Genomic DNA, 72,089 nt, shown 5'->3' with positions numbered 1-72,089 from the left:
AGGCAAGAGTGGGAAGATTTATGTTCGCTGTTGCTGACAATTTTCCTCTGAAAAATTTTAATTAGTCCTATAAGTCCGATCAGGTACATTTGCTTTGTGAAGAAAAATTATTGAAGTGGTGGTGATTACCAGAAACTTTGAAAGTGATACCTTGTTTGAATTTAGAAATGTAGGAACATAAGAATATGGAGATGACTTTTTACTGTTGAACTCCTACAGATAACCCAAGACAGGTAATGATGTTTTCCTGCAAGATCATGAACCAACATAAAGAAAAATAAGATCATGGCCATAGTCCTCTGCCTGACTTTCCTGGATTTCAGGCCGTGTTGCATGTGAACGATGAAGTTATTTATGCTGCTCAACAAATGTGTGGGGATGGAGGAAAAGACACATTGCAGGATCCAACAGATGAGCAGCCCTGGCACCAAGGAGAGAAGAGGGAACTCATCGGTCCCTTCCAGTCAGGGCTGATCCTGCCAGGAGCAGTCCCATGGGCTCTGTACCTGCTCTCTACCTTTGCTCTCAGCAGACTGTGTAGGTATCACCAAGCTCTCATTTTCATTTAGGTATTAAGCTTTTAACATACTAACCTTTTAAGCGAAACCTTTTGGGTGGGATCCTTCAGAGCAGATTAGATGGTCTGTCATGTCACTGTCACTATCTGAGCTAGTTGTGGTATAGAGTCGTGCCCACAGAGAGGCACGAGTATTTTGAGGCATGACTCTTTTCATCTTAATGTAGATGTCTAAAATAGATTAGATGCATTGTGCTTAAACATGCCTGTTTCCCTCCATTTATGATAAAGGAAGCTTGTGATGTAAGTAAAACTACAAAGATTTTAAGTTGCTTATGATTCAACACTAACAGGAATGAAATGGTGTCACCTGCACTACTAAATTATTATATTTAAATATCACTATAACAGTGTCTTSCAGTTCTGTTAGAGTTGACTGCAAGATATTGTTTAGACCACTTATAATTAAAAGCCACATTAAATATCTCCTGTGGTCTTCACCAATGCTATATAGATGGAATCACATCATGGAGGTAATAGGATGTTCATTCTGAAATGACTAAAAATGAAAGAGCAGTACCCAAACTTAGAGCTACTCCAGAGGAAGAAATGACTAAGCTGAAATAAAACATTTTGAAGGTTTAATTTATGGCCACAATCTACTCAATAATTGGATGGAGGAGACAAATTTTTGCAAACCATGGATGGATGCAGATTTGGGGGAGGGGKAAGGAAAAGCAAACCTCAACTTTTCTAAAGCTGCAAGTGTATAATTAATTCTTCATCAAGCTCCAGATTGCCTGTAATTAGTTACCTGCAGACTGCAAAAGAGGCAWGGTAGTGGTGGTGGAGACCGTTGTTTGGTAATTCCCACTGTGCTCCTTTTAAGAAACATTGCATGACACCGTGCATGTGATGTTTGCTTTGTGAAACATGATGCTATGTGCTATATCAACCTCTAGGTGTTGTCAGATGTCAACCGCAGTAACTTGTAACTCTCTTCACCTGGAAGGGAGATGTTGGAAATTGGAGCAAAATTATCTTTCCTAAAGTATGTTTTATTTCTGTGAAACTTCACARAAACAACATAGTGCATAATGGCTGTTGTCCTAAAATAATGTTAGTAACTCAATSTTTCATCCTGAAGTGTGCAAATCATTACAGCAGCTAACTCTCTCAGCAGGGAGGACTATAGGAAGAACACTGCTATATGCAATTCATGCCTAAGACAGGGTGATACTTAGATAATTATATTCTGTAAATAATGCTTCTGTGTATAATTGTGCCAGTTTGGGATATGCTGTGATGTGGCTTTTCCACCCAGAGCTGCAGGAAAAGGAGAAGAGAACTGGTACCTCACCRGCAGCTATGGCAAAATACGTTTTGCTAAGAGGTGCTGAGGCAAGCCCARCTTTCAGCAGGCTCTTGGGAGAGCTTGCTTTGAAGCTGCTCTGACAYCACCTTTTGGACATGTGGTTTATATATCCCCCTCCAGAAACATCATTCAGACACCAGCCTATACTCAGATTAGGGGATGTGCCTGGAACTTCTTTTTCAGCCTCACACAGGTGCAAGAAGTAGAGAGGACAATCTGCTGAATATACGTTCTTTCCTCTCACACAACTGAAGGAACAACTAGAATCCAARCGTGGCACGTAGATTTTTATTTCCCTTAAAAAATCCTGCTCATTTCTGGCATACCTTGATTACCTAATGCTCCTCCAAAATAGGAGATAAAGCTCTATTATCAACCCTTTATTACCATTTTGGCCAAGACAYTGAGACTGATTTATCTGGATCCAGCAACAGAGGTGTCCTAAATAAACGAGAGCTATCTATACGTGTTGCACAACAAGCTACACTGAAAGAGCACAAAGRCTTCAGACCCGATTTCTCAGAAGTTAGGAGATGACAAAAGAAAATTACTTGGGAAACCTTAATTGTCCCAAAGCATAGCTCTTCAGCAGTCTATTTGATCCTTCCTCAGTCTTCAGCCTTAGGCCTGGATTAGTGGCTCTTACATTAGGGGATATTTGTTGTAGGCTCTCTCTGGAGTCAGTGGAGAGACATAAGCATTTCCTGAGGGTTCAGTGTAAGATYGGAATTACTTTCTCGAAGCGTTTCTCTCTCTCTCGCCCTCTTCTCTGCAAGAGGGAGCCTAAGGTGAATAGATGCCTATCTCATGCACTTCAAGTGAGTGCTGAAAGTTAGGTGAAATAAATTTGGTCCATCAGCCTTGTTTACTTCACACTGTTCTGCCCCTTTTCTCAAAGCAATGATTAATTTCTCTATGGGATTTTCCCTAATACATGTTACTTTAATGTCYGAATGTTTCATAATTGATAACATTTTTATGTTATAAAACTGTCCCCTAAACTGAGGGGACAGCACAACTCCCATTTGTCTGTTGAGAGGTGAGGCACTGACAGAGTAACATAAAAAAATCTAAATTTGAACATTCATTTTGTGATGCCAAAGAGGTTTTTTGATGTACTTTGTGTTATACACACAGAGAGCCTATGTKGAAGGCTCTCACTACCTTCAGCTTTAGCTCTATGTAGTTATATTCTGTGCGGATCAGCTCACAGTATTTGAGACAGGTCCCCAAAAATACACCACACAGGACCACACTCCCCTAGAAAGGCAAAATCTCCTTCTCCAGAGCAGTATTCAGTCAGCYTAACCACACAGTTATCTTCTTCTTCCCTTGGCTCATTCACCTGCATAGCTTATAATTTCCTCTAGTTCAGGTCCTCCTGTTCCAGACCTCTTTCCTTTAGGCCCCCTTCCCTTCCTCAGCCATCTCAGTCTGGCTYTTCATTCCCCCTGAAGTCACATTTCGACCTGCCCCTCAGCTACCTCAGCCCAGCAAAAAGCTCTTTACAGAGCTTTACAGAAAGACTTTATATAGGGAAGATGTCTTGGCATTGAGTAACAGTCTTGGCTGCTGTTCGAAGTTACCTCTGAGAGGTGGCACTTCCAGCCGCATATAGGTCAGCTCCCCAGCACAGTAGCGGAACTTCAGTTCAGATAAATTACCTCCCCTTACAGTAGTTTGTCTTTTAGTATTTTGGCTTTGCTTGCAGGTGCCTCATCACCAAAAAAGCCTGACTTCATTAAGACCTTGGTCTTGTTGGCTTTGTGTCATGCCACAAGTGCTACCACTTGCACTTACTTCAGGGRAAAAAAGTGTGCCAGCCTTCAAAGTTCAAAGGTAGACTCAAATACAGCTGCCAGCGATCATGCATTTCAGGTTTTCCATATCCAAATCTTGACTCAGTTCTGAATGTCTGGGAAATTCAGAGGCCAGAAATTCTGGAGACCACTTCTAAATCTTAGTTTAATCCCATTGCTCTTGAAATCATATGCACTGATTACCATTTGATTAGACTGAGTTTGGACATAGCCCAAAATTTTAGCTAKGAATGACTTGGATCACTCTCATCAAGACTTTAATATTAAATCATAAGCTTAGTTAAACAGAAGTTGAGAGGTAATGTTTTAATTGCGAGAATAAAAAAAAATCACAAAGAACCACTTCATTTCAGCTTATTAAGTCTTTCATGCTCACAAATGGCTTTGCCTGCCAGGAGAAGAGAAACAACAAATGTAGAAGTGATTRGTGTGGAGGGTGTTTCCAAAAACATTCCTCAAGCATTGCCTTTTAAAGCCAAACCATCTAATTTACATATACCCTATAGTGTGTTTTATTTTTGTGMGCCACTAGTCAAGCATCAATTCATTTATATCTATGTCTTTATGCCACTGCTATACCCAGACCTTGTAAGGTTCTTGTGACCTTACATGTATCATATCAGAACTGCTGATGCAACAGCCATTCAACTTCTCAAATGCCTTATCACAGTGTTCTTATCGCTCAGCATCAAACGTTTTGATCTCTCTCTAAATACATGCACAYTGAGAAATCAGCACATCACAAGACTTCCTTGGCCTTTATCCATYTGTGCCACAGACAAATCATTAATATGCCCCTTATGGTAACTAAAATTCTGAGCCAYGTTGGCCTCTCAGGGTGCCCAGTCTGCACTGTTTGTGTTGCAGCAATGACCAAAGCCCTTCATGTGGTCTCCAGCGGGCAGCTCAAAACCACAGTCTTATAAAGTCAGTAATACCACAGCAACAGAGGCAGATGGATCTTTCATACTTCTGCTCAGCTTCTACCATATCCACTGGTAAAACTCACTCCAGAATTTTTATAAGCTACCTCTAGTACATTATATGACCCTATTCAAGACTTCTGCCATGAGTTTTGCTGGTTTCTCCCATGAATCAGGTACACAGATCATACATAAGCTGTCTATTAAATAAGCTTACGACAGCTGAGTATGATCTTGCCTGGATGCTCTGATAAAGCTTTTATCTCTTATTCTCACCTTCCATTTTTGAATTAATGCTGATGGACAAATAGCTTCAGAGCAACATGCATGTGGAGGCAGGGTTTGAGCTCTGAAATCTTCCCTGTCTAACCCTGGGGAAACATGCTAGAGAATTTCTACCAGAACTGGGGAATTTCTTATGCCAAACACACAAAAGAAAAAGAATCAAACCAAGAGTCGTTTGAACTCTCTGGCAGCTAGTCCATGGATGGGAGTTCCTGTCTAGCAGGACATCCCACAGATGCCTCCTCTAAACACTGGCAACTATGATCTTTTGAGCTGCGCTGTGGCTCCTACRCATCCAGGAGAGACTCCAAGTGTCTGGTGCACACCAGTGTGGTGACTGTCACATCAAAATACAAGTATTTGTAATATCCAAAATGCTTGTGAATACCAGACTGCAGTAACAGTATTGTATCAAAACRCCGGCAGGACAAGTGCAGCGCTCCCTGCAGTGTTTTTCCTAGCTTGGAGAGCAGATATGCCACGAATTTGTTTGCAGTATGTGTTGTAAATAGAGATTCCTCTACTCTGGTCTCCTCAAGAGCGAAAAGTATCGGTCTCAGAAAATGTTTCTGATTTCCTGTTGCACTTCCACCTAGGATAAAAAACACATTGAAGTATTTCATTTTAGTATCACTGAGGCTTGGAAAGAACACTTCTCATTGAGATGTGTCCTTATAATTCATAAAAATCCTGCAGCAGAAATGTCCTTTTTACACTTTGTATGTAAACYTGAGCTGTTTTTTTCTACTCCCACTTTTCTTTGGTGCATGTTTTATTCATCTTCTAGATGGCGCCAGTGTCACATTACTGAGACAACTTCTCTCAATGGATATTTTTTCACAATTGTATTTTAATGGCTTCACATGTAAACCAGTGAAATAGGCATTTGTCAAGACCCAGCTTTGCATCTCTTTCTGCTCTGTTTTAACAGCTGCTATTATATTTCCCATAGTTTTTGAGTTTGTTAATGTGGAATGCTTTACATATTCTTTTTCAAATATTTCCTTTTACACCTATGTTATGCTTTATTGTTGTTATTTTCAGGGTACATGCCAGTCTATATGAAACATGAAAGGAAGTTAATGACATTATTATAACTTCTCCATACTCTTGGGTCACCTGAGCAGCCTCATAGAAACAGATAATCTCTAAGGGCAGAGCAGAGCTAGCCTGCATGAAGGTATCCCAACTCATGTGTAAGGAAGACCTCAGAGACCCTACTTGCTTCACTTGCCTACAAAAAAGGTTTTGCAGTGCCTTTTTGCATGCAGCTGATGTAGTTCAATTTGTCTTCTGTATGTCACTGTGGTTCTTTCTAAATTCTTTCCCACCTAAAATTAGTTTGTTTTTCCTGAAGGACAGATGTCTCTGGTTATAAACCGAAATGAGTTTTTACATATTCCAGATGTTTCAAGAGGTTCTGATGGCTTTTTCTTTCCGATGCAATCATGCAAATAGCTAAAAAGAGGAACTGTTAGCTCAGGAGAGTTATTTCATTTATTTTTATAAGTGAAATAAATGAATAGGTGAAAATTATAAATATTTTTAATTGTATGAGTTATATTCCTTTGTAAAGTATGATCCAATCTCTATATTGGTCTACCCGCTCTGGCTAACAGATTTATGATTATATTGTTCTACTGGCCAAAATCTGAATCTGTCATGGGGTTTTCTACAGCATGCATAGAAATCAAAGTATCTCTGAGGTAAAATTGGATCTTCCCAGTGGAGTCCTCAGTGGAACTGCAATTTTCTGGTCTTTCAAGTGGGAATACTGAAACAAGAAGGATTTTGCAGTATGCAGTTTGGATCCAGGCGATTTCCTTCAGGTTCTCTTTCCGCATTGGCAGCCCTGAACTGAAAATTTCTCTCTGTGACTCACTGTTTTGATGCTGAGATTTGTTTCAGCAGAAAGCACCTGCCTACATGGCYTGGGGGGACGTGATGTTGCTGTAGCTGCTGTCTGTCCCCTGGCCAGAKGCTTTCTGCCCAGCCCATGGGGTGGGTGTTGCACAGTACCTTAAAGACCTCCATGCCCGAGCCTTTCTAAAGCTAAAGGCCTGCTGTTTGCAGCCCTGTACCCTGCTTTTTACTCACAGCTCTAACCTCTCACTGAAGCTACTGTGGCAGCGTTATTCAAAGCTTGTAAATCAGTATTTTTCCCTTGTTGTTCTCATGCTCTTGTCATTTTTTACACTGTTTTCTTGGCCTCGCACTTGCAAGCCCCAATATTTTGTTGATAATAAATTTTCATGGGAAGTGACTACTACTGGTATGAGACTAACTCCTTCTTTCCTCTCTTTTTCCTTCTCATTTTGTAGATTTTCTAGTTTACAGAGAAAACCAAAATATAATATGTAATAAAGTAGATATAGAAGTCATTTGAATACTCAGTAAATACTATCTATTAATTTACATGTACAGAAGCTTACAACCAATTAATGTGTAACACTTGCACCTACCTGACATATTTCAGTCTGTACTAAGTGTTTCATAAATGGGAACAAGCTGTAGGATGTTCAAGTAGGTCCCACAGAAAAGCATGTAGTAGTTGGTGAACCACTTGATAAAGAACAGTTGCCACTGCTATCCTCTGTGCTAGCAGAGCACATCCAGAGAAGGACTCTCATCTGAATCCCTGTTACTGCTCTTCCTGACTGGTCACTAGGAAAGTTTTTACTTTTGCTCTCTCTCTCTCATTTTTTCTTTTTTTTTGTTTTCCTCCTTAAGTAGCTTTCAGCATTACAGTCATGTAAGCAACCAGCTATGGACCCTGAAAATAAAAGTGCATATGCGCCTCTTTCAACATCCTTTGTGCAACATGCGGAGGATGAAGTCTTCTACTGTCCTGTAGCAACACTGTAATATCGCTAAAAAGAGCCCACGTGCTTAAATCATACAATGTAACATCTCCCATGTTTTATATAGAATATATAGAGAGAATAGGTATATATAGAGAGACTATATATATATATATGATACATATATTTGCACATAAAGAAGTTTTGAATTCAAACTGGAAACCATTTCACTGAGGGAYTTTATTCCTGAAGCTACTTCAGTAAACAAAACATAGTGTTATAATGTAGATGCCTGCAAAAAGTCAGTTGAACCATTGTACAGGTAACAACTTGCTTTCTTCCATGAACAGGAATTGTCAGAGAATTTAGAAGATGGTGCACATATAAATGAGGATTCAAGCACATGAAGGACAAGAAGGTGATCAGGAGTAGTCAGCATGRATTCACAAAGGGGAAATCTTGCTTAACCAACCTGATGGCTTTCTATAATGGAATGACTGGCTGGATAGATGAGAGGAGAGCAGTGGCTGTTGTCTGTCTTGGCTTCAGCAAGGCTTTTGACATTGTCTCCCATAACATCCTCATAGGTAGACTCAAGAAGTGCGGGCTGGATGAGCAGACAGTGAGGTGCATTGAAAACTAGCTGAATGACAGAGCTCAGAGGGCTCTGATGAGTGGTGCAAATGTAATTAAAAGCTTGTAGCTAGCAGTGTCCCCAGGGGTCAATACTGGGTCCAATCATCTTCAACTTATTCATCAATGGGCTGGATGATGGAGTCTACCTTCAGCAAGTTCACTGATGATACCAAAATGGGAGGAGTGRCTGATATCTTGGAGGGCTGTTGTTCAGAGGGACCTCAACAGAMTGGAGAGATGGGCAGAGGAACCTCACGAAGTTCAACAAAGGGAAGTGCATAGTTCAGCACCTGGGGAGAAGTAACCCCATGCACCAGTACAGGATGGGGGTTGATCTGCTGGAAAGCAGCTCTGCAGAGAAGGACCTGAGTCCTCCTAGTGGTCAACAAGTTTACGATGAGCCCCTGTGGCAAAGGCTAACAGTATCCTGGGCTGCATTAGGAACAACGTTGCCAGCAGGTTGAGGGAGGTGATCCTTCCCCTCWGCTCCACCCTGAATGTGGTCCAGATCTGGAGCTCCCAGTACAAGAGAGACATGGAGCTACTAGAGTGAGTCCAGCAAAGGGTCACAAAGATGATTAACGGACTGAAATATCTCTTATGTGAGGAAATGCTGAAAGAGCTGGGATGGTTTAGCCYGGAAAAGAGAAGACTGAGAGGGGACCTTACCAATGCATATAAATATCTGAAGAGAGGGTATAAAGAGGATGGAGTCAGACTCTTCTCAGTGGCAGGAAGAGAGGCAATGGGCACAAACTGAAACATGGGAAATTCCACCTGAACATAAGGAAAAACTTCCTGCRCACTAGAACAGATTACCCAGAGAGGTTGTGGAGTCTCCATCCTTGGAAATATTCAAAAGCCATCTGGACAAGGTCCTTGGCAGCCTGCTCAAGGTGACTCTGCTTGAGCGGGGGGGGGTGGACTAGGTGAAAGTTCTTTCCAGCCTCAACCGTTCTCTGATTCTTTAAGCTCAAAGAATACTCACTCCCACAGCTCTCACAGAAATCGATACATTACTGGAAAGATTAAAAAAAAATCCAAACCTCCATCAAATAGTAAACGAGAAGATTATAAAACAAACTGGCATATAAAGAATTCATTAAGAGTGCAAGAAGCAGCCTGACAGAGATTCTGCTCACCCTGTTCACACAAGGCCACTTCACTTTAAAAGAGCATTCACATATTTTGGAGAAGTGATTCCAAGTCACTTTTTTAGCTATTTTTAGTATTTTCATAACACGACTGCTCATTTTTCCAAATACAGAAGGAAAAAGTCTGACCTTTTCAAAGGCAAACTGAAGCTTTGCTACTAAAAAGTCTGTCTAATAGAGGCTTTGCCATCCTGTGGCTCACATTATGTGATATCTGTTATGAAAAGCTATTAAAGTCAGCTACAAGATGAGGGAGTAGGTTTGCAGCCAATAAATTACCCAATTTTCTGAGATGTATTAAGTTTGTGGGCACTGTGGCTAGGTGTGCAGGCATTCTGGCTCCGTTTACACCAGCCTATTACCAAGCTGCCAGCAATACACTTGAGAAAAATGCTGCAGCCATCCCCACCGTTCCAGTGCTGCAGCAAATCATACTGTTTTAGTGGCCCAGGGTCAGGCTCTCCTCCCTTGCTGGAAATAACAGACTGGCTGTCACGGGACACAACTAGTATATTTGCACACCTCTGGCCCTCTCGCTTGCCAGACCCTGCAACCCATTTCTTCTGATGCTTTGTCTGTTATACCTCCATGTCCATCTCCTAGAGCTGAAAATGTTGTTTATATCATACAGTGCACCATGACTGACCTGTCTGTCCACGTGCAAGTGAAGTCCCACCACTCAAAAGCACTAGCCATATGCAGCACAGACATTGAACTATGGGGAACATATGAGAAAAACAAATTAAAAGGGGAAGATTCTGTGATTAACCACTAGATTTGTGGGAACTCATGTGTTCCTGCCTCTTATCATTCTAGTTTCTGTTCCCTCTCTTCCTTTCTGCTTCCTGAAAGGCTGTTAGGCCAAATCACAAGCGTATGCTAAGGATCCCAAACTGCACCCACTGTGACATTTCAGATTCATCTTCCTTTAAGTTGACGCTTGTTTGGGAGGGAACAAGAGGTCTCTCTGAGAAACGCACATCCTTCAGACCTGCCTTGGGCCATCTTGGAGGGCTCTGCCAGTTCTCAGCCCTTGGAGGAGAGCTGCTATTACCGAAATGGCTGGTGAGCAAGGCTGGAAGCCAGAGACAGATTACCTAGGGATGGACCTGAGAACTCAACTTCTGCTCTGATTTTGCTTTCACCCCCCTGTTTTTCCCCTGAAACGTGGGCTACCCTGTGTTGGTCAGCAATTAGAGAGTACAAGCCATTATCTTGTCCTGCATGTCTACTTGGACATGCAGTGATGCATGCATCCTGTCTGGGAGGGCTTTGCTGTGCCTTAGGGCTGGGGATACAGTGAGGTCCAGAGAGCTGTGGTTGTGGAAACTTCTCTTAATGTTAGGTTTAGCTCAGCTGGTTAGAGTGTGGTGCTGCTAATGCCAAGGTTGCGGGTTCAATCCCCATATGGGCTGCGCTGAGGGTTGGACTAGATGATCTCCAGAGGTCCCTTCCAACCTTACCATTCTGTGATTCTCTTTCCTGCCAAATCCACTCTGGTTGCCTTGGGCTGGCTCCTCTTGCGTGCCTGGTTTCAAGGGATACCAGACTTCACACAGCTGGAGCCTTGTGTGGCTTCTTGTAGGACTGCAGTTGTGAGATTTCTCACAGGAGATCCTCTCTCCATAAGGAGAGCAGAAGCATTAAGCTTGGCAGTAGAAGTGTTTCTTGGCTCTTACCAGAGATAAAATGTGTGTTGCTTGATTACATCTCTTGTATCCCAACGTGTCACAGAACCACAGAATCACAAAATCGGTAAGGTTGGAAGGGACCTGTGGAGATCATCTAGTCCAACCCCCCTGCTCACCAGGGTCACCTAGAGCATGTTAGACAGGGTTGCATCCAGGCGGGCCTTGAAGTTCTCCAGAGAAGGAGACTCCACAACCTCTCTGGGCAACCTGGTCCAGTGCTCTGTCACTCTCACGGCAAAGAAATTCCCCCTCACGCTCAGGCGGAACTGCCTGTGCTTCAATTTCTGCCCATTGCCTCTTGTCCTGTCACACGGGRCAACTGAAAAGAGTTTGTCCCCATCCCCTTGACACCCTCCCTTCAGGTACTTGTACACATTGATCAGATCCCCCCNGGTCCAGTGCTCTGTCACTCTCACGGCAAAGAAATTCCCCCTCACGGTCAGGCGGAACTTCCTGTGCTTCAATTTCTGCCCATTGCCTCTTGTCCTGTCACACGGGACAACTGAAAAGAGTTTGTCCCCATCCCCTTGACACCCTCCCTTCAGGTACTTGTACACATTGATCAGATCCCCCCTCAGGCTTCTCTTCCCCAGGCTGAAGAGGCCCAGCTCTCGCAGACGTTCCTCAGAGGGCAGGTGCTCCAGACCTCTGATCATCTTCGTAGCCCTGCGCTGGACTCTCTCCAGTAGCTCCATGTCTCTCTTGTCCTGGCGAGCCCAGAACTGCACACAGTACTCAAGATGAGGCCTCACTAGGGCTGAGTAGAGCGGCAGGATCACCTCCCTTGACCTGCTGGCAACACTCTTGCTAATGCACCTCAGGAGACCATTGGCCTTCTTGGCCACAGGGGCACATTGCTGACTCATGGTCAACTTGTCACCCACCAGCACTCCCAGGTCCTTCTCTGCAGAGCTGCTTTCCAGCAGGTCAAATTCAAGAGATGCTTTCCAGCATCTCATCAGAGCTCCCAAATCCCACTCCACTCCTTCATCACACCCAAATACAATTTCCAAAGAACAGTCCTCCCTTCATTCACATGTGGTCTGTAGTGGCCTTGGTGCTCCTTAACTTTGTCGAGTTTGTCTGAGGCCTACAAGCTCTCTCTGTAGAAGAAAGTATTCAGGGCTTAACTCCATGCCAGAGGAGATGCATAAGATATGCTGGTAGTTAGGCTCTGACTACACTTTCTGTCATGGACTGCTGTTCTTGTTCTCTTTTGCTTGTTCCTTGATGTATCACCTTGGTGATGTATCTTGTACGTTAAGGCAAAAGTGGACTGATATGGATGGAGTTTAGCCCTTCCTAGTACTTCCAAAATAAGTTAGAGATTAGAATTTTACTCAGAAGCTTTATCCAGTCTTTGTCACTGGTGTTAGTAGATGCTAGAGTTGCATTTGATTTTTAGATATAGCATGGATATAGCTTGGACTAACTTAGACTAAATTTACCTTCAAACATTGACCTATGAAGTTCTTCAGAAATGGCATAAAAGTAACAACCCACTCTTAAAGCTGAAAAAAGAAGAAATATACAATTACAAGGCTAGTGAGAAAGTGAGAAAGGTTTGTATTTTTTAAGTCAATAATTATTTTGAGACATCAAGAAAGCACATAATAGCTGCTAGAATATAAAACACTTATTTGCAAGGTCAGGAAAATGAGAGTTCTTAAGACTACCTGAGTAATTCATAATCATTTAATCAGTCTATTCAAGTCATCAGAATTAAATGCAGGTATAAATTAATTTCTTTTTGGTTTCTAGCTCCTGTAGAGGGTGTTGGAGGGCTTCTCTAGGTATCTGGATCTCTAGGTATGCTTATTTTGCTCAGTTGATAAAACTTTAGGCAACACTAAAATGTAGCTCCTGAAATGATAATCCCTTCTCCAAGCCTGTGCTCAGATCAACAAGGAGACTCATTTTTCAGAATTTTGTCTTCCATCTACATATAGATATTCCTGAACTAGAGACCTGACGTGCAATGGACACTGTATTAATTATTCTACTGTCCACATTTCTAACCCTTGAAAATTGACTGCCACAGCCCAGTTTATCTGAAGTGCCCCAGAATTTATTTAGTTCAGGGGGCTGCAGTGCTCTTGGACTCCTCTCTTTTGCAAGCAGAAAGTGTTGGCTCAAAGATCTGTACGTTCTGACAGACGGGCCATCTGTCACCTGTCATCAGATCCCTGACATATCATTGCTCTCCCATAATAAAAACAACAAAGCCCATCACTCTTCATTAGCACCTGGCAAGGAGAGAGAGAACAAACATGTAATGAGCAACCGTGACATTGTCCTGAAGCCACACCATGATGGCTTGGGGCCTCACCACTGGGCATAGTAAAACAATCTACTTTGAATAGAATAGCTATGGAGGGAGTATTTAGGATGCCAAATAATTAACTCGTACAAATAATGTCTAGAAACATATACATTTAAAAACAAAATATTGCATTTGAGAATAAGTGCCCCCTTTGCCTTAACTAACACTTCTGTATTCTGCAGACTTTATCTCCCCATACACTTAAGGTGGGCAATGCTGTTTGTTACCAGTACAACAGTGTGTGTGAAGGAAGCATTTTAAGTAAAAACTATTCAAAATACTTCCCTAATTAGATCTAGTTTAGGTATTTCTTGATGTTTTCCAGTCCTATTTTCTATGTGGARATGACCTCTTAGTAGAAGCTCTTTCCACTGGTGAACTGGAAAAGACAAGCTCTACAAAGCACCTCAAACATTACTTTCTTTTGACATATGGTCATAATGAGACAAAGCCCACAATTATTTTAAAATTACTATCTTATGTTTTATTCACTTTCAAACCACATTATTCTCTCACAGGAGAGGCCATGATGTTCATGTGCACCAGAAATGAATGCATACTGATCCACTTTAAAGAACCTCAGTTACCGCACAGTTACTGAGATGGACATGGAGGCACAACAGACATACATCAGTTACCGCACAGTTACTGAGATGGACATGGAGGCACAACAGACATACATAACATCAAAAGAAATGGGTTGCAAGGTCTGACAAGCTAGAGGACCAAGGCATGCAGATATACTATTTGCCTTAAATAGAGAACCTTTCATACTCAGCCACATATGCACTAGACAGCCATAGAGTCTTAGCCTTCTGGTTGCTTAGATCAAAGTCATTAAGCCATTTCCTGAATGCTTTTTGTTGCTTTTGGTAATAAGTTGCTAAGGACAACCAGTCTTCAGCAAAAAATTATCTGGATGGATTTCAGGAGGTAAAAAAGATTTGTTCTAGAACAAGAAGCCCAGCCCCTCAAGGTCAGATGCAATCTCAAATAACTCAAGTAGGCCCTTCAGCATTTTAAGGAAATCTTTGATAATTTTATGTGCCTAAGAAAGCACACTGCACCTTGTGCACTCAGCCTTGCGCATAGAGCCTTGATTAGTGAAATGCCACTGTAGCACCCAACGGAAGTGAAGATACAGAAGTATGAGTTCAAGCCTTGCTCTAGAGTCAAAATGGAGATTACATATGGCCTGCTGGGCCATACATACCGTACCTGTTTTTATTCAAACTGGAGAGCCAAAGGTGGGTGGCCTGTCACAGTAGCTGTCACTTCCCCTTATGCATTCTTTGGTAGTGGCATTGGGATATCCTGCTCACCCCAAATCCATAGGTAGCCTTGGCTCAGGCAAATTGTTCCCAAGAATGATTTGGCAGAGCACCTCATAGTCGTTCTTTAGCTAGATTCCAAGCACGTTCTTTTGCCAACAGATGGGAGCGGCTGGGTTACCGAAAATAAAGTGTAAACATGCAGTCAGTGTATTAGCTAGAATATGTCTATTAATTTTCTGATACTGTTCTTTTTTCTGCCTGCTRTGAAACCAAACACAGTTCATATAGTCCTGATGGCGTCTGTGTGTTCATTACACTGAGGGTAAAAGGGAATATGGACTTACTGGCTAATTCATTCATCCCCATTCATTTGAGGTACAATTTAATAACATCTCCTACAAAAACAACTCCTTTCTCGGCATCTCTCTTCTCTCAGGCATCTCAGCACAGACTTTCTCTCTTTTCCCCTTAGTAGGAAATGCTTCAGTTCCTCTTACTGCTGAATCATGGATGCCCTGCCTGAGCGGCAGCTGTAGTGCAAAATCTCTTTCCAGTCTACACCTTGGGCCAGATATTTATACTTAAAATATGAAGGTTTACTTCCCTGCAATCAGTACTGGTTCCTCTGCATTATAGATAATTGTTGGCATATCTTTCAACATCATTTCCCCACTTCAGGAGCCAGCTAAAATTGTTTTTGTGGCTGACGACCTTTTTTTTTTTTTTTTCAATTTCAGATCCGTCTATTTTCTCACGCTCTCATTTATGATTTGCTTGGAAATCTGCTATTTATCAAGCAGACTTTGTCTGAATTTCTGAAATATCAGCCAGATATTTATACTTAAAATATGAAGGTTTACTTCCCTGCAATCAGTACTGGTTCCTCTGCATTATAGATAATTGTTGGCATATCTTTCAACATCATTTCCCCACTTCAGGAGCCAGCTAAAATTGTTTTTGTGGCTGACGACCTTTTTTTTTTTTTTTTCAATTCAGATCCGTCTATTTTCTCACGCTCTCATTTATGATTTGCTTGGAAATCTGCTATTTATCAAGCAGACTTTGTCTGAATTTCTGAAATATCAGAGAGATGAGTGTATTRTAATGGGTTTTAGTCATTCCTACTTTTTCCTCAGATCATTTTGCAGATCTTTTGCCCTCTCTATGGCTACAGCTGTATTAGCTGTAAGAGTGCTGAACCATTCTCTAACACTGAACCGAATGGCCCAAGTCTGTACTGCTAAACTTCCACCYCTTCAATCTCTCTGACCCTCTGTCTCTTCAAAAATACCTACTGCAAATGGTTCAGTAACTTCTAAATYATGCAAGGAAATTGCTTAGGAGACTACATGGTTGCCCAGGCCAAAGCCATGCCTGGGACTGCTTTAATGACTTGACACTGAAGATCATAGTGTCAATATCAACCATATGACACTGGGAATGTTTCCTGTGGCTGGGAACATCTCTAAGCTTGCATTATTTTACTCGTTCAGTTGTAACCCATATTTCTTAAAATAGTTGTTTCACAAACTCTTGCTCTTCCCGTGGGTGTCTATTTGCCAATTTCCCAATGATTTTTTTTCCTAGTAGATAACATCCAAGATATTTTTTTCTCCTGTAAATACTGCTATTGTCTCTACTGCTCCTATCAAATCTTAAATACACAAAGCCATCGTTATCTGCTATCAGCAGATCGTTGTCCCTTTTCATCCATCATTGGGAAGACCCCAGGGATCAGTTGCAAGAGGAACTCTACCCTGATCACTCTGAAGTCAGTTTTCCCCTCTCTCAGAAGATGAAGGTATTTCTTTGCTCTCTGAATTATCCCAGTGTACCCAGTCCTGGCCAATTGCCATGCATTCCCCCAGCCARCTAGAAGCCAACAGCAATGTCCACTGCATGGTGGTGGAATCGACTTGAAGGGCTGATTTTCTCAACCCTCCAGTGATACTTTCTCGGCTTTTCTCTCCACTTGGCTGTTTTCTCAGGGCCTCCATTCTCCTGTTGCACAACAGCTATCCTTCACTTCTCAATCTTACTTCCTAGCTGGGATTTTTGTACTCCTGTTTACCTAACATAGACTTTTTTTGATACCTTTCCCACAGCTGAGTGAGATCTGTTAAAAAACACATCTTTTCTTTGTTTCTTTATTTAACGGYTCACCAGCAATGATTTACATCCTCATATTTTGTCCTGATAGGGACAGTTTTTTTTTTTAACTAATGCAGCAAACGGATACCCAAACCCAAGACAACCTTCAAAGAGCCTGACTTTTCCTCCTTCTGAATTAACCAAGGCACCAAAGGCCTCATCCTCTCCCAGGCCTATTTCAAATGATAGCATCCATGTTTTCATCAAGCCCAGCCACACCACCCTGGGCCCTGGAGGTAAAACAAGCATTTGAAATCTCTCTCTCTCTCTTTCTTTTCTTCTTCTTCTTCTTCTTCTTCTTCTTTTTTTTTTTTTTTTTTTTTTTTTTAATATCTGGATTAGTAGCAATCCATCTCTTTGTATTTCTGTCCTCGCTCTATTAATAGATTCCCAAATGTTCTGACAAATAAACAGACATCACTGCTGTGAGTAAACAGTAGCTCCTGCAATAGAATTCCTCAACACTGCCAGCTCCACTCTTAGCACGGGTCCAGGTACTTTGCAGTTGAGCCTGTGTTTACTCATGGATTAGTGAAGCCACTGCAAGAGAGCTCTGTCTACTTTACGAGCCTTTTGAGCTTGGGTCTGACAAACACTAAACATATCTGAATTATTAATCTTATACTGCTCAAAAAATTCATTTTTCCCTCCAAATTCTCTTGCTTTTTAATGAGATTCATGAAGGCCCCTTGCAACCCTACAGAAATCTTTTCTCTTAAAAATTTCTAGTGRTTCTCTGCTTTTTTATATGTAGTTTTAACCTCACACAGGAAGGCATTTCCTTTCCAGCACAGACCAAGTATGACCTCCCAGTGCTTCAATAAGAACAAATTCTTCTCTATCAAGCATATTCCTTTCAYGTGCAGATTAATCCCCTCATCTTTAAGTTAAAGAATTAAGTCCTTAATTAAGTTCATAATTAAATCCTTCAGTAGTAACTTCATATTGAACTATTTCTACCTTTAACTGGAAATCAAAGGAAGTTGGACTTTTTTCCAGATGTGCACTGGAACACAGTGCTCTATTTCCCTTCCTAAATGGAATAGTGCTGCTCCCCCWTATACCTCAGAATTAGGCTGCTCACAGAGAAGATAAGTCACRGGAGCCAGAGGTCCTGTCCTCTCCTGTGCAGGAGGAAAGCAGTAGCAAYGGGTAGTTTGATACTCAGTTTTATAAATCCCTGAGCTCATAATGGTGATTTATTTGCCATGTGAACCTCAAAATGTCTGAACAGGCTTCTAGGAAATGTTGGAGAAGAGTTGGTACTTGTAATTCATGTTCCATAGGAGGCTGAAGATTGGGATTTCTCTGGCTGCACAGTTCAAAAYGCTCCTGGTGCCTTGTACCAAATTAGAAAGAGTCGCCGACATAGTTCCAATAATTGTTTGAGAAAATGGTATAAAAGGGAGGTGTAAACCTTCATCAGGAACAGAGGATACTTCCAGAATAAAACAACAAATGGATTTCATTTGAACCATAAGATAATTGTGCAGCTGATGTTTCAGCTTAAGAATATCACAGATCAGTGTCTCAACTGAGGTGTGCATGGCTTGAGATGTAGCATCTGCTAGAGGAAATGTCATGGGAGCTCTGTACCGCTGAGTAAAGGACAGGACAGAATATTGCTACATTCAAATAGGAAATGGGGAAAAACAGCCAGAATAAACAGAATGCCATTCAAGCAGCAAAGAAAAGAAATCCTAAACCTAAGAATAGACACAAATGCTAGAAAGCTAGGAAATGAGACAGAGAACTGGCATGGAAAATTTGAATGAGGATACCAGCATAACAGGCATATCAGAAACCTGATGGTGCCCATGATGGCTGAGGGCACAAAGTGTTCTGGAAAGATGGGGACACCTGTGCTGATAGAGGAGCTCTACTATATGTAAGAGAAAGCTTTAATCATGTTAACTACATGTTCAAAAAATAACATGGAATCTTTGTGTACTGAAATTCCAAGTCTATGAAGGAACTATATAATATCGACATATAGTATTGTATTATTACACTATGAGTGTGATTATATTCATATTACACCATTTTCTATTATTGTTATATATTATATAGAGATTTATTATTACATTATATTGCATATATGCCATACATAATTGCATATACATGTGTATATTGCATATATGTARTATTTGCAATATAATACATACATTATTAAATAAAATAATTACATTATTATTACATTATATTACAGGATCATAGAATCATAAAAGATGCATCAAAGTACCTCTGGAAATTGCCTAGTTCAACCTCCCTACTCAAAGCAGGGTCGAATAGAACAGGTTGTCCATAGCTTTATGAAGGAACTATATTAGTATATAGTTAATATTACCATGGAAGATCCATTTTGTAATCATGACCATGATGTACTTGGATTTAAAACCTCTTCAAGATCAATAAAAGCCAAAAAAACCCAACCAACTAACCAATCAACCAATCAAAAACCCCTTATAGATGCTAAATTTTAAAAAGGAGAACTACACATATGTGAGGACACTTTTTAAGAAGATGTTTTCAAGGGCAAAATTAAATCTTTTCACACACTGGGGGAACCACTTAAAGATACCATAGTGCAGGGAAGAGAAAATGCCTTCCTCTAACAAGAAAAGATTTGAGAGAGCCCAAAAGAAACCAACATTAATAAACATGACTGAAAGGAATGCTATTAAAAATAAGAAGGCATCCTTAAAAAGGATGAAGTTGTGCCCAAACTGGGTTACTGGAAAGGTCTATAGAGCTGTAATTAAGCACAAAAACATAGCAAACCAGGTCGAAAGACCCCCTTCTAAACTCCCCCAATTCCAAAGAATCCTGGCAATTATTTACAAGAAGCATGAAGACTATTAATAAAACCTTTTTCAAACATACCAAGAACAGGAAGCCTACCAAAGGGTTGGTAAGGTAAGTCAATGAAAGAGGCAGAGGAAAAAAAAGCCACAGGAATTAAAAACAAATGTATTTGTACTTTTTTACATCTGCTCACTGAAGAAGAGTTTGGATAACTCTATCTGAAGAGGATTTATCACGGGGCATGTCTTAGTTTGAACTAAAAAATTCATGGAACAAACTGACAGAATTAACATTAACAAGTCTCCTTACTTGGTGGTTTTCATCCCTTTGGAGCACCAAAGGAGCTCCAGGTGGAAATGACTGAAATTCTCACTGTGATGTATTACTTTGCACTTAGAGCTGTCTTATAACCAAAGACATGGAAGGTGGTTAATGTGAAAAATGAAATTACTAATTAGGAAACGTGACACGTACTGAGCAAAATAGTAGAAACTATATTAAAGAAATTTTGAGGATATACAGATAAACTAGACATACAGGGAAGAATTTTTGTAATGGGAAATTGTATCATACAAGCATATTGGAGGTCTCTGAGTGACAAATCATGTAAATGAAGATCTGGCTGATGCAGCATACTTAAAGTGTTCAAAAGACTTCCAAGAAAGCTCCTCACCAAAGAGCCTTAAAGAAATTTAGCCACCATAGGATAACGGGGAAGATTCTTGCATGGATAATCAGGACATAGAGGGTAAAAGCAAATGGTCAGTCTTCACAGCNAAAAAAAAAAAAAAAAAAAAAAAAAAAAAAAAAAAAAAAAAAAGATCGCCACTGAGGTGTTTCAGAGGTTTCTGCTAGGACTACTGCTCAACATGATCAATAAGTAATCTAGAGAAGAAGGTAAAAGTGAGGTGATAGAACTTGAAGATGGTGCTAGTTCTTCAGGGTAGTAGAGATATGGGTTGACTGGGAAGAACTACAAAAGCACTGTAGGAGTCTGAATGACAGAACAATTACATGGCAAAAGAAATTCAGTGGAGACATGTAAAATGATGCACATTAGAAGTTCCCTTGTCCAACGACTCTACTTTTATAAACAGATAATAGGCTCTGAGTTGACTGCTACCTCTCAAAAATGAAAGGTAGCATGAAAACTTCATCTTGGAGCTCAAAAGCAGACCAAAAAAAAGCATATATAATTAAGCCACTGTCTAAATCCATAATGCACTAGTGTTTTTAATGTTCTGCACAATACTGAGCTCCCCTGATTGGAGTGGATTTAAAAGAACTGGATAAGGTTTGAAACAAAAAATGACCAAGGCTTGCAATCCATCTTCCACACAATGAGTGAGTGCATAGGCTGAGACTCTTCATCCAGCAGAACAGRTGACACAGGCATATGTGACAGACATCTACAGTGGCATGGGAAGGGTGAATGCACAGCAACAGTATTTACMTCCAGTTTGGAAATAAAAGGAAAACTTTCACATATGGTAAAACCACAGASCTGTATCCTGTCTTCCAAATGCCACATGTCTTCCCACACAGGATCAAGGGGCCATAAAGCAAAGTCAGTGCCAGTCAGATTCAGGATAAATGAAAGGAAATGTTTTCCATGAAAAGGATAATAGACCTACAGAATTTCTTGCCAAAACATGTTGAGAAAGCAAAAAGTTTATGGAGGTTCAAAGAGAGACAGGACAAGCCCTTTGGAGAGCTGCTAATGTTGCTAAGTAGACCATGCCATGTTTGGAAATCCCTCTGATAGAAATAGCTGCARGCTGGGAGAATACAAGGGGGAAGTACCATCTACATTTGCTTTGTTCTTGCATTTGTCTGTGCAGCCCCTGTTGGAGGTAGGACACTGGCCTGGATAGATCCTTGTTCCAAATCAGCCATTCCTCACTTTGCATGAAAGAAGTAGCAATTATTCCTGCTCCTTGTCAATAAAAGAAGTAAAGAGTATCCAAAAAAAAAAAATCCCACTGGTAGGCAGTAGGTTCAAAACAGGCAAGGCGATGTGATTTTTCACACATGTAGTTCCACTGCACACATATAGACCTAATTCTATGGTAAATATTTCCTATAATAAGCAGTTCAGCAATAGAACCTTTGTGCAAGATGGGGAGGTTGCCAAAAGCTGGGAAACTGGTGGGTTCAAAAGCAGCTGGACAAATTCATGGAAGAGAAAGCAATGAAAGGATATTAAATCTCAGGACAATTGTCCTGCCGCAAATCCTTAGGCATGAATTACTGATGGCTCTAGCGATGCTTCCCAGAATCATCACTACCTAACTGGCTCTTTATTGAACTGCTCCATGGACACCCCTGGTTGGCCACTGTCACAGACACAGTACCAGACGAAGTGAGCATTTTGACTAATTCTGGCCTTTCTTGGCTTTCTATTTTCTCTTGCAGAGCAAAACATATGTGTTTCTATGACTATGGCCTACAAACATTGCATATGATATCTCAAAAAAATAGTCAAAAGTAATTTGAATGGTATTTTTATAGACAAGAATCGTGACTGTGGCTAAAATTTCTTATGCTGAAGCAAAGGAAACTCATTAAATATTGCATTAACTTTATTCCAATTTATCATATCAAACAGTAAAGAGCCTCTATCACCCATTTGCAAACTCTTGACATAGTAAAATTGTGCTTTCAGCTTTTGGCTAATTTTAGCATTGCAGTCTTGCAATTCTAATTCTAATATGTTTCAGCAGTACAAGTGATGGATCTGTGCACTAAAGAGATGAAAAATGAAAAACAGAAAACTAAACAGAAAACTCCACACTAAAGTGGGAGTATACCACTCCAACAGCCAATTTGCTTATCCCTGCAGATGTTTTCAGGATTGCCTGTCAAAGGGGAACAGAATTTTCTGTGGATGTAGCTGGAGGATATTGTACATGATGCTGCTGAACCCTACTGAAGTATTTAAACTTTGCAGAGATGCAGGTAGAGAAAATTTAGACCTAAGAAATCTGCTTGACATAAGAGACTGATTTTGCTATACTGATATGTAGAAAATGTTCTATTACCTGCAGAAGTTATAGTGCCCATGTTTAATTATTAAAAAGGAAAGTAAAGACATGATACTGTTATTAAGTTAGAACACTTGGGTTGTTTGCTAGGAATGCCTTTGATTAGTAGTGGAATGAAAGGTTTAAATTATAAAATAATGGTGCTAATATGATATAGRTGTTGACAGAAATTTGACAGAAGTAATTTAGGTAACCTATAGGAATTATACCTACAGTCTTGCTGAATTATACCTAGTGTCTTGCTTAAGAGATGCCTGGGAGACTGATGCACAGAGAGAGTAAATGAAGTGAAAAAGGCATATTAAAGGTGGTGTTCTTTGGAGCTTTGCATGGAGTGATGTTTTCTGGAAATTGCATCATGTAGTTCTGTCAAATCACATTAAGATCCAAAAGGTAGATAGCTGCCTTAATTTTAAAGAACACAAATTTTATTTCTTGCTTCCCCCTTACATAAACCCATATCTTCCTGTAATATCTTTAGTCTTACAAAAAGACAAAAAGGCAAAGTTAATGAGCATTTCAATCTAATCTGACATTGTACTGCTCAGCTCAAGTCCTGTGCATGAATACTAGAGATTGTAGTAACTAAGAAAAGTCACATTTCTCATTGGTTTTGCCCTTGAGAAATGCAAAACCATCAATCTGTCCATCAGAGATGWCACCAAAATAGTTGGACTTCCTTTGCACTGGTGAGCACCTCCCTCCCCCTAGGATTCCAGCTGTGCCACATGTGTGGGCATGTCCCTGTCCCTGGTGCTGGGAAGTGGCACCTTGTTTGTCTTTATGTGTTTTTACTGCTCTTTCCACCTTTGCATTTGGGTTTGCTGGGTCTCCCCCAACAACTGCTTGGCACTCTAATGCTCATGAGCAGCACAGGTAAGGATCTGCCTTCCTAGGATGCTAAAAGTGGGGTGAGCCTGTGCCATCAGCATCAACACGTCCCTGTAGAGGTGCTTATTTCCTCCTCCTTTCCTTATTGCCACTTTGTCAATAGAATGGTCCTCAAAGAGTCCTGGAAGAGGAAGACCTTTGCTGCGTTGGCACCCTCCTGCAGAAGAGAATGGTGTCCTCCTGCCCACACGCTCTTACACAGCAGTGGTGACCAGCCTCATTGCTAGCAATTGGCTCACTCAATTCACGCAAAGTGGAATGCAATAAAACACATGGAGGAATAAAACTGGCCAAACTGCATTTTCATCTATTTGCAAAGAAGTAAAAAAAAAGGAGAGAATGGGGAGAATTGCTATGGCAAAGGAAGTCTCAATTTTATACTTATCCCTTCTCTTCCCGATTGTCTGCCATAAGCAGTATTTACTGCTTAAGCTGAATGAATTCTTGATTCATGCATGTGATGCTCTCAGAGTAGGGAAGTCGGTCTTCRTAACTGTGAGATTCTCTCAGCAGAGATGTTTGATGCATATGAGGGTCTCATTGTGGGAAAGTGGGATATGTGCATGAAAAAAGCTGTGAGATTTCATCTGAACTGGGGAATCTTCTGACAGCCTGCTGTGTGCTCTGCTTATTGTCTAGCAGCCAGGGGACGTGTTGCTAAAACAGTCTTGCATGTATAAAGCCAGAGCAGGGAAATCTGTGCTGTTGCTCTAACAGAACACAGCCTTAGCCTGGCAATAAAAAGTATTTCAAGGGATTGCAGTGTCGGTGGTGTTGTGAGCAGAACGTAGCAGACTCCATGGAAAATGAGCAACCACCCAAACCCATACTGCAGACGACACCCGTTGGACAGGCTACATGGACCCTTCCCACGGAAACTGCTTCAGCTGCGGGGGAATAGGGGTTTATGGTGACATAACGCAGATTCAATCTGTGGCAGAGCCACCCGGGGGTATGCTTTGGCCTCTGTCGCCACTTTGGGTGGCTTCTGAATTCAAAGTCCCTTGAACACAAGCCTGTATCTCCACAGCCCTGTGCTGCACACCTGCTGCTAGACATCCACAYTGGCCTTGACACTGTATGGCCATGAGACCATGCTATCCACATCTGGGTAGAGAGGACRAGACTTCCCCTCCTTTCACCAAATTCACTAATTGTATAAACTTTGATAACACTTACCTTAGACTCCCGCCATCCATCACGTCTGAGAATTTGACAAATGTGGTGGTTACTTATCCTAAAATTAGCCACGCCAAAACTTTGTTTGCCAGGTGCAGTGAAGAACCAAGCAGAACTAATCACGGYGGAGATGGTGCGTGAGTGCTGCCGCAGCTAACTAAAGCTAGGAAAAGTGTATTTTCATTATGTCATTCTTTATAATAAGAAGTAAAATAAGAGCTGATGCAGGAGATCCTGAGCAAGAGAAAGCTTTGTTATGTATAAAAACTTCTCTGCTTTCCCTCTGGTCTATTATGTGACAAATGAGTCATATTTTTGACAGTTGCGGACAAGAAAAGTTGTGGCTGAGGGACTGACTACAAAGCGAGGCAGATGGATGGGTGTTGGAACATGCTGAACAAACAGCTTACTTCATTTTGTTTATTCTCTTCTAAAGYGCTCAGTCTCTGGGTATTGGGAATGTTACATAAAAACTGAAATCATTGCKCTAACCCTTCTCTGGTGGCATGCTGCTGATTTCAAGAGAATTACAGCCTTGGTCTGGTAAAAACAGCAACAAAGGGGAAGAAACAGCTCTCCAAATGAAACTGAATTGAATCATCTATTTGCCTTTATTTTCTTTTTGCAGCAAAAGACCAGGTAGCCTTTGCTCAGCTTGCGCTCCCTGCGCTAAGGACCCTGAAAGCAAAACACAAGATAGTTCAACCAAGGTGGAGTGAGATACCTCCTGGTTTGGCTGCAAATCCCCACACAAGCCTGGCGGACAGTCACTGGTTTGTGTGGCCAGCCCACGTCAGGCTGCTCAGACCTTTCCACACCAGTCCTGAGCACTGATTGTGCCGGTAGACAGGTCACCTAGAGGCAGCACAAAGATGGGTCTCAAGGAGAGCCCAGGCTCAGTGCCCAGGCACACGTAGGGTGGCAGAGTTTCTTGGTCTTCTGCAGAGGACTCAAGGAGTTTGGGCTAAAATGTCTAAGATTAAGGCCAAAGATTGCTTTTAAAGAAAAATCAGCTCAGTGCCAACAGCTTCCCAGAGCACGTTAGGGTGGGATGTGTGGACATCAGACCTCCTCTTGGTGCCAAATGATCCCTGTCTTGATGGTGGAGGAAGCTGGTGCTTGCAGGATTTCCCCCACCTCCCTTTCCCTTTCCCACCACTGCCTCCAGCCCTGTTCAGCTGGTCCAGCTTACTGTATGCCATTAAAGAGGACATAAATATGCAAAGTCATTTCTCAGAATGATGTTGTCTGTGACAAAGATTAGCTTAAATTAATTCCCATTTTTATCTTGTGGGGGCACACTGRTTGCAAACTAGTTACAAAAAAGGATAATCCAAACAAATTTAAAGGCTGGAAATTTCATTTATAAGTAGACATTTTTCACAATGCATCTCTAACTGATCCTAGACCCTTGGATCTTTTCCTAAAATTCTAAGTGAAAAATGGGGACAAAAGGTGATTTTATTCTCTTCTTCAAGATCACACATATAGTCTATCTATATAATCTATCTTTATGTAGTATTTTAAAATACGATTTTAAAAGTATCAAACAGYGTACAACATCCTAAAATATTTGCCAAAGCCTGCAGAATAGAAAATGCTGCCCCTGGGATCTGACCCCATGTGAGTTTTATCTAAAGAAACATCGTTAAAATCCAGACTGAGGACAAAAGCTTAAACTTACTTTCTCTGCGAGYGCCAGACAGTTTCAGAAAGAAGAGCCTCCCGCATGCTCCGAGGAGATAAACCGCTGACGAATGAAAGCGGTCGGCCGCGGACGGAGATAACGATGACTTGTGTCCCACACAGCTCTTCCCATGGCTCTCCAAATTCTGGCCGACACAGTTCAGCCTCGCGACTTCCACGCCAGATTTTCACCAAGCACGCGCAAGAGCATGTGTATTTATAACCGCGGAAGCGCACCAGCGGGTTGTCTATAAACGCGTGCATCCAAACGCGCCCGTGTTTGTGCGTGCGCATCAACGCACGCGTGCAGCTGCACACGTAACTGTGCGCGCACAAACGTCCCCGCGCGCGGGGAGCACGAGCGTGAAGCAGCCTTGGGAAAGCTTTCAGTAGGAAAGCGAAGGGACTGCAGCAAAAAGGAGAGCGCGGCATAAAGAAACTGGTGGGGGGGGAACAGAGCTACGGCAAGACGCTGCTGCGTGGACACTCAGCGCTTTTGCTAAGTGTTGGCAGGGACTACGTGGATATGAAAGTGGATTTGGCGAGAGCTGGAGAGACTTGCAGGCTGCGATTCAACAGCAGCGTTTAGCCACTGAACACTCGGTCRCTGCCAAATCCTTCAGATCCTGCACTTTCATAATCCCATCAACTCGCAGCTTTGTAATGTCTAACACACAAAATGTGAAACAGAAATAACAGAGGTTGCAATTGCAGTTTGTGTTGATTGTTCAAAATGCCTAAAGCAAGCAAAAGGTCCCTGTGACATCAAGATGGTGGTAAAGAGATGGATAGAGAAGTAGAGAGGTTTCGCAAGACAGGCTAYGCAGAGAAGACAGAATATTGGTAAATATTCCTGGCACACTGTCAACCTTGCATGCGTTAAAACCGAAACACTTTTAGCTAGTAACTAAAAAAAAAARGTTMTTTTTTTCAGTCACAGCTTCTGAAGCAGTTTTCTTTAGGTTTTAATCCGAAAAAGGCTCTGTTCTTTCCAGTAACTTCAATGGGCTTTAGATGAAGGCCTTAGAAAGTGTTTGACGTTCTGTCCTGCTCGAGTTCATTCCTTTCAGAGTTGAGGACTGGATCGATTAAACTCTGGGAAGTGCATTAATGCTGCCAGCTGCCAGCGGCTCCACGGCTTTTAAAGATAATCAATTCTTCCCAAGGCCCATGGCACCTTTGGAGGAGCAGGCAAAGAACTTCTCCAGTTTTAGTGCTTTATACTTTAAAAAGGGTGGTTTATTTTACAYGTAGACAATTTTAGATGTCTTTCTCCATTCCGGATATTTGTTAACATTCTTCTGCTTTCATTAGTATATTAATGAGGAACAGCAAACTGTTAAGAAAAAGCTACAAGCAATTAAAAAAGATGTTGTTATTGGCTTTGCAAAAGGAACAACYTGAAAACCTCCCGTGCTCTTCCTTTCTGAATAATTCCTATTAAAATTACTCCTCCTTCTTTACCACTTCTTCATGCAATAGCCACCTCGATCTTTCCAGCTATCCAGCCTTATGGCTGACAGCAAACGAGCTACTAATATTCRATGCTATTTTTTTTCTTGATTATATAGAAAATGAATGTAAGCTTTGTRTTTTTAGTCTTTGGAAATAGATACGTTTTACTAGGCTAAGCTGCTGTGTTGAAGACATGCAGCATTAAATTCTTCAGTGGAGGTAATCCCTGCTGTTTCTTCAACATATCCTTTTTTACCAAAAAAACTAGTGGTGTAGGAAGGTGAAACTCTGCCATTGGACGTTCATGCCTGCATACAGCAAAACATTGGCTGAGCAACTGGGAATATAGAGGGACTCCTTCTTCTGGATTGTGTGGGTCACTGGATGTCTCATCCCAGCTCACCTGGTGCTGCCAGGTCCCCCATGCATGGCCCTGTGGTTTTTCTGGGGTGGTGGTGGGCTGAACAAACTGGTGTGAGCAGTGCTCTTGCATGTCTGTGCGGATGTGCATGTGCATTAGAGATGCTGCCTTGCCCAGGCAGGTTTCAGATCCTCATGGCCGAAGAGGCTGCACCTTGGCAGCCTGCCTGGTGTGACTGCAATGACGGATGGATGCACCAGGCAACTCGCTTGCACCCCCTCGCTTTCRGCAACAACACTTAGCATTCCTCTCTAGCCAGTGCGAAGAGGGAATCGGCAGATCAGCCCAGGTGCCCTCAGCACCTCTTTGAGCACGACAGTCTGGAGCAGCAACAGTAGCTCTACGTGGGCCAGAAAGTCACCACATGGAGCTGTTTGAAACAGCCTCATCTCAGGAGGCAGCCCAGCAGCAGGACCTCTAGGCTGTGGCCTGCAGAGGTGCCCGGGAGGGGAAGGCCACTTTGGGGGAAAACAATGCCTAAACTACCCCTTTGGAGAATTAATTCCTGGTTACCTGAGCTGCAGTATGGCTATGGAGGGAAGCCTGGCACTGCAGAGTGCATGATAGGTGATGTGAAACACCACGGTGCCTTGAATTTGGRGTGTCCGTGATGCCGAGAATGGTGCCCTCCACAGCAAGCATGGGACACRGGCTCCTCAAGTAGTGCTCCCATGGGGGAGCACTCAGGCCAAAAGGATGCTTGAACTTACCAATAGGAATAATTCAGATTTTTGCCTTTCCCTGGCCTGAAATGCTTCATTCAGGTCCAAAGTTAACCTGCTTCATGCAGCAGCAAATTAAAGCCTGCAGCAGTGACCTTGCTTGCAGCTGTGGGCTGGTGGGAGCTGAGTCCTGGTCCTTGGGCAGTGCTGGGGCTGAGGTGGGAAAGTGAAGGAGAGGAAAGGAAATAATAAGCCACTCTCTCCTGCTTTTCTCTCTTGAGACTGGACTGCCATGGAGCCAGAAGTGCAAAAGAGRACAGAAACAGAGGCAGGAGGGAGTGTTACTGCAGCCTAGCCTTGTGGTTTGCACTCTCAGCTCTGCTGCTTTTGCATCTTGGACCTTCTCTGCGTTTTATGGAACTCAAAATTCAGAGATAACCTGGCTGGTAACTGTTGAATGTGCTTTGTGCGCAGTATCTTGCAATGAGAGTCCTTGATTCTCCATGATATTCTGAGATGGCTTCTGCAGAATTACTGAAGATTTTATTAACAGGGAAGGTACTAAACTCCCCTTGGAAGCTGAGTCATCCAGTGACAGCTTCTGAAAAATCCCAGGCAGTCACTCCAGCTCCAGCTCATCGGGTGCAGGGTGAGCTGCCAGCCAACTCCATTCACTGGAACAGCCTACAGAGGAAATACAGCATTATTTTAGTAAGAAGAAAGAGTGCTCTCCAGAAAGCAGAGCTTTTAAGAAGGTGAATGGAGCAAATTACTGAGCAACAGAGCAACCATATCACGTGGTGAAAGAGGCATTCTTGAAACAACGTTCAGGAAAATAATAGGTGATCAGCGCGTAGCTTTTCCACATGTTTTGATCTCTGATCTTGTGTATCCACAAACAACCTGCTTATCAGTCCCAGTGCGATTAYCGCTGTGTCCTGGGTGATACAGGTGTCATCGGGCTGCTACTGCAATGCCTACATTAGTCATCACAGCATCTCTGCCTGTTGCAGATAAAAGGCCGTTTGAATTACTGGGGCATCTCCAGACAGCCCCGGTAGCCACAGTTCTCCTCTAGCCAGGGCCGTGCTGTCTGAAGCTGTCTTTGCTGCACRTCACGGCTTCCTCCCAAAGGGCTCTGCCCCTGGCAGCCGCCCGCCAAGCTGCCCGTGAGGTYGTTTCCTATCCCGCTGCAGTTCAAGTGAGCTGGGAGAGCAAAGACCCTTTATTTCAGGYGTCTAAGGTACTCTGCCCCACTGACCAAAGCCTGCACCTCTGCAGCCTYGCAGGCAACCCCTAGCAGATGGGGAAACAGCTGGGAGAGTAACCAAACCAGCCAGCACCACCACAGCTGGGACAGGACGCACAGCCACGGCCTTAGATGAGTTTGCGATGTCTATGCTAGGCGCCAGTGGAGCTGTCTCAGGAGAGTCCCTAATTCACTGTCACTCTGCACCTTGCAAATTTATTTAAAATGGATCTCCAGCATTTTAAATGTGCTTTGTGCTGTCAACGCAAACGTGGGCAAATGTTCACAGCTCGCTCCAGAGGCTGAAGGTGCTCGCCGTTTCCTTAGTTAGGCTGGAGCAGTCTTGCGCATTTCTTATGTCCTTTTCCAGCCTCATGAAATAAAAAATGCTCAGTTGTGTTTGCAAACCCCCTTGGCATAGGGATTTGAGAAATCTGGCGACGCAGATCTTTGCAGGCTCTGCACACCACAACTTAGGCCCCACTGCACAGAGCATGTCCACGGGGTGATTTTCCATGTTCCAAAGACCATTTATAAACCAAAGTGAAGGGACCTTCCCATAAATGAGAATCAGACACAGGTGGCCAGTTTAGGGTAGGTTACGAGTGCGACTACCAAGAGAGCTTTGGAGCATAGATGACTATAAATATAGGTGCTGAGCAGCTTTTAGGAGGAGAGTCCCCATCTGCCAAGCTATGGTAACAACCACGTGTGGATGCCTGGCCTGCAGCAGCTGGGAAATAAAACACAGCAGCTAAGAAACACTTGAATACATCTGGTCTGCCTGCGTGGGCTGACACCACGGAGGAGGAATAACCCACCTGTTGCACCTATAGTGTGCACCGATACCTATTGCTCAGCTGCAGTGGGTTAGGAGCAGCCATCTATGCTGATCCACTGATGAGAGGTAAATTGTTAACGGGCCGTACGGCATTCGCTGCAGTCACTTGTCCATGATCTAGCAGTGCTATGTATGCAGGTCCTATCAAAATGCGAGGAAAATTAGTCCCTCAGCTCCATAAATTCACCCTGGGAATGTGAGCTGAGTTACATCACCCATCAACTCCTAGCCGCCTGCTAATGATGTCAGTTTTAATGTACTTCCTGCAATAAAAAGCCTGGACAGTAACCCCTGGCACGTGTCCTCGTGTCCTTTTAATAATTCTCAAAACTACACCCCTAAAGATGYGTGCTAAGCTCAGCAAGATCTCCAAATATGTCCATCAACATAGATAGCACATAGATAGAAGTAAGAGCCCATATATAGAAATCCAGAAAGCTCCCAGGATCACTGCTTAGCTGCAGGGCCTCTTTCACTGGAGGAAAAGAATGAAAGATTGCAATGTGATTACTAGTAAGACTCCTCGAGGTGAAACCATTTCTCACTTAAGAATATRTAAGATCTGTTACTAAGGATTTACTTCCCCTTCCGACTACTCATTACTCTGTGGCATTTGTGTTTTTGATTCAAGTTTCTGAGTTTTTCCTTTCCCCTAATGAAACTGCAAGCTGTAAGCAACAAAAAGCAGAAGAAGGAACTACTGAACATACCAGACGGCCAAAGAGCTGAGGTAGGACAACATTTATCCACTTTTTCTTTTACAGATGTAGATAAAAAAGCCATAATAATTAAAATACAACTTACTTTTGTTTCTTATTACTTGCAGCAAGCTTTGTTTTTACTAGAAATTGTGRTCACTGACTGAATTTCTCTATGCTAAAGTCAGACTTGAGAATTTTATTTGGAAGAAAGAAGTGTGACTTTATATAGCTAGGACTTGTGCCAGATGGAAGATAACAATCAGGGGTGGATCTGAGCRCGTCTCATTCTTTAATTAGACCAAAACTACACTTTTTTTATGGCAAACTTCTAAAACAAAAAAGTGTTAAAGGTCAGGATCTTGATTTTTTTTTTTTAATTATTATTGTGCGTGTAGAAAGGTTAACAAAACGTCACATGTTTCTGTGAATTGAATTCAGTGTTAATTTCAGGTATCACATTTTGTTGTTTATTCTTGGTAATGTTGCTCCTGAAATATAAAATGAATACTAGAAAGAAAGCAAACGGGAACTTAAAAAAAAATGGAGTTTCTGTTTTTCTCGTTGTGCAGTGGCAAATGCAAGCAACCTGCCGTGAATGCGGCTTTATAGCAAGGATACCGTAACAGCCTTCTTACTCAAGTAACAAACACAGGCCTCTGGGGTCTGAGGTCTTCTTCAGACAAAGGCAAATTGTGATAGATGTGCCGAGCATCTCTTTTCCCYGCTACACAGAAGGATCTGTATCTTTATCACTAAACATAGCAAAGAACCCTATTTTGCGTAAACAGCACGATTTCTCTATTTAACATTGCAGATGTGGAACACCATATTGAAATCAGGTTTTCTGGTAGTTCCTCACTTTCTGGCGAACTCAGTGTTTCAGATGGGCGGATCTGAGAACCTTCATTTRGAATTTTTATGCAGATTGGACATGAAGAATTTTATATTTACACCTTTAGCAGCAGCACCTCTCCACCAACACCACCTCCCTTCCCCTGCCACGGGGAAGGATTCCTCCTGTTCCAGCACAGCACAGAAATCTTTCCCACTGTCAGCTGAGATACTGGTTGACTGGGCTGATTGCTTTTGATTTAGCCCTCCACCAGAACTGGGAACATCCCAGGGGTACTGACTATTACAGTTTTCCCAGTAATAGCTTTTTGACATACCGAGAGGAATCTCTTTTTTAGGATCATTATTGGTCTCACTTCACAAGGAGAAAGCAGGAGCAACGCAGTGAAGTCAAMTGAGTTACAGAGGTGTTACATAAACTGGGAGCAAAGTACAACCATAAGAAATGAGCTAGTGTCTCAGAGCGACCACCATCTAACCCAATATTCGGTCCCTGATGATGGTGCTAGTAGATGCTGTTTAGAGAGCCCATGGGAGCCAGATCACCTCCTGTGGTGCTTTGCCCCTGTATTCCCCCGGCATCCCTAATTGTCGTTTAAGGGTGCCAGAGAGTATATCCCTGCCTAGTCCTTTATTTCGCATTTATTGTGCTTAAATTTATCCAACCCTGTTTTGAACCCACTGATACCAGCTCCCTCACTGGTTGAAAGCAGGTTCCCACCAAGTCTACTGAGTGTCCCTAGTGCTGCAGGACGCATGAGTAAAGTGGCGTTCACACCATCCATTACCTTTATGCCTCTGTAAGCTTTGACCACATCCTCTTTCAGCCTTCTCCTGCCATACTAAAGGGTCTCAGCCTCTCAGTCTCTACTCCATTCCTTGATCATTTCGCTCACCCCTCTCTGTCCCTTCTCTAACTCCGTTATGTCTCTCTTGGGTGCAGAGACTGGAACTGCACACGGTGGTCACGCAAGGATGCACAAGGATTCATGGGGGTTTTATACAAAATAACACACTGCTTTACTATCCATAACTTTCTTCATGTTGTCCCTCATTTTGTCAGCTTTTTTAGATGATGTTGCAGCCAAGGCAGTAATGACTTCAGTAGACTCTTGATGACTCCATCGCTGGAGCAAAAGGCAAGCTCTCTCTTGAATGTAACAGCCACTTTCTAGTTCAGTATCGTATAGCATGATTTAGATTATTTTTTCCGAGGATGCATCATCTTACATGAAACTACATTGAAGCTCATATGCCACCTTTCCAGCACAGCGTGGAAAAGCTTAGGAACATCTGCCAGCCTGGAGATTTCTCTGTGCACAGCCTTCTCCAGATCATTGATAAAGATACCGAACAAAAGCACAAACCTTAGAGACCCCATTATGGCTTTATCAAGCCCTACACTTTTCTTCCTATCCTTTAATCATCTTTCAGTGCATAAAAAAAACTGTTTTCCAGATCTCTGGCAACTTAGTTCCTTAGAAAACTTTTCGTGCAGAACTTTGTCAAAGGCTTTTAGAAAATTTAACTATATAAATACACATATGTACACATATACGGATGTATACATAAGGATATACATCTTTATATAAATAGGACCGCTGGACCCCCTTCATCCATCATCCTTACAGCTCTTCAGCAGATGAGTGAGGCATGATTTCTCTTTTTTAGGAGATGCGTTGGCTCTTTCTCAGCAGGCTGCTGTTTCAATGTGCTCAGAGATGTACTTTATTACGACCTTCAGCATCTTGCCAGAGRTAGGAGGCAGTCTCAGCAGTCAGTAGGTCCCAGCACCGAGACAGCCAACTCGCAGCTCTCAAGCTCCCTTCTCAAGCCCTTCTTGTAGACGAGGGCTGCACTGCCAACGCAGTGCACAAGCCCTTTGGCACTGTGTCTGATTGTAATGGTGGGTTATGTGCCTTGGCCATAACGCCATTGGGTCCTGAACATTTATCGGCCTCTAAACTTAGGTAGTCAGTTTAATATTTCCTGTATACGCACATCAAATGGAGCTGGCTCCTCTGACTTGTCTTCTATGAAGAATGTACCAGGCATGAAAATACCCCAGCATCTTCAGTGAGGAAGACTGAATTCACTGAGCTTCTCCACCATTGCCTTGTTATCCCTAAAAGATCCTTTACCATCAAGCAACCCTGCCAATTCCCTAGCTGTCTTTCATCTTTCGATGTATTTACAAAACATGCCACTCWTAGCTTGAGCATCATTTACCAAGTGCTTTCAAAAAAATTTTTTTAATACTCATCAATTCCTCTCTATATTTCAGCTCCCATGGTATGGGCTTTCCTATTCTCCTCGTTTGGACAAACCTTCCAGTTTGCAAATGGTACCCTAAAATAATTATATAATAATCATTTTTAAGTGATTTATCCTATAATAGCCTTTCTAACTACTCTATTGATATATGCAGGCATCAATATTTATTGAAATACTTATTTCTTTTGGAATGATGTCACATCTTACATGTGGACTTCCAGCACAGGTTCTGTTGAATTTTCTATGTGTTTTTCTGATAGCACCCAAAACTCTGTAGGCCTCTTGCTTCTGAGACTGCTCCTCACTCTCACAGAAGTGCTGAACCTAGCTGTCCTGTGGTTGTTTTTACAAGGCACCCTCCATCCAAAACTGCTTGAGCTGGGTCTTCTGCAGCACTAAAGGCCAAACACAGAACAGCATCCTGTGTTGCGGATTGTAGGACCAATTATCTTAGGAATCAGTCATTCACTGCATACAAGCATTTTCTCTACATCTCATCCTAACAGAGAATTATATCTGTATGAAGGCACCTAAAATCTCCCGCTATTACTACCACCTTTCAGCTTCTCTAATCTCACTTAACGTTTTCTGATCACTATCATCACGTTGATAAGGAGTTTGGTAGTGCAAGCCTCATACTGTATTTTTGTTATTAGAGTATAGGATATATTGTGTTTTTCTCTAAACATAATATTTTTATGCTATTACATTTTGTGTAGTCCTTCAGGCAGAGTGCCACTCCTCCACCTAAACATCCWACACTATCATTACCATAAAACTGGTAGCCTGGCAACACGGGATTCCATTGATTATCCTCTTTCCAGCAGGTCTCCGAGATGCCCATTATACCAGGACTGTTGTCTCATGCCAAGCATTCACTCTTCGCCTTCTTATTTTCAGGCTTTGAGCACGAATGCAGAATTATGAGCAAGTTTTGCTTTTGCTCAGTCATTTATGTTCCAGTCAGCTAGTTTTGCAGGTGTTTTGATCAGCCTTTTCTGGCTGCTAGACTTCTACCTGCAGCCTGGGCTTAAAATCTGCCAGGCTGGGGAGCCTTATACTATACTATGGGGAGTTTAGTGTCTCCTTCAACTCTAGGCTTACTAAATACTTTATGCTTACTCAGCTGGTTAGCTAAGGGTGAGCTGTACCTAAAGGTGTGCACTGGAGAAAACCCTAGCACCTGGAAATTGCCCTGTTCATACTGGTCCTTCAGCTACAGCCTTTTATCTGCTGCTGGATCTGGGCATGTTCTTCATCAAGCTCCAAAAACACCATGTTCCTGAGCTTGTTTGCTCTATCCTTACAGACCCTAGGAGGTGAGTAAGGCTGCCCCTTACTCAGCAGAGTCCCCAAGCAGCCTATGCAGACTCCCAAAGCATATCCAAAGCTCAAGGCCACCAACGGGGGACAACTATGACTCTCGCAGGCCAAACACTCAGCAAGTTCGCCTGCCCTCCAGGAGCCTCCACTACTCTTCCTCCCACCCCTCCTGAGCCAAACTCCTGTGCAAGCTGCTCCATTTGCTCAGCAAGGAGACATAAATGCCCTCTCAAGCTGCCTACTCCTGACCTCATTGAACTCTATGATGCTCTCCTTGTGCCGCTCTGGGTTCAAGAAACCTGTCTTCCTGGGAGCCCTCCATGACCTCTGTGCTGTCCGTTCTCCAGCTGGCTTGTGCACCCATGCATATGCTGTCTCCTTTTCCCTTGTTGAATTGACTCCTTTGCTCTCTCTTGCCAGGGTGGTGCCAGAGCCTCTGGGTGTGTGCATACCTGCCTGCCTCCGCTGCCTCTCTCGGGTAGTTTCCGTCACAGAAACTCACATGGAGGAAAAASCTCCTCCTGGAGCATTTCCGTCAGAGAAGTCTTTCAGTACCACTTAGGAGAGACTCCCACTTCAGATTGCCCCTTTCACTCCCTCTTGTCTTTCAGAAGGGTGTGAGTGCCAATCTCCCTTTTGAAGTCTTTTGGGGGACTCTGTAGATTTAGTCTTTCACCTGGAATCCATTCAGGTGAAAATTTGTTCCTCCTCTACCCAGGAGACAGCCTGGACACTCTTACTGAAAACAAAGTTTGTTTCCTTTTCTTAGGTATGTAGCACTTCCTGCTCATCTTGGAGCTCTCTCCTGACCTGAGCTGGCTGATGAACATCTCTGCGCTGCAAGGAGGGGTAAAATTCTCCCCTTTTACTTTGTGGCTGCTTGAGATATTCCTGTGTGTAATACATCTTCCACTGGGCCTTACCTTCAACATCAATCTAATGCAAGAATCTACATATAATTGCACAAGTCATTACTGGCCCTTGATTGAGGGCAGGCACAAGGGTGATTAACAGCTTTCAGGTAACTGCTCTCCAGCCTCTTTCTCTTAGGCCTCCCATAACAGCTTAAAAGCTTTGTTTGGATAATCTGGAGAGTCAGAGTACCAGCTCTCTCACCACGTCCAAGGATGCTGTGTTTCCTCAATTACACACAGGCATCTAGTTTCCTAAAGGTCTTTAGCTGACATGAGAGATGAGAAACACAAAATAGCTTTAATGGTTGTTTTTAGCTACCTTACCCCATCTAAAGAGCTTGACCAAAGCGACTTTGCTTCTGTGTCTGTGGTACCTCTTAGCACTCTCCCCAGGATGCTGAAGCTGAAGGGGTTTTAATAAACTGAATTTTAATTGCTCCAATCCTCTCCTTCAGCAGATAGTGTCAGGCTATAAGAAATCACTTGTGGTGCTGGGCAGGGCTTCAAATTTGCAAATGCTCCAAGTTCTTCATCTTTGTTTGATTCCTTCATTTCGTAGGTTTAAGAGAGTCATGTCTGGTGGCCCATGCCACAGGAACACCTGTGTTCAAATGTTCAACAGGTGGCTGATCTCTTCTCATTCTGTTTTCGGGGTTTTAAAGGCAGCCATGCTTGGGCCATAGCAAAACACAAACAAAGTGCTCTTATATTTGCAGTACCTTGGGCTATGATGTTTCCCTGAAAAATGGGAAGACCAGCTTTACTCAGAAGAAAAGCTGTTCCTGATTCCACATGGAAAACTCCCATGTCAGCCAGTTGCTTTGTGTAGAAAACCAAAACCATTCAAAATTTCTCTGACTGGAAAAGGATTTGTTGTTACAAAGTGTACCTTGTCTCTCTTCTTTGCCACGGCAGAGAGTCTTAAAAGAGCAGGTATTTCCCTTGCAAGCACCTTATTTATTGAGGCTGAGGCGTGGCTGAGCATCACTATCCAGTTTGCCCAGTTCCAATCTCCAGCGCCCATTAGCTTAATAGATATTATGATGTTTTCCAGAGGGACGATTTCAGGCACTGCAGGGACAGATACAACCTCTGTGTGAGCAAAAGTCCCCGCAGCCCTGGCCAGCGCACTCCCATCTCACCACAGTGGGCAAGCCCTGCTTCTTGGAACCCAGCCCGGAGGGATCGCTCTTCCCACGCTCCCTCTCACAGTGGGGCCACTCCAGCCGCCAGACAAAAGACCACAGCTGGAACACATCTGGCTGCAGTATTCAGGGATCTAGATGGGAGCCTGAGACAGAGCCCTGCAGAGAGCACAGACATGCGTGAACGTAGCGGGCCCCGAAACCACGGGGAAAGGCTTCAGTTCACAAACCAGCTCCTATTTACAGCCATGCCAGCAACACCAGTGTTCCCAGCACTGCAGCCGGTACAGGGGAGCCCAGGGCACCCAARTCTAGTGCCCGCTAGTGAGATTCCACCTGTGCAAATAAATTCATTTCAATTTGTTAGGCCAGTGAGGTTCAGAATAAGAGTTACACCAGGCCATGCACYGTGGGCTGATCATCGCTGTCAATGGGGCAAATGACAAGCTGCTTTTTCAGACACATAGGAATTTCTTATGGCTCTGTTTTTAGGCTAAAAATTTCCATGTTACATTTCTGGAATATGTTGGCAAATGTGGAGAGGAAATTGCTTTCCCTCTATTAAACAAGCAACAATTCTGAAATCTTCCTCTCAAAGTACCGGTAGCTGCAGGTGAGCTGAGAAAAGAAATGTGGAATTTTGCAAGGAAATAGACTCCAGTGAGAAGAAAAATATTATTTATAATGTTTTAGTGATAATTGTTTTTGATTTAACTGAGTTATGATTTCATGGGAGGAAAAAATACCACTCTGCATGAACATGGCCCATTTTCTCACAGATCATTTTCAATAGGATTGCTAACATGGGCCACGCTGTACATAAAGAACTACCTGATTTAGAGCAGTTGAGACCAAAAATGGTTGCGAAAGCAGTAAATGAGGCAAGRGTCCCAAAAAAAGGAGACAGAAAACTATCAGCAAATAAAAAGAAAGAAGAAATACTGTGTAAGGAGAAGAGAATTTAAAAAAAGGAGCCATGCATAATTAGCACAGTATTTATACTCTGTTTAAGATATTAAATATCTTTAATTTATTCTCATGAAAGTACATCAGAATGTGTTCAGGAGAGAATGCTCAGGGAAGTTCAACAACATTCTGCCAACAACAGAAGACAGCAGAAGAGTTTTGCTAGTCCCACTAGGCAAATTCACTTTCTTTTGGCTTTTCATCCTAATTGAAACAAAAACTTCTTCGCAGATGGTGACTTCTTTTCTGAGCAGCTTTTAATACTTCCAAAGTTGGTAACTGCTGACTCAGGATCGCTCTGTTACAAAATGACTGACAAAAAGTTGGTTTATTTTGCACAGAGATGCTCACAAAATTGCCATTGAAACGCGTATAAGATTCACCTTCAAAAGACAGCACTTACATAGTTTGAGACAAACACCAGCTGCTGTAATAGCCAAACCATTTAGAGCTTCCTTGGCGTTTTGCATTTTGAAAGTGTCATGCACACATTCTGAGATGTGAATTTATTGGGACATCACAAGTGATTGCTCATTTAACCAAACTTAACTTTCCGCCGCTGTCTGCAGCTTGTAACTTTTGCACTCGSTGAAAAAGTCACAACGGTGAATTCCCCACGTGGTGTGCACTCCAACACTCACAACCACTTCTTTTTACTTTGTCAGAAGGACCGAGGGCCCTACCGCAGACTATGAATATTTCTGAGATGGCTCTAAATGACAGCTTCACTAAAAGCTCACCCAACTGTACAATTGATGGCTTCAAGCAAGCTGTTTATCCTGCCACATATCTCACTATCTTTTTCCTGGGTGCTATTGGAAACGGCCTCTCCATATACGTCTTCTTCCAGTCTTCCCAGAGAAAGACCTCGATAAACATCTACATGCAGAACTTGGCCATTTCAGATCTCATGTTTGTAAGCACTTTGCCCTTTCGGGCCACCTATTTCCTGTTGGGCTCGCACTGGGTATTTGGCGAAGTCCTTTGCAGGATCATGACTTACACCTTGTACGTTAACATGTACTGCAGCATTTATTTTCTCACTGTACTGAGCGTGGTTCGTTTCATAGCCATCGTCTACCCGTTCAAGCACTGGAAAGTTGCTAACGTTAAGTATGGCAGGATAACATGCGCAGCCATATGGCTCTTCATACTGGCAGCCTCCAGCCCACTGTTAAGCAAGGAAATCGCTGGGTACAGCCACCCAGCCAAATGCTTGGACCTTCGCCCAGCCAACACACAGTGGCTCTTTCTGATGAACGGCATCGTCGTCGTGATAGGCTTCATCCTGCCGTTCTGCACCATTATCGTCTGCTACATCTTTGCCATCAAAGCGCTGCTCAAGACTAAGGCTCCTCAGCAAAAAAAGACAGTCTGTCACAAGAAGGCGCTGTCGACCATCATCATCACTCTGATCCTGTTCCTCCTGTGCTTCCTGCCRTATCACATACTCCGAACTGTGCACCTGAGGCACAGTGAGTGCCACCAGGACAACCTGCCTTTGCACAAGGCGGTGGTCATCTCTCTCTGCCTGGCTGCCATGAAYAGTTGCCTTGATCCTGTGCTCTATTACTTTGTGGCTGAAAATTTCAAAGCGCAAATCAGAAGTTTACATTGCAGGTAGCTGATTCAGAATCACAAAATTATATATATGTGCTCTAGATAGGACATCTAGACTGTATCCAAACTATTAAAGAAAAAAGGTCATGTGGTGCTAGCTAACCTGGAGCCACATGGCTCAGTGCCAGGCCCTGCTGGAGCAAAAGTGTCTTGGAGAGAGCTCACTGGAGATGTTCAAAACCAAGACAGGAGCTCACTTACGTTAAGCAGCGTGGATGACCAGAGGTCAGGYGTCTAGGCAAAGTCCCTGGTCCTCTTTTATTTAGCAGCACAGATATGCCTCCACTGGTCACYCTCGCCAAGACAAGGCACTGAAAGAGCAATATTCTTTTCTCAGTGTTGCCACCAATTYGCCTTGTTACCAGAGTATTTAATTTCACCTTGCTCACCTGTGACTTGAAGGGAAACTGTTCGCCTAACTATCTTGGTGTCTGTGCTCCGTTTCCCTGTGTGTTGAAGTTCACATTTCAGGTGCTTCATGGTGCTGTGCCAGTTCTCTTTGCAAACATTGGCCGAAGGTTTGCATATAACAGAAATATAAAGCATTAATGATATTTTCTGCTGAGTCTGACTTACACAGCAGGCAGAGAGCCAAATAGGACCTGGCAATGGCTCAGGCCATTCAAAAAGCATTAACGTTTCTAGATTTTCAACTCTGAGGTATTTTGTTTAATATTTCACTTATTATCAAGTGAAATAATGCTTTCAAACAAACAATTTCAGTATTGAAATAAGTAATGCAACTTTTGAAACCGAAGGCAGGGTGCTGGCTCGGGCGCTCGGAGCTGCACCCTGTGTCTCTTTACTTGCTCTCTGATCCCTCCCAGACCATTGCAAAACTTGCTTTTCTGYTCAGCGTTGCCTGTGCTTTTCTGAAACAGCTGAGCACGTGGGGTTAGGCAACTCAGTCCATATGTGAGGATCCAGAGACAGGCTTTTAAAAATATCTGAGCCCAGACGGGTAGCTAGTAGGACGCTTGGCAGCGCAGCCTTAGGGAGCCTGACTGCAAACTGCTGCCAAAGAGGTGTCYCTAATCCCTCCGCTCCTGTCTGCCCCAAGCAGAAAACTGTTCCCTTTTTCAAAGCATTCAACTTCCAGATGCTTTGAACTGCCTGACATCAAACAGGAGCAATGCAGCAGGAAAAAACACAGAGCCAGGAGCAGGAGGAAAGATAGGTGGCAGGGGAGGAAGAGGAGGAGGAGGAGAAGCACTGTTTTAGAAAGCAGGAGGGAGCTCCACCTATGGAGGCTTTGGAAAATCTCACCAAAAGGCTGTCTGCATTTTTAAGCCCTTGAATATTTTCTAAAATGCATGTCCAACAAATCAGGCCACTTGCAATTGAGTGCACTCAGAGTCCAATCTTGGTTTAAGTGCATTTGGATTTTTTTTTTTATGATCCCCCTTTTTCAGTAAAACCATGCTTGGATTTTTTAGCTTGGAAGATGTGTCATGTTTGTGAGGAAAATAGTCGGTCTCATATGGAGGCTTGGTATAATGATGAAAGATCTCCCTCCCTGTGGAATCCCCCTAGAAGAATGTTTCTCTCAGTGAAGATACATTCTCAAAGCTCTGAACTTTTTGGAAAAAATACAACCAACTACTTTCAATTCTATTTGAAATATAAGGAAAACATCATTGATGGCCAGGTAGAAAAGTRCTCAGCTTATTACTGGGGAAGTCATATTTTTGTTGGCTACCTAAGGGTTAGCTTGAGTTGAAGAGTCAATCTGTACAAGTAAAAACTTGTACCATAAGTCTTCACTAATGTTTATTTTCCAAATCATTATTTCAATAATTCAGATAGGCTTATTTTATGTGTCCAGGAACAGATCTGAGACTTGATCCAGTGATGCCATGTTAGCTCATGGAGTGCTCTGTCCCATGCTATTGAAGAAAAAGGTAATATTACCATTGGTTTGCAATGGGAATGGGATCAACATGGTAGCTTGTGCAGAAAAATAGTAGAAAAATGATGCGAAGGAAGGGAGCAAACTTTTTTCATGGTTTTCCCCTAGCAGGAGTAGTCCTGAGCAGAGAAAAGCCTGCTTGGAGCCTTTGACAAGATACTATACATCTTACTATCAGGAAACAGAAAAAAATAAGAGGTGTTTATCCACAATTTAATCACACTAGAGTGTGTTCRTTTCTGTGTCCATCCAAATGCACCCTCTTTTGCATGTGAAGGGTAAATGTATCCCATTTGATATCTCTGTATGTCTCTGAGCTCACTCAGCTGAAGCGAGTTTCTTAACCATGGAGTATCACAGTAAAAATGTAATAAAAAAAGAAAGACACATATTTATCCTCCAAAATAAAGCTCCTGACAGTTAAATTACTAGCAATGCCTCTCGGTCCCTCAAGGGCCCACCWACCCTTAAAAACTATCTTAATATGTTTCCTCCATTTTCCAGGAGAAAGAATCTAAGAATAGCTATGCACCTAGAAAGTTAAAGCAACGAGAAAGTTTTCAGTGCAAAGCTACACCAGAAGCAAAGAGAGGTTTTATAAAGTAATCTGCCTGCCACCTGATCCACTTCACATTTTCTTGTACCCCTGACTCAGGCTGGTGCGCGGCCCCGCGTGCCTGACACTGCAGAGTGGCTGCCGGCCGGACATGGACCTACCGCTGCCTCCCACTTCACCTCTTCTCCAGACGTGACCTCYTCTCCGGATGTGAGCCCTCCTGCAAGACAAGACTGCTGCTTGCTATTTCGTAAAGAGCCTTTCACATACATAAAAAAATGAAAGTTTTACAGATCAGAAGGGGTAAATGTTACTCTACAACTAGCCAGTGATAAAGAAAAATCTTTCAGGGAAGATTGAGGTGGATTGGAAGAGAATTAACGGACAAGGCTTTTTTCTCTAACATGGGCTAAAGAACTTTATTGTAACCAATAGAGAATATGTAATATTTTAATAACAAATTATATCTAGTATGTATATCTTTTATAATACTGTTATGTATAATATTTACATGTAACACATTATTATGTTACGAGCAGTGCATTATCCTTTCATTTTCATGATATAATTTCTGCCTTCCTTACCACACATCCTGTTACCATGGCATATATTTTGCTTAAGCTCCTAACAGTGTCTGGGGAAAGGGGCATGTGTTTTGCTGCTCTGTGCCCCCTTTTGAGATGCATGTTCCTGTGTGCTACAACAGCACGTTGTGTGGGCAGCAAAGCAGACATTGGACTTCCCCCCGCATCTTAGGGCTGCTGCTTGTCTTGGTCCTTTAGGACGGACAAGATAGAAATGACCTTCTGCCCTTCCAGCTGATGAGCACAGAAATAAGATCCATCAACAAATAACAAAATGTAGTSAAAATCAGGAGAAATCAGATGCTATTTCAGTAGTGACCCTGGACTAATGTTTTGATTTCCWATATTGTATCTGAGGGAGATTAAATGAGAAACTCTTTGAAAGACAGCTTGTACTTCAATTTTGCTTTGACTTAGACAAGAGAGTCCACTCTTGCCCAAGGCGCTTCAGCTCTCCAGGCTGACCATGATGTGCCACATGATACCACTATCCCCACATGGATATGCAGTCCAGTCCCCTGCACACACTTGTGCCATGTCTATACAGGAATCTTACTGGACATCTGCAAAGGAAGCAGTATATTTAATTGCATGCAGCTGATGTTACATAGGTACATCTGTTCATCTACCAGGCAAAAGTTTAAGAAAGCCAAAGAAATTACACAGTTTCCTTTGTCCCAGATTCCCTTTTTGCCTTTCAGGAAAATTGGCCTGATTTCTACCACCACTTCCCCTCMCTTTGATTTTACAGCTGAACGAATGAAGCCGCCTAACGCTGGAGCCAAAACCTGGTCACTCAAGTCACATTCCTGCTCACGTGAACAAAATTTGAGCCTCTATTTYTGAAGCTGAGAAATTAAGCTGTGGACCTTGATCCATAACCTTATCCAGTCCCTGTATCACTATAGGTCAGGCTTGAACACTTGGAGTGGTAGTTGGCAGCCRAATACTTAATCAGATTCACATGTATTCCTCTGAGCAACTGCGTRGAGGCAGCTGGAGCAGATTCGCTCAGCAATGAGCTGTGTTAGGAATCCTAACATACACAATATTGAAAAAGAAAATCTCTRAAGAGAGGCACTCTGTGCAGATGTTTCTTAAATTTTTGCCAGCTTTTCCATTTTGGAAATAACTTTGGGTGACCTCCCACTGCAAGTCTCCCTGCTTGTTTCTCAGGGCTGTGTTTTAAATGATGGGATTCAGAAGCTGATAACAATAACCGCGAAGCAGAGAATCAGCCTTGCCCATGGAAACCACTGCCAGCTCCCATTCCTCAGCTTTCTAATGTGGTTATGGCCTAGCCAGAATAATCCAGCCCAAGAGCCATCACATGTTTTCTGAAAACTTTTGTTATTCTAGTTGGAGCAGTCTCTTCTGGTTGTCCCTCACCACTCAAAGAGAACATACAAGCCCAAGTCAGAAATGTGAATGTGCTGTAAGAAGCTGTACTCTCAGACTGTTTTTTTTTTCCCTTTTTTAGTTTTGAATCACACTGAACRTAGTCATTGACAACACTGAACCCAGCAGACCCACAGCGCTAGATTCAGACTGATGGTAAGCAGGGAGGAGGAGGAGGAGCTGCGCAGCTCCTCCTCCTCCTCCTCCCAAAGTGGAGGCAGGGTGCAGAGGACCTGGTCAATAGAGAAAATGCTGTTGCACTGCCTTTCAGAGAAGGACGAGGTAGTAAAAACACCACTCACGGACTGAGAAGCTGTTGCCTACCTGCAGGCCCTTTTCCAGCCTCAGGAGCTCTCATTTTGTCCTTTACATTCAGGGCCATYATAGCTCAAACAACAGCTCAGGCGATCACACGGAGAACGTATCTACATGCTTGCAAGGAACAGGATGAGGTTAAGGCCTACCAGCATGGCCTGTGGTGGCTCTTCACTGTTTTCCTCCTGTCTGATCTAGGGCTTGCGTGCCCCATCTTTCAGGAGAAATGTGGAACCTTTCAGGACCYGGCTCAGAGTCAGCAAAGTTTAGCAGCACTCCAAGGACATGACACAGGCAGCCTGAAAAYAGAGAGAGGAAAGTCTTCTCTGGGCTGTGCTATGGGAGGAGCTAATGTGGAAATGCAAAACTTTTCTCAGCGTGCCAATTCCAGTGAAGCACTTTACCCTGAAAAGAGAAAAAAAAAAGTTATTTTTGCACAACAAAAAAAAAAAAAACAAAAAAAAAAACACCTTGGGCTTCTCCAAGCCCACAAACAAGGCTGGCCCTCAGAACCACCGCCCACCACAGGCTCTCCCAGATCCTTGAAACAAGCAGCACTGCAGAAGTCTGTGGAGGGGATGTCTCTGGGACACTCCTAGCCCATCCTGGCCTGCTCCAATATCAGGGTCACCAGTGTGCAAAGTTGAAGGCAGGTAGCATCTGAAAGAGTCTTTTTAACCACCACTCTCCAAGTAAGACATTTGCTCCTGGATAAACCAGTGGAAAGTGCCTTTAAAACCACAAGACCTCTTCATGCAAGCCGTTACACCATGTCCTCTTAAGTCAGCTTCTAAACTAGGTTGGCACACACACCTACGCATTCAAATAAGATCAATGCAGAGAAACCTACTTTAAAAGGGAACTTCACAATCAAAATATGCTCCTAGATCCTCTCTTGAGCCAGTACACTTTGGTGTTTCCACCCCCACCGTAAACTATACCTAGTCTAAGGACTGGACTCTTGAGGGAATGTGGCTTTGGAGACAGTCCAAGCCACGCTGGCAAAGGCTTTATACGTGGTCAGAAAAGAAGAAGCAAGGATGGTAGTCATTCCTGGAGGCCCTGAGCAGCTCTCGGGATCTTSGGAGGGCCAAGGGCACCCTCACAGCCACCCCTCTCTCCTGCCACCCTGAACAGGCACGTGACAGCTTCAGGCCCACAAGATAGACCAGACCTCTCTTTCCTGCTCCTGGCCTTGGCAGTCCAATAGACAGTGAACTGGGGAGACCCTTTTCAGCAAAGAGTGACACATACTGATTTTAAGGATTATCTAGCAGTGTTTCACAGATAACCAGGGCCATGGGACGAGGAAAGGCAGAAAGACCGACAGTCGGGAAAATTATGACAGAAACTTTCTCAGCAAACGAGCAAAAGCAAGGAAATTGTGAAACCATTTCCAAGAACTGATATTCATGGCAACATCTCCATTTCAGAAATATGTCTGGTTTGAGATAGTCTGCCAGGAAGGAGCCTTAGAAGTCGCACAAGAATATGACCAAGTTGATTTGAGTTCTTATATGGCTGAGAACTTTCTTCTTTTTTTCAAACTCAGTAATTTCCAAAATATCTGATTTCTGACTCATAATAAGCGTTACCACTGCCATCACATGGTTTTGTGATATACTTGCCTTCAGAGTATATTTTCATATCTCTAATTTCTCAGTAGACATTTATTCATCTGTGATTTTTTTTTATATTTAGCATGCAGTAATTGAAGGTAGCAGCAGAACATTAAAATATCCTAGGCATATTAGGTAAAATGGTAAAGCAGTTTCACTCACATAGTACTTTAAAAAAGCTTATATGTGCATATGTTATRTATATTTATATATTATATATATAAATATAAACATATATATGTAGGCAAACACACATTGTCACATATGTACGTATATATATATGTATTTATGTGTTTATATCTTTGCATATTTATATGCATGAGTATATTTCTGAATTTGCAAAGTCAGTGAATAAATATTTGGTAATCAGGKCCAAACTTCTCAAGATTAATGTCATATATAGCCCTTTTTCATTAATGTCTCAATAATGGATTAATTTATCTTGCTATATTTTGCTTAACTGCCTTRTTACAAGAGAACTTTGTAGTTAGAGAAAATTGTGCAAATTCCTTTGGAGAGTGCTGTGCACTTGCTAGGTTCTCCAGCACTTCAATTTATAGAGAGAAAAGGAGGAGATTTAGCAAAAATTCAAATATTTCAAAACCACACTAAAGAAAATAGAGAGCTTCTATAAAATATTTACAACTTTTAACCTAAAAATTCCCCTCAGGAGCAGAGTTTCCAATTACAACTAATTTATCAGCATGGAGGGARTCAGGAGAATTCCAATTTTTAAAGGAGAATGAAGAGATGAAAATGTAATACCCTAAAGTAGAGGTGAAATAAAATTATATAGAAGACTCCTGAGAAATTGAAATTGATTTGAAGGCCAATATAATCTTCCTCCAGTAGAAGATGGTATTACATTTTCCTCCCATATACAAATATATAAGAGGCAATCAAATCTTATTGTTTCAGGAAAGATGTGCCATAAGCGGAGGTGGGATCAGAACCCAGTCAGATTGTTCTGCTACTCTGGGGACTTTAGCTCCTACGCAGCRGGATTGCCCAGCTGCCTCTAGCAAATGTGGAAAAATATAAAATAAGATGCAYGCAACACTGATGACTTGTTTTCAAAATCCAAAAAGGATATTTAGTAAGTGTCAGAATGCAAATAACACAGAAATGGATGTTAATTACTATCTGAGGAGATAGAGTCAAAAAAAATCCTAGATATCTTTTCTACCAAGCAGTAATTCTATTTTAACAGAATATCGAAAGTATGTCTGGATAGGGGAAGAAGTAAATATGAAGCCCATAACTATAGGAAGGTGAAATTCATGTGCATGGATCTGTGTCATGCTGTGATCAGATGCTTTCCAGGCTCAGGGCAGGCGATTTCAACCTCAGCATTTCTTTTCTGCAGTGTACAATCAACCGGCACCAGGCTGGTGTGGGACTAAGCCCAAAGTTTGAAACAAATCTATATAGCAAGCAGCAATACAGTACCTTAAGGAACAGCAGTTTCCTATATAGGAACTATATTATGATAGAAATCGTAACAGTACATGGTTCAGAGCAACACAGGGAGGCTGTATAGTCTATCTCCCCGCAACCGGATGAGTGCCTGCATCTAAAGCATCTCAGGCAGATCTGCCTACAGCGAGGAATTAAACTCTGGAAGGAGATGCACCYCAGCTAGCCTTGGTTGGAGACACACATCCAAAGCTGGAAAGCTGTGAAGAAAGCCCCAGTACATTTTCTGAAAACAGTTTTATGTCTTCCCACAAAATATAGAGCATAAGGGAGAAATAATTTCCCCTGGATTTGTGCTGTATTTTCCCTAAGAAACTAGCTTCAGTTCCTTGATGTTTCCCTCAGGCCCGTTGTTGTGAGAACAGCTTCACATCTGCTGTCTCCTTCCAGCTCCGTTTTGCTCTGCCCTCACAAAAGTTGGCCTCATGGCTTTTCCTTCCTCCACATCTATCTGAGGGTTTCTGCCCAGCCTCGCAGGACAGCTGCCACTCGGCCAGCCACACCTCGCCGGCAGTGTCAGGTCAAACAGGTTTCCTGCAGCCATGCTGGCCGCRAAGAGCGAGCTATTAGGTTGGCCCAGCATGGTTGTAACGTCAGGACATCTCCACTGGCTCCTGAACGATCCTGCATGGCAAAAGCTGGAGGGTCCTCAGTATTTATGAGATTTGCACAGTTGCTTATGGCTTTCTAATAAGCCGAGCAGTGGAAAACCAGAGGCATTATCCCTATTAGCCRTGGATTTTGGCCATGAACATTGCTTCTGTGCTCTCTCGTTGTGTTTTGGATTTAGGCTGCCAATGGGCATGCATTGCCCTATCACACTGCGGAGCACAGTTTTCCTGCCAGCTTCCAGTTCCTTCAAATCATGATGATCTAGGCAACATTTTCCTTGCAGAGCCCTTAACCATTTCTAAACCAGACAGTAAAAGACAACACTACCTTCTCCTCTGACTGCGCCTTAGAAAGGGCGTGCTGGCTCACTGTGGGAGGATTGGAGCAACCAGCAGTAGGAGTCAGTGAACTTTAGATGTCTACAAGACAAATGCATATGTCTACATGTGCCCTTTTGGTTCCCTTTATGATAAGTGGAAGGAAATGGGGGTTTTCTGAGGCTGGTTTATTCTGCCTTGAAGCAGGGAACACATGAGTTGACCCCATCGACTTTAAAAGCAGCTGAGTGTTACTAGCTCATTCTTTATCTACCTTATCAATACCTGCAGTTGGGCAAGATGAATCCCACCTTAAATCTCTCAGCTGTCATCATGAATATCACAGGGATATAGCACTGAAAGAGGTCTTCTGGGAAACATTGCCGTTCTGTTGCTAGTAACAACACCATATGTTCACATATACAAACAGATCAGAGGCCACCTGAAAAGCAGTTAGACTACTATGGGAATACATTTCTTTGAAAATTTTTTCCAGGTGATGGTGCTTTGATGGCAAGAACCAATTTTCCAGCTTCCAGCCTAAATGCAGTCATAGGTGCTTTGCTCATGCATTGAGCCTGTCCTATGCCTTGCATAGTTGTTTTCCCCGTCTGGAGTGTATCTGCCAGACATAGTCATAGAGGGGAAACATTTTTTTAGTTTCCTACTAGGTTAAACATGTCATATCCTTTTGGTGTGCAGGCTCCAGTTGCCTGATCATCCTAGTTGTTCTCCTCTGCACCTRTTTGAGTCTGCATTCAGCTTTCTGGACATGCATGATCTGGACTGTTCGCACTATTTCAGCAGAAGTGAAATAACAATGGGCAGTGGCACATTTTCCTGCCTTTATTGGAAGAAAGGATAAGTTCCCTCTCCTTTTTTTTTCCAACCAAAGAATGCCAGACATCCACTCTTGTCATGAGGCTTTATGGTACAACCTACGCTGCTGGGTAAAAAAAAGGCCAAGCAGCCTGGGCCTACTCACACCTACACTGCCGAGGGCCTGCAAAAGTGTCTGAGAGAGAGTCAGCTGGAGTTGTCCAAAGTGGAGCTGAAAGCAAGGTAGCAAGCACCCGGACAACCACACAGCTTCCGAGTTTGGTCCTTGCTCTCTTTTTTCTGGCAATGTGGAGATGCTTAAAGAATAGGTGGTCTCTCATTTTGCCCTACCTAAACTGATCCCGTTTTTCACTTCCCACAATGTTTTCTGTGCAGGAGTCCTTTGCTTTTAATTCACTACTGCACTCCTGCTTTTGGTGCCAAGGCTGTTAATGGCAAGGTTATGTGGGATGGTATCAGGTCTGGTTCTGGAGGACCCCCAGAAAAGCTCCTTCCTCCTGCACTAACTGATGTGATCATTTTTAGAGAAGAATAACTGACTCTATAAGCTTTGCATTGACCCACAGATACCTGCAAGTCTTTTTTCTCCCTCTTAGGTAGACATAGTAACCAATACCTGGTGAGTCAGTGCTCTGCAGCTTGAGCGAGTTATTAACACTTTTTAATCCCAGGTCTCCAATGTCACGTGCTAAATCTTTCCCAGTTGGGAGAGGGAGGCTGAGTGCTGTGACACATGAGTTGGACCAGAGCAAATCAGAATGCATATAAGCAGGCCGTTTCTAGAGCTGCTGGTTATCGTAGGATAGCTAGGTTATATTACCTTGATGAATTACAAAGCTGTTAGATGTAGCCTCCATTTAACCAGGTGAACTGTCTGCACTTCTGAACTCCAGAAAGACAATCCAACAGGGAGGAAAGATGACACACTGGAGGTAAAATAAGAGGTAAATTAGCTCATTTAGCAAGTGACATCAAAGGATGTGGATTCTGTCACACCGACTCTCTTAAGGAGCCTGAACTGAGTTCAAATAGAGATAGCTCTGTACTTTAGTTGGCAGGGAGCAGCCTTCTAGGAACACCAGCACGATCAGCACAGTCAAGGGGGAACCCTTCATGTCTGCTGTACCAACATGCACATGAAACAACATGAAACGAAAGAAGTAGAGAAACGGAACAGAGACACAAGAAGAAACAAGGAAGAACATGAAAGACAGGAAAAAACCAATAGCGARGAGAATAGGAAGTAGGGAAGAAAATAGAGAATCTTTTTTTATGGGATAACTCAACATAGCATGGGCCAACTTATGACACGAGGACTGAACTTTGCCAGTGAGACATTTCTCGTTGGCTTTCCACATTTTTACCGGGTAAGAATGGGTGTCACAGACAGGYGATGCTGAGCCAACAGCTGAAAACCATGGGATGCCCAGGAGTGGAAGGACAAGGAGCTGGCCAGGCAGACCCCAGTGCTTCACTGCTACCACTGGGAGAATGGGAGAAACCAGAGTGTGGATCAAGCCTTGGAGAGGAGGATCAAGGTTTTATCAGCCTGGGCCAATGTGATATTAGTGAAATTGTGATCCTSATAAGCAACATTTTTGTACCCAAATAGTGCCAAAAAATGTTCCACGTTCCTAAGGGAACAGTCACAATCAAGTATWTTGGTGGTATCTTCTGGCATCAGTTAAACTTTTCATTTTTCCAGCCAGAGAAAATTGGAAAGAAGACACAAATTCAAGGAAAGAATACACTGGAATGGAGAAGACCGTAGGAAAAAAGGAGAATGATCAGAAAAGAATGATCAAAAGGAAAGGAAGGGAACAGGAGGGAGAGGGGAAGGATGATAGAGAGAAGATTTTGTTGTTGAAGTCTATGAAGTGAAGCCATTCAGTGGCAGGAGGGAAAATGTGTGCTGAAGTTAGAAGAGTTGTCTATGGCATTCTCATTGTGCCTGACTTTTACTCAGTACCTAGGTGCTGGGAAAGTATTTCATATGAGAGAGGTACAGAGGGCAAGAGAGTCAGACACTAATGGGCCTGGATTTGCTACCATATTAGTTCCTTAGAAAGATGCTTTATGCAGACCTGTTGGCTGTTACTATTCAAAGAATCACACGGTGCTGCTGAAATTTTTTCCAAAGCTGAAGGATATATAAAATAAGACAAATGTATAATAGCTGGAATGAAGACTAGATAGAGTGGCAAGAAGCAGCTCCTTCTACAGAGTTAGAGCTCTGCAGATATTAGTGGGGATCTCACCTGTGTGGTTGAGAGACATATTGGGGATTTGACACAAACCCAACTGTGGCTGGCCACAGCCACATGAACTTGGAGAAGGAAAGAAGCTTAAGCATGTGGGTACGAGCCACACTGCACCGCCTGGTCTCAGGGTGAAATAAGAGACCTTCTTTCCTGGTGTAAACGTAGCTCCAGCCATCTGAGGGTAGTTTGGGCTAAGATGCCTCTTACTGGGTTGACGTCTAAAGTTCGGTGAGATGAAACGTCCCTGGTGCACTGGCTGTCCACTTTGGAATATCCCAGTAGCTACTCTGCTCCATGCAGCCCCCTGTCACCTCTCTGTCGCATGACCTTGAGCCACTTGCTTGAACTTGCAGCATTTCAACTTCCCCATTTGTGAAATGCAACAAAAACTRTGAATAACTGCAATGCTGCAATACTCGCAACAGCGGTGGCAACAGCAATAGCCACGTCCCTAATCAGCAAGTGTGATGAGCAGACTTTCATCAGTGCTTCGAGGTTTTCAGCAGGCAGAAGGGCAGAAGGGAATATGAATAATTCCATCTCGTCACACCAAAATAAAYTCAGCATAGCTCCACTGAGGTCAATGACTGCTTCAGATTTCTACAGGTGGAACTGAATACAAAATGTGATCAGCCTTGCAGGACTGTGAAGAAAAATGAAGCAAATCCTGCTCCATCACTCAGACATTTAAATAGAGTTTATATTATTAGCTGCTCTGTGCAATCTGATGTTTCTAAATATATGATTTTTCAATAAAGCAATGCAAGTTTTTAAATTGCAGCCATCACATAGCAGCAGACACAGCGAGCTCATAAAAGTAAATCTCTAGGTACAAATGACATCACCAAGCTCTTTGAATAATAAACTTTCACCTTCCTGAGCCAATACAAAAGAAGCCTATCTTCTTGCTAAAAATATACYGTAGCAGCAAATCGTGTACGCTCAAACTACATATTAAAATGCAGAGAGAGCCCTCTGGGATTCAAAGACAAATATGGTCCTGTGCAAGCTCTGAATGATTTAAGGCTGTTAAAGAGATGCTCTCAAACAATTAAAAATATCTGCAGTTCTGTCAGGAGATTCTGCCAGGCTGCTGTGGCTSCGGGTGCCTTAGGGTGCTTCCATGGCAATGGGATGATGCCGATGCCCAGTGATGTACGGGAGTGGAGATATGAGCTCTTACCTTTCCGGTCCCCAGCACGCTGCAGAAAGGACAAGAGGAGAGACGGTTGTCATCAGTCAGAGGTCTCACACAGCCTCAGTCAGAGGCTTGCAAGTGCCAATGCACCAGGAAAAATGTGGAGAAATGAAATTCTCAGAAATGGTTCAAAATTCATAACAAACTTCCAGAAGAGGTGAGTCATTCAGGGTGACTGTCGATGGTGAGTATCACGCCATCCTGAGACAGAGTATCAACATGTGCCGGCTTGGCACTGTAAGCTCCTTCTTTCAGAAAGCTATCCCAGATCAAGTGCTCAAAGGTCCTGCACAGCAGCAGAAAGACAAGCTGGCATAGCATTAAATCTTATCCAKCAAAGAAATTCAGAGCCGTCCCTGCCAGTGACTGCTACTGTCCCTTTTGGAGTCATTTTGTTCTGGCACCTTTAGCGTGCAAAGAGACTCTGCAAGCAAGCTATACAGCTTAATTGTACGGGGCAATTTTTTGTTGGCTATTACCCAAAAGATAGCTAGGATTAAACAAGCTGCTAGAYTAAGCACAAGTGTGCTCACCATCCCAGTAAGACACCCAAAGAGGTTTTGCTGGCCAAGCAGGTCATAAGGAGAAGGGTTGGCACTTGCTGTTCCCTGAGACAGATTTTCAGTGTTGCTACATTGCCATAATCCAGCAAATCTGCCAGCACTGACACCATCAACACTGACAGATTCCCTGTTTTCTTCCTGTAGGACTTTGTCTCTTCCCATGCTGGTGTTTTTTCTTTCGAATCCTCCAACTACAAGCAATTTTGTCTCAACTCCATCTCTGTCTGCAACCTGACCTTTCTTWTCTTGCACGGCCCCACTCTGGCTTTCCAACAAGGTCCTGCCACTGGGCTCGATCTGAGCTGGCCTTTAGACCCTCCCTCGAAGGCTGCCAGTGGAAACCCCACTAGACCCCACCACCCCCAGCCTGCTGCTTCCAGCCTCTGAGCTGCCTGGTCTACGCCCTGCCCRGTGCAGGACACCTCCCCAGCTGCAGCGCCCAGCGTTAGTGAATGCTGTGCTGTGGAATTAGATTTTCCTCCCCCAGCTGTAGGTAGGAAATGCACACTGGCACCGAGATTTCAATGTGGCCTTTTCCCAGGGATGCACAGGAACGCTGCGTGGCAGGAGGAGTGCGCCAGGAAATGCCATTGAAGGAGAAATCTTCATCTGCTCACAGGCCACTCCAGCAACCTCTTCCTAGTCAAAGGATCTTGAGGATGTTCTTTGGCTGGATCCTCTTGTCAAACATGATGCAGTGTTTGAACCTCCCCAATGGAGGATGTAGAGGGAGGAATGAGCAGAGATTGATCTCTGGGATCTCTCAGAAACCCCTCTGGGGATTGTTTCTTCAGTCTCGATGGTACCACCAGCACCTCTATTTCTCCCCAAGAGTCTCAGTGCTTGCTGAGTGAGTGTTTGCTGTCCTGCAACCCTMCTTTACTACAGAAACAAAGATCATGCCATCAGTCTGCCCTACCAGCACATAGGCACACGTACACACATAGAACTAATTTAAAAGCAAAAAATACTTTTGAGTACCCCATATGCAAAAGCTCAAATTGTTCTTTATTTCTGTTGTTTTGCTGGAATCAGACACTTCTCCACAAACCCAACCCATTCAGCATGTCCCTGCATTTTCCAATTTACACAGATCTGTTCAGCTACCAACGGCTGAAACTCACAGATTCAAGAGAATGATTGATCTGTGATCTAAAGAAGTCATCAATAAATAAGATGTTCTTAAAAGCAGAATTCCCTGGTTCTTAGAAATGTTTATGTGTTCTGTGGCTGTGGTCACAGCCATTTCTCTCTCTTTCTTTTGCCACACATGCTCACACATGTACACATGTAGATATATTTCTTTTTTTTTTCCCCCAGAAATACATTTAATGGAGATTTCCAAATTCAGTTTATGAAGATGGATTAAGAAGCATTAGCCTTTCCTGTAGCTATCATCTCAGTTGTATAAAACAAACAAACCAAGCATCAACAAAACCAAAATATCCAAATGATCTCAGCAAGGCTTTTGCTGTAAAGCCTGATACCTAGCCAGGTCCCCAACTAATACAAACAGGTGACTTCAAATTAACTTGATCATTAACTTGAAAAGCTGATACAGGCTAAGGAACTCCCAGGTCCAGATCATACCATACCTGACAGATGAAGTGACAACTGAGCTGAAAAGCTACTGCAAATTTGTTTCCCTAGGGATGGTATGGGGGCTGTAAGAGCAGCCTCTCATTTCAGAGCAGGCCATCAAGGGTATTKAACAATTTTTAGCCTGAAACAGCCAGCCCTGCTTAAATGTTGGGATTTATCATGTGCCAACYGAAATTATATCAATGTCCACGCAAAAGTGCATCATGCCTCCTTAACCCAAGGAAGTGCTTTACCAGCCACAAGGAATAGAAAGAGCCAGTGCTGTTGGGCAGTCCAGTCAATGCCAGCCGTTTCCCTGGGAATCTAGTTCTCAAATGAGTCAAGTACCTTTTTATTTGCTTCCTTCACAAATTAAAGTCCACCAAATCAAATTGGTAAATTCAGCTATTACCTCCTAAGAGAAAGCTAGACTGAACAGAGAGCTTTGGCATTTGACTATCCAAGATCCTCCTCTAGTAATTTTGTAGAGATGAGCACGTAACAGCAATATAGTCACTTCGTATTTCAGTCACTATAACAAATCACAGAKAGTCTGTCTGTGTAGGTAATTACTTCAATATGGATGAGTACAATTTATCCTGCTCAGCTTTTACAAAGCTCTTACTGTTATCATGCATACTTTATTCCAGGGAGTCAAATAAACAAATCCAAAATACCTTTTGCAATGCTAATCCTGTCTTCCTCCACTGGAAGTTACTGCTAACTTTGCAGTTAATAATAAGCATAATGTTGGCTGTACAATAATATCAGGATTTATGCTCCTCTAAAGCCTTAGGCTTTATGCTGAAATTTTGGTGCCAGCACTTTACACTAATTGSTTCGTCCCACAGTGACCAGCCAACAGCTGGGTTTAGTTCAGTGTTTCAGCTCCTAACACATGCCCATCAGGCATCCTTGCTCCTCTCTGTGCTGATGGGACATCTTCATGTGCATCTTGATTGTTGCCAAAATGTCTTTCTTCCAGTGTCTTTCTGTATGGCGGAGTTGTGACTCTGACAAGCTTGCRTACAAAATCGATTTCTGTCTCTCTCAGGAAGCTCATAAGGACTTAGGAGCCTCCAAGAGCAAGCCTGGGGACAGGCTGCAACAGCCATGCAAAGCTCTCTAAAGATGGTTTAAGTATGGGATGTGACAAAATATGTATATGGGAAAAAAGTAACATAATCTGGGCTGCCTAAGGGCACACTGCATTTAACTGTCTCTGTGAACCAGCCTAAAAGCCCTTCCAAGTCAGAAAGGATGGGCCAAAGAACTTAAGTCATAATTTGAAGCAGATATGTCAGAAGTTGTAAGGATTTGAGGAGATTAAAGTGAGTGTCTTTTCCCTTGGATAAATAAAAAGTAACTAAACATTGATAAAGATGTTGAAGAGCAGTCTGKGTTTAGATGAGACAGCTGGGATAGAAATCCTGTCCTGCTACATGAGCATTGCACCAGGACACCCATGTAATCCACCAGTGGGGAGCTGGCAGGCTTACGAAGCCTTCGTAGCTGGCATGGGCAAGACGATGACCTTCATTTGGCTCTTGCCTTTCAAAAGCCAAGCTGTTWAAAAAAAAGAACACACCATGAAAGAAACAGGAGTAACCAACTGCTTTTCCCTGTTGTACAGCATGAACGATTTTTTTTTCTTTTTTTGAGTCAGGACTTGCCGCAGTTGTCTCTTCTGTTGCCTCCCAGTTGGATGATGGCATATCTATCACTGTGGAAAACTCCGTTTTCTTACCTCTGTCTTGTGATACGGACTCTTTTCTCTCCTTCAGCCACACTAAATCTTGTCTCATTATATCTCATCATTTCTTTTTTAATATAACCAAGATTGGTATTTTCATTACTATCTCCAGTCTTAATACCTGATTCATCTTCTATCCTATGGCAATRAATTCCTGTAATGGTTAGATAGCTAGAATGTTGCTAGAATATTTTAGTAAGGGAACAAATCCTGTTTGTCTACATTTTTTGTTCAATCTGAGTGATTTGCTACTCCATCATAAACTGACCTCACTTTATGGACGAAGCAGATTCCAGATGTAGTACTCTTCTATACGCTGTTAATTATATGGCCAATATCACTTCTGATCTGAGCTCTTATTGAACAAAATTTTATATGGTGTCTTGAACTYCCTTTGCTGCTCCACTGCAAAGTCATCTGATCTGTTTTCTACTCTACAGTAATTATTTCATGCCACTCCTTAAAAGTGAACAAATTAATGGCCCTTATAAGCCCTCCCTCTTCCTCTCTAAAACCTTCCTCCAAAGGGACTGGTTTCAGCTTGTGTTCTTCTCTGAGTCTGCAGTGGGATATACTTTAACCAGGCTGCGTAAAGAGAGGTCTTTTCTCTTTAATTACAAAACTATTTGGTGCTAGCACYACTCAGATGAGACAGAAGAGAACTCCTCTATGATATGCTACTTCTTTCTTTTTTTCTTTTATTTGCACTACATTTTTTTTCTCTTTTTGCCGCATATCTTATGCATTGCCATTTTAACCCTTCATTTATCTGAAGCTGTATTTCTCAAGCTCAGTGCAATTGCAAGCRTGTTCGTTAGGAGCCACCTGGAAGATGGGCTTATCCACACCAACTCCCTTATTTTTCAGTCACGCCAGTCACAGCTTGGGTGTTCAGGACCCCATCCTTACATTTCAGCTCTTAGGACCCCAAAGATGTCTAACATAGTATGTCTGCATGAGTATTACGTTATATCCTACAGGAAAGTGGTCATGATTCCTTTCTTCAGGTGAGCCTACTCTTCCTCACTGCAAAGAAAAAAACGCTTTTTCTAAGTACTTGAATGGATTTTACCATTTGCACAACTTGGCCATCTGGGAGATTTCAACGACAGCAAAGATGGACCACGCTCCTGCACACGTGTGTGCCCATACATCTGTGAGGAATTGCCATCGCATCCTAGCAGTGCAGGAGCCGTGACACAAGGCTGGACGTACCTCGATTCCTCCCAGCACAGGTAACTTAGTGCCTGGGATCGCCTGGTGCCTGTGCCTACCCTGACCTCTGCAACGGGAAAACACCCGGTGCGGAGGAYGAGCTCTGGCAGATTTCTGCGCCTGGTGCTGGGAAACTTCATATCGATTTCTCATTTGAGGGACATAGGCATTTTGCATATACAATACTGCACTGGCTTTTTCCTGAGAGGTATATTGGTCTTTTCGTTTTAGTAAGTAACATTTGTGGCTAACAGCATCTTCCCTTTTACGTTGGTTATTTTTTTTCCTTTTAATTGAACTATAAACATCACTTTGGCTGTTATTATTTTAAAATATGGTTAAGAATTTGCAGAATAGTTTATTTGCCACTGAGAGCATAATATACAAAAGAACTATTTAATTCCACATTTTCTTTTCTCTCTTACTGAAGATGAGAATGAGATCCYTCTTTTCATTCTATTTTTAGGCCTCACCCCCTTCAAGACACATGCTGCCAGTATAAACTGTATCTCAGATGTAACAGGCTAGAGATCGTGTTTAATAAATTGCACTGCAGAAGATAATCGCATATTGTATTTTTCAGCATCTCTTTTTTCTCTCCTTTCTGAAAAACACGGCAAGCTTTCTTTCAAACTAGCTTTGAAGGCAGCCCAACCACTAGCTCTACAACAGAAACAGAGGAATGTAGGCAAATTGGGAACAAACTTCTAATTACAGCTCTGTTTGCTACCATTAATTTATTTCATATTTACCAATTTTGAAGCACTTGATATATAGCAATGATAGTCTTGTAATTCACAGTTACTCATCATTTAAACACTAATAAAAGTGACATAGAGCATTTCATGAAGATTAATGACCCCCTTAAGACTTGCTGACCTAAGGCCAAGGCCCAGTAACCCAGTTGACCATAAATTCCCAAACTGTTTTGGCCGGAGACCATTATTGCTGTTGGAAGCTGAAAGACATGGAACGAAATGTAAGATGCCTTTTTTTTTTTTTCCTCCTGACTGCCCAGTTCTGCAATGTGCATACACCAGTTGCCCTGGAAATACTGGGAATTGCCAGGCAATTGACTTCCCTTATGTTAGCTCAGCACGTGCCATTTTTATGTCCTGACTATCCTCTTCTTTTTAATTTGCAGAGAATAAGCTGTTGTTGCCTGCAAGATTATTTTGTCTACAGTCTTTAACACATCTTTCTAGGTGCAACATGAGATACATGTATTGAAATGTGATTCGTTCTTATCCCTAGAATCCAAGACACTGAAGTCTAATCACATCTTTCTTATATGTAGCTGTGTGATGATACGTGACTGAGCTTATCCTGGATCCTCCTGACATCTAGCAGGGTAGGTAAAAAGTCCCCTCTGGGTGCGGGCTGTGAGCGGCCAGGTTCAACTGGGCAGAGCTTGGCGGCTGATCACCTGCCAATGTGGTGAAGGGTCATCGTGTCCAGACCAGCCGTCCCAGCTAACACAGGAGCCTGGTGTCCCCCAAAGGCATGACATGCGAAAATCAAGGAAACAGTACTTTGTGCTTTATTTGTCCCCAGCTTTGACTCTTCAGGCTATACCCATGCCTGTTTTTAAGCTTCTTTTGTTTACAGTCAAGAAGACAGGAGAATAACTTTTTTTCCTGACAAAATCTGACTTTCTGAAAATCTTCTTCTGAGGAGCTGGAGCTGAGAAGGTCACCGTAGCCAGGACAGGTGACAGTGACAACAGGATAAAATTACAGGACTGAGAAACATTCATGGTCTAAATATCACAATACTGAGGGCCAGATACAGCCTGGGCTATTACGATGGAGTCACATGTGTTCCCAGCACCAAGCTTGGCTCCATCGCCTTGAACATGGAGGAAGTATTCAGTGCCATGGCACCCGAAGTCATGCTGCAGGATGCCACGACAACCATCCTGAAGGTAAACCTTGGAAAGGGGCTGAAGCTCCAGCACAAAAAGGGAATCAAACATGATAATATAGCCAATAAGCAGAAGACATCTAATAAAGTGCCACAGAGACAAACTGATGAGAGGTCTAGTGGTTTTTTTTTTAACATTCATATCAGTGATTTGGAAGAGTGAGCAAACAACATGCTAATTAAATCAAAGGATGACAGTATTCTGGTGGCTCTAAACCATCGTGGGCACTGAGATAAGATGCCAGTGGACTTCAGTGTCTAGGGGAGTTTGTCRTCCTATACAGCAGGAAATAGCAACGTGATTTGTTTTGTAGGGCTGCACAAGTATAGGCAGCATGCTAGAGAGCAAGGGGAGGTGATTCCTCTCCACAGGTTTCTGACAAGACTGGTCTGAAATCATGGATTAGCTGTAGACATCTCTCTAGTGGAAGTGTGCTGACAAGCTGAAGTCCCATGAAGAATACAGAAGTGATGATGGAGGTGAGCAGACTGATGGATGAAGAAAGTTGAAAGAACTAAACTGGCTAAGAAAAATCTTGGCTAAGAAAAGACAAGGCAAGCAGGAAGGCAGAGAAGAAAGTGAAGGGTGCTGCAGGTATGGACAATTCATTTGTAAATACCATTTATTTGACACTATTCTAGTGTTCTTACAGAAATCCTAAGTAGCTGAGTCCTCACCATGATAAATCTGATTTCAAGATACCCTTTTCTGTCACTTATCCTACATTTTCATCTTTTTGTCTCAATCATTACAAGTTTGAGATAAGATTCAATGACAGCGTTCAAAAACTCTGAAAAAATCTCAGTAATAATGAAAGACTGATGGAGTAATCCCCCTTTAAGCCCCCAATTCTCCAAGAAGAACCAGCAGAACTAAAGAAGGGAGGAAACAACAGGCATGGAGAGGAGAAAGACTTAGAAAAGCAGGCTGTGTCTCTTCCCCACGTAGATACAGAAGAAAAGTCCCAGCCATACAAGCATAAAACTGGAAGAGACTTCCTGGGGCAACTTCAGCCCCCTTTGATTAGAGCTGCCAAGCTAGAAGAGCAGTAAAAAGACCACTCTTCTACACATTGGTCATAACTTCTTAAAACATTGATGTTTCTTACCTGCATGACTTCGATTAGCAAGCCATTGCAGAACTCCACTCTTCCTGTTATTTAATACACTGGCTTGAAAAAATATACCATACGAAACATTTCAGCAGAATTTCTGTCCAGGTTGTCTTTTCTGAGAATTTCCTAATATTTGAGAAAGTAAACAGAGCATTAAGACACACTGAATGTTGTTAAACTACTCAGGCAACTATGTGTGTGTTCTCACTAGCCTAAACCAGAGAGAGATGGGTTGTCAAAAAATYTGAAAATAGGGTTCACTATGCACTGCAACTATGCCCCTTTTAATTTGTTTTTCTGCAAAATTTTTTATGGGGTTTCCTGTTTGTGTAGATGGAGGAATAGATTGATGGGTGGGTAGACAGATACCTGGAGAAGGAATTTTATTCAAGCAAATGGGGACTCTGTGTGTGAGCAAGTATATTCATGTCAGAATTGCTTTCTTGTCTGTTACGGATAGAGACAAAGAAACAAATATAGGCATGCATACCATTACTGGCAGAAATGTGAAATAAAATTCCAAGTATCTTTCAGACACTATGTGACTGATAGCATTTTTTCTATGTCAGGAGGGAAAACACCTATTTAAAAACTAGGATCAGCACATGGGGGAACCACAGTTCCAAAAATTGTACCAAAAAATGATGAAAATAATATTAAATGTCTTAATGTTTCCTAGACTGATTTTTCAGTTGTGTCTATCTGAAGTGCCTCTTGCCTTTTCCATGATCTGTACCCAGACCGGGGCTGCAGTTCGAGGAGCAGTTGTTTGCTGTCTTCTCTTCGCCTTCCCCATCTCCCCTCTGTCCCTCAGCCCAGTTCCTCTCTCCTGGGGGTGGCCGTGGCCGCCCTTCTCTGTTGCTTGCAAGGCTGCTTGCAGGTGTGGCTGTGGGAGCAAAAGCACCATCAAGCAACTTGGGAGGAGAGCTGGAGAAAGTCCTGGAGTGCAAAACACATATTGGTATTGCCCTCTGGTGGCTAGCACCCTCGGAAGGGCTCACGCTGAGAAACGTCCGTGCATTTATAGCTTTCCGGCTTTATTACGGGCTTTGTCCTGAAGGAGATCTCTTCCCATTCAGTCCTCACTCGCATTTGCTCAAGCTCTGCAGGATGTCTCCTGGAGGGACGGAGTCGACAGCCCTCTGCTGCCCTATGGGAGACATGGGCCATGCTGGAGGCTCAGGCAAGGGGGTCGTTCCTGTTCGCTGCTGCTCATTGAGAAACCGCCTGGAGGATTTACAAGGTGAGGGACAGCCAGTTCTCACGATGGAGGAAAAAAAATTGAGAACAAGAAGATCAAGGAGTTTTTGAAAACTTTCAGCCTTTTCTTTACTGGGTCAAAGAGTCCTTTACTGCATGTCAYCAAAAAAAAAAGAACTTTTTAAGACTTCATTGAGTGGCACTCAATTAAAATCGAAACTTTTTCCAGCTCTATCCCCATACAGGCATATATGTATGCAGACATATTTTTTATACTTTTTGCCATGGTTTGGAGAAACCGTTTGGGAGCACAGTCTCTGCTGCACCTAGTGACATTAACATGGGCAGCACTAATACCAGCACATCCACTTAAACTCAACCACTCGAAATGCTGATGCATGGARAATAGATGACTGAAAACACATTTTGAGAGAGGAAAATGATGGTGTAAATGATTCCATCAACGTCTATCCACAGGTAGCACTCAGTGCTGAACACCTCAACACATTGATTTCTGATGAACAAAAACCCAACAAAGTAACAACATGCAATCAGAGTGCACTGGAGCAAATGGAAAATGCAAATGCAACAGCAGACTCCACACATTTGAAACAAGATTCAAAGTGCTGTGGGGCCCTGTGATGCCCAAAATGATACTGAGGTTCAATTTCTTTAAGTTGCCATTTTTTTGAGTTTTTCCTCAAAATTAGGCAGAGGTCATCAAGGAAGATGGCAGAAAGCTGTCGACACAACATCTGCCTGGGCTCACGCCAGATATGTTTCTTTCAATGGCAGGTTTTAAACATTATGGTCATAGAACAGGCCAGGATCTGAGAATTGCTCAAATTCTTCTCCCCCCTCCCTTTTTTTTCCTGGCCTCACACGAAGCCCAGCTAGGATGTGAATTCAGGTTAGAGGACCCTGTGAAAAGCATGTAGCAACCAAGTGGCCCAGGGCAATTATTGCTCACAGTGCTGAAGGCTTTTTGAAGGGTTTCTGTTGGATTTTGGAGCAGATGTCCAACGCTCAGCAYATGCTCTGTGGTCACTGGCAGCAGGAGACTGCAAGGCGTATTCCAGGTACCTCACAGGACCCCTTTTATTAAAAAAAAGAAAAAAAAATACTAGCAAAAAAAGTAACCCTGGGACAGAGTTTTCTACACACTGATCCTAAAACTGTTCCAAAAAGATACTCGCATTTGCTCACAGAGGTCTTGCATTTGCCATACAAATACACATTTCTGAGTGCACAGACTCACATACTTCTCCTTGCACTAGAAAACCTGCAGTGCACATGAAACACGCATGCACCAGGAGGGAGGAAACAGTGCAGAGGCCACACGTTTCCACTCTGAAATCTCTCACTACCCTGGGGACAAAATTCCCACTGACTTCAGGAGGGGCCGCTCTTTTTCTGCTGGGATTTCTCCCATTTTATAGTGTCTGTGCCCAGCATACGTCAGAGGCTGTCCTGGAGGAGGCCGCCTGGTCACAAGGCCACAACCATGCCACATGCGTCATGCTCGTCAYAGCTAATGGCGGGGTCAAAGCACCTTCCCGGGAGCTGCCGCAGAAATCCCTTTTCGGGGTTGTGCAGCTGTCAGCCTGTCTCGGGCTGAGCCTCAAGCAGCAGCCTGGCATGTTTGTTGCAACTTGCTTTAGCGTTGCTGGAGAAGAAAACAGCGACTTGTGAAGCAAGCTGATGCCCAAAGGTCTGTAGGGGTATTTTGGTACTGGGAGCATGGTGGYATTTTGCTCTAAGATACTGCGCAGTGCAAGAGCACGGAGCAGATACACTGCTCTAGGTAGCACTCGATGGCAAGCAAGAGAGCAAACAAATTACACATGATCCGCCTAAGCCCATGGGCTTCTGTGTCTCTCAGTGCTTTCCAAACACTGGAAGACAACWCCTAACAATCTCTCTGCCAGAAAAATATAGAATCAGTAAGGTTGGAAGGGACCTCTGGAGATCATCTAGTCCAACCTYCCTGCTCACCAGGGTCACCTASAGCATGGTAGACAGGATCGCATCCAAGCAGGCCTTGAAGATCTCCAGAGAAGGAGMCTCCACAGCCTCTCTGGGCAACCTGGTCCAGTGCTCCGTCACTCTCACAGGGAAGAAATTCCCCTTCACGGTCAGGCGGAACTTCCTCTGCTTTGATTTCTGCCCATTGCCCCTCGTCCTGTCAMATGRGACCACTGAAAAGAGTTTGYCCCTGTCCCCTTGACACCMTCCCTTCAGATGCTTGTACATATTGATAAGATCCCCCCTCAGTCTTCTCTTCCCCAGGCTGAAGAGGCCCAGCTCTCGCAGCCGTTCCTCATRGGGCAGGTGCTCCAGCCCTCTGATCATCTTTGTAGCCCTATGCTGGACTCTCTGCAGTAGCTCCATGTCTCTCTTGCACTGGCGAGCCCAGAACTGCACACAGTACTCGAGATGAGGCCTCMCCAGGGCTGAGTAGAGGGGCAGGATCACCTCCCTTGACCTGCTGGCAACACTCTTCCTAATGCACCCCAGGAGACCATTGGCCTTCTTGGCCACAAGGGCACATTGCTGGCTCATGGTCAACCTGTCATCCACCAGCACTCCCAGGTCCTTCTCTGCAGAACTCCTCTCCACAAGGTCAGCCCCCAGCTTGTACTGATACCTAGGGTTATTTTTCCCTAGGTGCAGGACTCTGCACTTGCCCTTGTTGAACCTCAGGAGGTTTCTCTCCGCCCAGCTCTCCAGCCTGTCCAGCTCTGTCTGTATGGCAGCACAGCCCTCTGGTGTGTCAGYCACTCYTCCCAGATTGGCATCATCAGCAAACTTGCTGAGGAGGCACTATGTCCCCTCATCCAGGTCAYKGATGAAGAAGTTGAACAGGATGGGACCCAGTACTGAGCCSTGGGGGGCGCCACTAGCCACAGGCCTGCAACTAGACTCTGTACCACTGAGGACAACCCTCTGAGCTCTGCCTTTCAGCCAGTTCTCAATCCACCTCACTGTCCACTCATCTGTCCCACACTTCCAGAGCTTGCCTAGGAGGATGTTATGGGAGACTTGTCAAAAGCCTTGCTGAAGTCAAGGTATGCAACGTCCACTGCTCTTCCCCCATCTACCCAGCCAGTCATTCCATCACAGAACGCTATCCGATTGGTTAAGCAGGATTTCCCCTTGGTGAATCCATGCTGACTACTCCTGATCACYTTCTTKTCCTCCAKATGTCTGGAGATGACATCCAGAATGAGCTGTTCCATCACCTTTCCAGGGATGGAGGTGAGGCTGACCGGCCTGTAGTTGCCTGGGTCCTCCTTCTTGCCCTTCTTGAAGACTGGAGTGACACTGGCTTTCTTCCAGTCCTCAGGCACCTCTCCAGTTCTCCAGGACCTTTCAAAGATGATGGAGAGCAGCATGGCAACAMCATCTGCCAGCTCCCTCAGGACCCGTGGGTGCATCCCATCTGGGTGCATGGGTTTGTGGGTGTCTAGCCTGCCCAGAAGATCTCTAATCCTATCCTCCTCAACCAAAGGAAAGTCTTCCCTTCTCCAGACTTTCTCCCTCAYGTCCAGGYTSYRGGATTCWTGAGGGCTGCCCTTAGCAGTGAAGACTGAAACAAAGAAGGCGTTCAGTAATTCTGCCTTCTCTGTAGCCCTTGTCACCGGGGCCTCCGCCCCATTCAGAAGCGGGTCCACATTTTCCCTAGTCCTCCTCTTGCTGCTGATGTATTTGAAGAAGCCCTTCCTGTTGTCCTTAACATCCCTTGCCAGACTCAATTCCAGCTGGGCCTTAGCCTTCCTCGCAGCATCTCTACATGCTCTGACTGCATTCCTGTAATCCTCCCAAGTAGCCTGTCCCCTCTTCCACATTCTGTGTACTTTCTTCTTCTGTCTGAATTTGGCCAAGAGCTCCTTGCTCMCCCATGCAGGTCTCCTGCCCCTTTTGCTGCACTTCTTACTCATAGGGATGCACCACTCTTGAGCCTGGAGGAAGTGATGTTTGAATAGTAGCCAGCTCTCCTGGACCCTCCTTCCTTCTAGGGCCTTAACCCATGAGACTCCATGAATTAGGTCTCTGAAGATCCCAAAGTCCGCTCTCCTGAAATCCAGAGTTGCAATCCTGCTTGTTGCCTTACTTCTTTCCTGCCAGATCCTGAACTCCACCATCTTGTGGTCACTGCAGCCAAGGCTGCCCCCAACCTTCACATCTCCAACCAGTCCCTCTCTGATGTTAAGGACAAGGTCCAGCAGGACACCCTTCCTCATAGGCTCCTCCACCACCTGTGTCCAGAAGTTTTCATCAATGCATTTCAGGAGCCTCTTGGACTGCTTGTGCCTTGCTGTGTAGTCCTTCCGGTAGATGTCAGGGTGGTGGAAGTCCCCCAGGAGAACCAGGGCCTGTGATCTTGAGGCTGCTTCCAGCTGCCTAGAGAAGGCCTCATCAACTTTCTCTTCCTGTTCAGGTGGCCTGTAGTAGACACCCACWACAGTGTCCCCCCTGTTAGCCTGCCCTTTRACCTTTACCCATAAGCTCTTGACTACCTCCTCCTCCCCCTCGCCTAGGYAGAGSTCRATGCATTCCAGTTGCTGTTTCACATAAAGAGCAACTCCACCACCTCGCCTTCCTGGCCTGTCTTTCCTAAAAAGCACATAGCCATCCAGGCTGTGTAAAAGGCTTTTTTATCCCTGTTAAAAGGATAAAAAGGCTTTTTTATCCCTGTTTTACAAGCTAGGGCTCAGCAGAAGTCTGTTTGGGATGTCTTAATGAACCAGGCTCGTCCTCTAGCTGCTGCTCCGTGACCTGTGTCACATCTATCTGTCCCCAGCAGATGTCTCAGACACTCTGAGGTGCTAAAAATGGGACTAGATGGCTGCTTTTAGGGCAAGCAAGYCAAGTGGGGTGTTCAGCTCATGCCCTGAGGAGGCACTGAGCATCTGGCACCCTCAAAAGCGGAGCTCCRCACGCTGCTGTTCCCAAAGGGGCAGGGGTTATGTTGGGGCACCAGGTTGTCCCCCAACAGAGACAACCTCTTTTCCCACCCAGGGGCAGCAAGTGCAGCCAACCTGCTGTCCTGGGCAAGCTCCTTTTATCTGCCTTCTTTGGGCAGCAAAGTGCAATTTTGACCAGATGGCAGCAAAGCCCAGAGCCAGTTCTGGAAGCCRACCCAGGACGCACCACACAAAGGAACGAACACCAGCTTTTGCCTTCTRTTTGCTCTGATTAAACATGTTTGTGGCAAAATGACTGTGGATTCCTCCTGGAGGTCTTTTCTTAAAAAGATCTTGAATTGAAATAAAAACCCAAACYGACAAGGCAAGCCTATTCCAGAACTGAGTTAAAAAATATGTCTTTTTGAGGATGAAGTCCTCTCTCTTCACTATGGCCCCTTTATCCCATCCCAGATAACCCCAGAAATAATCCTGAGAATCAAAGTTGTCCTGTTTTTTCAAATGGATGCAGAGCATGGTGATATTTTAACCTGTAAAAGAGTACGCGATGAGAAGGCAGGCAGGTCCTCCCTGTCATGTTCATTGACCCACCAGAGCTCCAGCTCCCAGCTGGTCCCAAACCACCTCCTAGATCCAGCCGCAGCATGGCACAGCTCCTCATCGGATCAGCGCCAGGTTACGTTGCTGGTAACATTTTAAGGGGAAAGCAAGAAGAGGCTGTTCAGCAAGTGGGCAACCATCCTCTCAGCTCTCCTTCACTGCTAATATCAGCATCCACAAGAGCTTGCAGTTGAGATCCATGAAGAGTAACAGCACTGCACATGGGGAACGCTGCAAGCTTGAGGTAGGGATAACATATTGCCGCTCAGTGTTAGATACCAGCAAACAGCACCCGCAGCAAACTGTAAGTCTGGCCACAGCAGCAGGGTTTTCACGAGCTCCTTCCAAGCCRGGGGCTGGCATCGACCATTCAGGCTTTGCTCCAAGACCTGGACCTTCATCAGACCCTCCTCTCGCCAGGAGCTCGGCGCATCCRCTCCTTGTCGAGAGCTGCCTGGAAATTGCCACAGTCGAAGCTGTTTGCAGCAGAGGAGGGATTGCTTCTGCGGATTTCCTCTGTGGTTTTCAATAACCGCTGTTTTGAATGTCAGATCAGCATGTTTCACATGACAAGAGCTAACAAATCCTTCCAAAGGACTGTTTGTTATTCAACTGATTTTTACATCATTTTCTGTGGCCCTTTTGAAAGGATTAAGAAATCCTCAGATACTGGTACCTGAGGGAAAAATTTAGCAGCWCAGCTTATATGCAAATTCTGAATGTTTGTAATTCAAACTGTGTTGATTAGGTACATTAAATAAGTATTGATTCTGACTAGATGGTTTATGTAACTAAGCAGCACAGCAGGAATGAAGTATTACAACTATTACAGCTGCATGTGCAATTACAGGGCTCTCATTTATTGAAATAGTTGAAATGCACTGCTCCTGCTGTGCTGATTAGTTAAATAAGCCATCAAATCAGTGAACACAAGCGTGTGCCACAACACTGTACCATCTGGAATTATGTATTGGACTGTAACATTTGTGATTCATACTGGCTAGTCATCCATCTAACTAACTCAAGGCAAATAGCGATTTTTTTTCCTATCCAAAATGCATATGGTATTTGCTCTCCACAAATATTTAAACGCAAAGGTAGTTTATAGTGACTAGTTRGGGTTTTGGAGTGTTTGTGAGCATGAACTTTATAGATATGAAATGTTAGCAGAAAGCAGACAGGAAAGGTTTGTGAATACAAGCCACATCTAAATTCCATGCAGGGTTGGACATGACCCTCATCTCCATCAGATCCGAGTGCCTGCTATGTGCGTTGGCAAAGCCACTAACATCTGCCAGGTGTGGCTTGTCCCCTCCCTCAGCTGGTCCCCCAGGGCAGAACTGCCTTAGCAGTGCAATGCTTCCTTTTGTGAAGGGTTTACCTTCAGCATGTTTTTCACACTTAGTTTTTACATCTACACTGAGTGCTAGAGAAAACAGAAATGCAACTTGCACACAAGAGTATGAAGATTTGTGATTATTCTTACTTTAATGTTCTTATGTGGTTATTAAATACAGCAGGCTAGCTACAGCCTCCAGCTAAGCAAGTCTTCTGCCTTCAGGAAGCTGTGGTGGGGAGCAGCATTGCTCTCCTCCCACACTGATCTTACAGTTTTTCCTGTGCATCAGCTTCCTCCGCCATCAGACATCATCAAAAGTCCTGCTTAGATGGACCATCAGTCTCATCCAGGATGGCTGTCCTTATTTTCTTACTTCTTGGACTGTCTTGAACTATCTTGGACATCTTGGACTTAAATGAGTCCTCTACCTCTTGGAAAACTTCCAAATAGAAAAATGTAGAAAAGAGATTGGGGTACTGCAGAGCTCTGCATGGTCTTTTCAGGTGATGCTGGGCTCAGGACTTTGAATCACGTGAAGGACTGGGAATGAATGTAACTTGATTTTCTAGGGAAAGCTGGCACAAGGAATGAAAAAGAGACCTCATGGGCTTTGAGGCAGCCTGAAGAGATGTGCAGTGGGCTCTGGTCAGGAGTGTAGAGCCCTGAAGGCTTCCAGGTGTGAAATTATATTGGCACAAAGGTGGGTAGTGCAGGACATAGGCTGTCACCAAACAGGATGGAAAAAAGTCCTAGAGATAGCTCCTTCTCTGGCTCACCCTCAGGGGATTTCTCTTCATCTTCATTGACCAAAGGGAGAACCTAGGTAGCGTAGTTGGTCAATGGCCAGGTCACCTGGACACCATCCGTTGCGTGGTAGTGTCGGTGCAACCCAGGAGGGCTTCCCAGCCAGCTGGGGACAGTAGCTGGCACAAAAATTCAGATGAGTCCTTCCAGGTTGCCTCCTTGACTGGGTCTCTTGAGCACTGCCGAACTGTTCATCCCTCCGCGCACATGTCAGCACGGCCTGGCACTGGGCACACTTCGTGTTCTTGGCCTCGAAGCCTGTTGACTGTGTGTCGCTGGAAAACGCACTGCCACTGCAGACAGCCTTCATACGGGGTTTCAAAGTGACATGTTCCTCCTTTGAATGTATTCTCCCTCTTTATGCTTTACCTCAGACTGTGATTTCTCATATTAGCAGGGAACGGAGCGGGGACCTGGGGCACTGCTGGAAGGTGCAAATTCTACTACACAGTCAGCAGCATAGAAAACCACTCCAGTGAAGCTGAGTAATTCAGTCCTTTATCTGGATATATTTGCTTCTTTCAGACATTTAACAGGATAGCCCAGCACATTAAGCTTGGCAGCATGCTTTAGCAGTCTTTTTGTAGCGATACCTAGTGGTCCTTGCACAGTGCATACAAATAAGGTATGATGTTACAGCACCAGGTAGAAACGCACAGCAAGCCAAGGCAACGAAACCACGAGCAGCTCCTCAACAAGATGGGTCTGATTTTGCAAAATCTGCCTAGGACTTTGGCTTAAGTCTTATAGAGATGTAATGCAGGCTGAATATCAAGTAGAGCTGAGTTATATAGTGTTTTATAGTGACTGGTAAGATAGGTGACCTGGAAAATAGGATTTGGCACTGCTGCCTGCAACTGATTAGTGTGCTGCCTACRTGCACAGGTAATGGGAGGCCTCACAGATAGACTGTGCCTAACTCAGGTCCTGGCTTGCTTTTGCTTCTTCCTTAAACTAAAAYATCTCTTCAAACATCTCTTATGCTCAGGTGTTTTCCCACTCCTG

At 43.4% G+C, this 72,089-nt stretch overlaps 1 protein-coding gene across 3 annotated transcripts; it reads left to right on the top strand.

The window, feature by feature from the left end:
- The first annotated feature begins 31,633 nt into the window (after positions 1 to 31,633).
- On the top strand, positions 31,634 to 45,545 carry CYSLTR2 (cysteinyl leukotriene receptor 2). 3 transcript variants are annotated; one of them, XR_014898223.1, is made up of 3 exons: positions 31,634 to 31,913; positions 42,804 to 42,879; positions 43,543 to 45,545. XR_014898223.1 is itself a non-coding variant. In XM_085324917.1 (3 exons), exon 3 carries the CDS (start codon positions 40,050 to 40,052, stop codon positions 40,980 to 40,982), a length of 933 nt encoding a protein of 310 aa, XP_085181043.1. In that variant the 5' UTR covers positions 31,637 to 31,711; positions 31,815 to 31,913; positions 40,024 to 40,049; the 3' UTR covers positions 40,983 to 41,633. The 3 variants fall into 3 exon arrangements, 1 of the variants encoding a protein (XP_085181043.1); XM_085324917.1 differs by lacking the exons at positions 42,804 to 42,879; positions 43,543 to 45,545 and adding an exon at positions 40,024 to 41,633 and having other exon boundaries at positions 31,637 to 31,711; positions 31,815 to 31,913; XR_014898224.1 differs by lacking the exon at positions 42,804 to 42,879.
- The last annotated feature ends 26,544 nt before the right edge of the window (positions 45,546 to 72,089 follow it).

Source organism: Rhea americana, unplaced genomic scaffold (genome assembly GCF_003343005.1).
Source record: "Rhea americana isolate MKP2758 unplaced genomic scaffold, rheAme1 scaffold_95, whole genome shotgun sequence".
Classification (NCBI taxonomy): Eukaryota; Metazoa; Chordata; class Aves; order Rheiformes; family Rheidae; genus Rhea; species Rhea americana.
The sequence above is the reverse complement of the archived record's forward strand: the minus strand, read 5'-3'. Positions and strand labels throughout refer to the sequence as shown.